The 60,948-nt window shown below is 46.3% G+C and overlaps 3 protein-coding genes and 1 non-coding gene across 5 annotated transcripts in view; 3 read left to right on the top strand and 1 right to left on the bottom strand.

The window, feature by feature from the left end:
• Positions 1-689, top strand: part of Tmco1 (transmembrane and coiled-coil domains 1) — a 25,309-nt gene extending 24,620 nt beyond the window's left edge. The window contains exon 7 of the mRNA NM_001039483.1: positions 1-689. This exon is cut by the window's left edge and continues 3,123 nt beyond it. The gene's annotated coding sequence lies outside the window, so the exon portion shown is untranslated.
• A 15,046-nt stretch (positions 690-15,735) lies between these two features.
• On the top strand, positions 15,736-15,842 carry Gm24182. Its single transcript, XR_003949344.1, has one exon. It is a non-coding gene; the product is annotated as a U6 spliceosomal RNA (small nuclear RNA).
• An 831-nt stretch (positions 15,843-16,673) lies between these two features.
• Aldh9a1 (aldehyde dehydrogenase 9, subfamily A1) lies at positions 16,674-35,241 on the top strand. Of its 2 annotated transcripts, none has more exons than XM_006496950.4 (11): positions 16,674-17,127; positions 19,231-19,376; positions 21,138-21,267; positions 22,383-22,906; positions 23,241-23,437; positions 24,021-24,161; positions 28,114-28,302; positions 28,515-28,602; positions 31,219-31,360; positions 32,486-32,598; positions 34,116-35,002. In XM_006496950.4, the coding sequence occupies exons 5-11, from the start codon at positions 23,249-23,251 to the stop codon at positions 34,208-34,210; spliced, it is 957 nt and encodes a 318-aa protein (XP_006497013.1). In that variant the 5' UTR covers positions 16,674-17,127; positions 19,231-19,376; positions 21,138-21,267; positions 22,383-22,906; positions 23,241-23,248; the 3' UTR covers positions 34,211-35,002. The 2 variants fall into 2 exon arrangements, with proteins under 2 accessions (XP_006497013.1, NP_064377.2); NM_019993.4 differs by having other exon boundaries at positions 16,702-17,127; positions 22,383-22,517; positions 34,116-35,241.
• Positions 35,242-38,676: 3,435 nt separating this feature from the next.
• On the bottom strand, positions 38,677-60,552 carry Mgst3 (microsomal glutathione S-transferase 3). The gene is made up of 6 exons (NM_025569.2): positions 60,462-60,552; positions 45,003-45,126; positions 43,972-44,045; positions 42,163-42,220; positions 40,504-40,576; positions 38,677-39,353 (listed from the first exon to the last, which is right to left on the bottom strand). The coding sequence occupies exons 2-6, from the start codon at positions 45,117-45,119 to the stop codon at positions 39,214-39,216; spliced, it is 462 nt and encodes a 153-aa protein (NP_079845.1). The 5' UTR covers positions 45,120-45,126; positions 60,462-60,552; the 3' UTR covers positions 38,677-39,213.
• Positions 60,553-60,948: the final 396 nt, after the last annotated feature.

Below are 60,948 nucleotides of genomic sequence, written 5' to 3' on the forward strand. Positions count from 1 at the left end.
TTGGGGTTCGGGTTCCTTGTCTTTCTACCTCATAGCTGCAGTGCTGACTCCTTTGGTCCTGTTAAAGTCTTCAGTTACTTAGCGGGAGTCTCGAGTTCCACTGCCCCGTGTTCAGATGGCTTCATGGAAGGTAAGTACAAACTCTTAGAAAAAATTGTGACTAATTTGTTAAAATATTTCCTTGCTCCGATAATCCGATCTGAATATTTTTATTAAAAAGCCTTCTTTAATGATGAATTAACGCTTCCTTTAATTTATTCCACTGTTGCCACACTGTAAGGAAGGAGACAGGTGCAAGTCTAGTGAGATGATAATCAAATGGCCACTTTTTGCAGGTGGAAGCTAAATATATTTTTGTATGGATCCAGGATTCATTGGCTGCTGAAGAAATTCAATAGAGTCAAGGGCTTTTTTTTTCTTAGTGCAAAAGTAGCTTTCAGGTTTATAATTATTTCAGCCATTTTCTGAACAGCTAAATCGACCTTCACAGCTGTCTTATGAAGAGAGCTAAGAAATCGCGGAGACTGCTTGACCTGGTGGTAGAAGATTCCATTCACAGGAAAAATAAATGCGTTTTAAAGCAAGATGCGACAATAAACACTTCAGCACCGTGCTTTTCCTGCTTGCTTTCTAAACTACAACCCAGGGAAAAGCATCTATTATCACAATCCAAATAAAGAAGTTTCTTGAAATATTTCCCTCTTCCATGCATTTTGAATATTGTTCCTTCATTTCTCAAAAAAAAAAAATGTGGTCATAACCCACAGATTTTACTGTCTCCTAAGTTCTGATTGCACTAGACAGAAAAATAAGCCCATTCTACTGGGGTAGGGTCGGTAAGAGTTTCCTTTCTCGGTGGACTTGAATATTATAAGAACGGGGAACTGAGTGTGGTGTGGTGAGTTACTCACTCCTGTAGTCCTGGCTCCTGAGAGACTGAGAGCAGAGTCACCTGAGTTCATGAGTTGGACACAAAGACACCCCCTCTTTTTTGTTTCTTGTTTTTTTTTTTTTTTTTTCGAGGCAGGGTTTCTCTGTATAGCCCTGGCTGTCCTGGAACTCACTCTGTAGACCAGGCTGGCCTCGAACTCAGAAATCCGCCTGCCTCTGCCTCTCAAGTGCTGGGATTAAAGGTATGTGCCACCACTGCCCAGCTTTTTGGGGTTTTGTTTTGTTTTTGTTAGACCCTGGGACAGTGGGGAACACTGCTGTCATGGTGCACGTGACTGACCCAGTACCTCATGATGTTTCTTCATGATTGACGAAGTCAATCACACCATTCCCTGAAGGGTGTGGGTGAAATTAGTGATAAGATCAGACCTATCTCTGAGAGGAGACTCTGGAGGAGAACCCAGCCGGGTCTCTCAGGAATTGTATGTGAGATAGCAACATATATCTCTGCTAAGTCCAGATCACAAGTTATATCAAGCCGCATGTCAGCACTCTGGGGATGGCCACATCTTCTTGGGAATGTGTCCTTTCTGTTCTTCGATCTGCACTAGGGGCTTGGCTCAATGATAAATACGTGAAACATTTTAGGGGAAACAAAAGCAATCTAGGTTGGCTATGGCTTAATTTTCTGCAGTCAGTTGTTCTACCTCAGAGACAATCCCCAAAGAGAGACTAGTTTGCCTCACTCCCTCTGTCCAAAGGCCTCGTCTAGTAAATCTTGCTGATAAAGTGCAAGGCTTGTGGTTGACCCTCGTTCGGTTGTTCCTAGGCTTAGATGCACTCAGTGGTCACTAGATACTTCAAGCTACACCACTTAATTAAAAACCTTCTCTTCTTCTCCAATGATAAATGCTTATCTGAATAGAGAAGAGTTACTGAAACAACAACAACAAAAGGTTAAAACATCTAGAAGACTTGAAATAATGAGGATTCTTGCATCCGCTCAAGAAAGTTCATGGCTGCAGACAGATCATCTCCGTAACTCACTCCTCAGCCACAGCTCAGCCCTCAAATGTTCTTGTACTGTGAATATCTGGATGGTGATTTTTTTTCCCCCCCAGTCTTGTCAGAGCTACTCAGCAGCCATTGAGCACAGTGTCCTGGGCGGAGGGAGGTAAGCAGTAATACTGGCAAGAAGACGCCTTGCCATCGAGGTGCACAGACAAGGGAAGCATTGGTTCTGTTTGGGGAAGTCTTGGACGACTGTGTCAGTGAAGGTTGGTTAGAAGTCTAGGAGGAGGTAGGAAACCACCAGTGAGAGGAGAAAGAGGGATGGTGGTGGTGGGTGTGTGTGTAGGGTGGGGGCTGGAGGCGTATCAGGGAGGGTGGGTTTGGACAATGTATATTACACGTGTATGAAAATGCCATAGCAAGGCGGGCAGTGGTGGCGCACGCCTTTAATCTCAGCACTTGGGAGGCAGAGGCAGGTGGATTTCTGAGTTTGAGGACAACCTGGTCTACAAAGTGAGTTCCAGGACAGCCAGGGCTACACAGAGAAATCCTGTCTCGAAAAAACTAACAAAAATACCGTAACAAAACACATACTTTTGAATGCTAACTAAAGTGGTACAACATAAATTTCAGCCAGGCATGAGGGCCCACGCCTGTAATTTCAGCTCCTCCAAAAGGCTGAGAAGAGATTGGAAGTACCAGGCCTGCCTGGGCAACTTAGATCCTGAGTCAACAATACAAAGTTAACAATGGAAGAGTATTTGTCTATTTTCTGGGGTCTTTGGCTGGCCAACAATTTCCTTTAGGGAACTGTTGGACTTTCATTTTGCCATAGCCGGAAGCTGAGAGAACAGCTCGGAAGAAGGAAGGGCTGGTTGCGATTGTTGTGATTCATGTTTTCAGTTCACAGGTAGCCCTCTTCTTTCAGGGCCGTGACGAGATGTATATTACAGTAGAAGAACGTGGACCAGCAAAGCTATCTACAGTATGGTGTCTGAGAAGACAGGGAAGGGCTCCCAGCGACCCCACCTCCTGCTTTCACCCCTTCCCAATAAGCCCATTATATTAGGAATCTATCAGGGACTCCATCCATCAATGAAGGAGGAGCTACCAGGAGCCAGTCACTGCCCCAAAGCCTGTCAGCTGGCAGCCATATATCACCAACACTTGATCCTGTGAGGACATTTCACACTCAAACTTTGACAGGACACTTAGCCTCTCTTACTTCATAGGACACTAGAGGTGCTGTGATGGTTCTACTGACTGTCACCTTGATGCCATCTAAAATCATTCAGGAGACAAGCCTCCAGGCATGCCTGCAAGGGACTGCGTAGATTAGCTTCACTGACTTTTCGAAAGGCCAAACTGAAGGAAAAGGGGAAGGGAGCTGGTTTGGCTTGCTTTATTCTAGCTTCCTGGATGCAAGGGCCATGTGACCAGAGGCCTCAGGCCTCCGGTGCTGTGACTTCTCTGTCACAGTAGACTACATCCTTGACCACTTTACATAATCAGGGTACCAATCTTATCTCCAGTGACTGGGATCTAAGAAGGCAGGAAGAAAAGAATGAAGTTCTTGCTGTTTTATCTGGGTGTGTTCATGTGTTACTAGGGATCGGACCCAGGTTCTTGTACATGTTAGGCAGGTGCTGTGCCATTGATCTAGAAGGGTTGTGTTTTTTTTTTTCCTAGAAGATGCTTAATCTTTATCACTTTTTGGCTGTTTACTAGAAGAGATATTTCATGTTTTTAACACATACTCGAGTGCATGCATGCACCTCAGAGGTGATGGATGGTCATAAGCTTGACCCTGGTGATCCTATCCCTATCTATGGGCATCAGAGCACCCCACTCTACACCTTACATAAAACCAATGTCATAAAAAAGACATAGGTGCATGAGTGTGTTGCCTGTGTGTATGTCTGTGTGCATGTCTGTGTTGCCCTCGGAGGTCAGAAGGGGCTGTCTGTCGTCTGTAACTGGAGTTATAGACAACTGTGGGCCACCATGTAGGAGCTGGGAGTTAAACCTGAAGTAGTGAGTGCTTTTAATAGCCTGGCTATCTTTCCAGCCCCCAAACCAATTTGAAGCTACAGGAATAAAAAGGGAAATTCTATGTGTTTCCAAACCTCACTCTTCATAAAGCTTCCTCCTTTCTGATACTGATGCACAGTCTACCCACTGTTTCCTTCCTCCTTGGCATTTATTTCCTTTGCTGCTCTTTTTTTTTTCCCCCCCGGGGGAACCTGGAGTCCTTACTTTATTTCCTCCCTATGTAGAGTTATCTGCAAATCATTTTTCCTGTATTTTGTCCAATTTTATGGTTCCTTAAAGCAGAAAAACTGGCTCCAGCTTTCTCTGAAAGAACATGAAGTCTCCCGCGGCTGAGACCAAAGGACATGGAGCAAAGTGGATCCTAGAGCGCCACCCAGTGGCTCTGACGGGAACTTTATATTGCCTGGGTTCTCTCGGATCTTTCCTAGCAACTCCCCTAGCAACCCATGAGTCAGTCCCTTGGATGCACTGAAGATTTTACCACCTGGAGTATTTTTGCCCTGTTTTTCTTATTCTGCCACCATTTCCGGTTCCTATAATATTTGTTCGTTGGTCAGTCCATTATAAATAGCTGCCACTTAGCAAGGTCACAATGCCAGATATTTTAACATCTTTCACAGTTCCTTACAAATGTGTATCACTTCCTCTTAACACACAAGTGAAAACTCGGTGAAGGGACTAAGCATCACATTCAAATTCATTTGTTAACGGACAGAATCGAGATTTTCCTCTTTTCATTACATCATCGACAGCAGTGGTTCTCAACCTTCCTAAGGCTGTGACCTTTAACACAGTTCCTCAGGTCGTGGTGACCCCCAACCATAACATTATCTCACTGCTACTTCATAACTAACTTTGCTGTTATGAAAAGTAACATAAGTATCTGGTATGCAGGCTATCTGATACGTGACCCCCGAAGGGGTCAAGACCCTCAGCTTGACAACCGCTGACCTAAGGAGTCCTTAGGGAAGCAATGCTCCCTTCCAGGTCATTCCAACAATTACTTCCCAGAAACTGATCTAATCACTAGCTAAGACTTTGCATTATTGAATACAGAAGTCTCGGAACACCAGCTCCCATGCCCTGTAAATCTGCTTTTCTAAACTGTGCACGCCTTTAATCCCAGCACTTGGGAGGCAGAGGCAGGTGGATTTCTGAGTTCAAGGCCAGCCTGGTCTAACAGAGTGAGTTCCAGGACAGCCAGGGCTACACAGAGAAACCCTGTCTCGAAACAAACAAACAGGGGCTGGTGAGATGGCTCAGTGGGTAAGAGCACCCGACTGCTCTTCCGAAGGTCCAGAGTTCAAATCCCAGCAACCACATGGTGGCTCACAACCATCCGTAACGAGATCTGACACCCTCTTCTGGAGTGTCTGAAGACAGCTACAGTGTACTTTACATATATTAATAAAATAAATCTTTAAAAACAAACAAACAAACACCCAAAAACAAAAAAACAAAAACAAGCCGGGTGTGGTGGTGCACGCTTTAATCCCAGCACTCGGAAGGCAGAGGCAGGTGGATTTCTGAGTTCTAGGCCAGCCTGGTCTACACAGTGAGTTCTAGGACAGCCAGGGCTATACAGAGAAACCCTGTCTTGAAAAACAAACAAACAAACAAACAAAACAAACAAACAAAAAAAACCTGCTTTTCTACTAGCTGGAATCTACAACTTCAATCCTTCCCATATTTCCTTTTGCTGTTTTCTGCCAACCATAGTAAAGCTAATTCAGGTACACACTGAAAAAGGCCTTCTCAGCTATTGTGCCGAGTAGGCTTCGGGTGTGTTTGTATAAAATCACTCTGCATGCTTAGTGTTAGTATAAAAGATCATAGCTGATGGTGTTCGTGGTAGAGCACTTGCCTAGCATTGACAGGGCTCTGCATTGAACCCTCAGTACTGTGAAAAAGAAAAAAGAGTCTGTTGTAAATACGGATTCAAAGAGACTTCCCAATTACATCATTATAAGCTAGACTATAGGGGCTGGACAGATGGCTCAGCAGTTAAGAGCACTTTCAGAGGACCTAGGTTCAATTCCCAGTAACAGCTGTTTGTAACTCCAGTTCCGGGGATTCGGTTCTCTTTTCTGGCATCCATGGGCACTGCATGAATCTGGCTCACAGACATACATGCTGGCAAAACACCCAATACACATTGTTTTAGTCACTGTTCTATTGCTGTGAAGCGACACCATGACCAAGGCAACTCTTCTAAAAGAAAGCATTTAGCTGAGGGCTGGCTTACAGTGTCAGGTGCTTAGTTCCCTGTCATCCTGGCATGGAACACAGCAGCAGATGGGTGTGGTGCTGGAGAAGTAGCTAAGAGCTACATCCTGATTGGCGGGGGGGGGGGGGGGGGGGTGTCACGGGGTGGGGGGAGTGACAGAGAGGCAGAGAGAGACTTGGCATAGGCTTTTGAAACCTCAAAGCCTCAGAGTGGCACACTTCCTCTGACAAGGCCGGTCCTCCCAATCCCTCTCATAGACTACCACTCTCCGAGCCTGTGGAGGTCACTCTTATTCAAACGCCACACATATAAAATAAAAATGTATGTTGCAGCTAAAGTTGGCAGTCCTTATTGTATATGTTTTCTTTGTATTTGCTTGTCTTTATTCCTATTTCTTTACAAAGGTTTCCCTGCAAGAAGAGTAAGAGAAACTCACATGCCCTTGGACAGAAGAATTTCCAGTCAGATACATTTTTTTGTTATCCAGCAAAGATGAAACCAGACCCAGTCATTCTCTTAGTTAGGATGGCTATTGTTGAAATAAAACACTGTGACCAAAGCCACTTGCGGAGGGAAGGGTTTATTTGGCTTACATTTCCATATTGCTGTTCATCACCAAAGGAAGTCAGGACTGGAACTCAAACAGGGCAGGAACCTGGAGGCAGGAGCTGATGTGAGGGCCATGGAGGGGTGCTGCTTACAGGCTTATCATCATGGCTGGACCGGCAGGCTTGCTCCCCACCCCATTTCGGGCTGACTTTCAATAGATGGCAGCGAGGGAGCTGCTCTGCTACATACAAAACCCCGACCCAGAAGCAGGTCGTCTACGAATGGTTTAGCGCCAGGTTCCACACGAACGTGCGTTCAACGTGACGGGCGAGAGGGCGGCCCCCTTTCCGGCCGCACCCCGTTTCCCAAGACAACGGCTCTCCGCACCGGATCCCGGTCCCGACGCCCGGCGGGGGGAGACCCCGCGCCGCTGCGGGGAGGACGCGGGGACCCCGCCGAGCGGGGACGGACGGGGACCCGGCTATCCGGGGCCAACGGAGGCTCCTTCGGCGCTGCCGTATCGTATCTACCCCCCACCCCCCGAAAGTAAAAATAAAAACAAGAATTAAAAAAAAAGTCAAATTTGTGCTATCTATATACTCACTGGAGCATGGCTAAACTCTCAGTGGCCTGCCCCTTAAATAGAACTGAGTCCTTCACCTCCCACACCTCTGCCAGAAGCCATTGGCTGTGGAGTTAACTCAGCGTCCCCATCGGACTTTTTTTAAGAGTTCTGTTTGGCACCTGGAGAGATGGCTCAGCGGTTAAGAGCACTGACTATTCTTTCAGAGGTTCTGAGTTGAATTCCCAGAAACCACATGGTGGCTCACAACCATCTGTAAAGGGATCTGATGCCCACTTCTGATGTGTTTGAAGACAGATACAGTGTCAGATATACATTATATATATATATATATATATATATATTTTTTTTTTTTTTTTTTTTTTAAAGAGTTCTCTTTGGTAGTTTTCTGTCTAGGCAGTTACTTTTTAGGGGATGGGCTATTGGTGGTAGGGGTTGTCACGGAAGCCTTCCCTGTCCCTTCCTCTCCACTGTGCATCTTCAGCCATGGATGACACAGCAAAATAGCCTCCTTGCTCTTCACAGCCAGCAGGAGCATGGGCCATGGATCTTCACAGGGTTTCTGGAGCCAACACTATTCATGGACACAGCTCCCTGATGCAGTAGGACCACAGACCCAGACAAGGTCCTCAGAGGCTGCCCGGACCATGGACATCAACATGACCTCAGGCAGTATAGCAGGCCACTCACATCAACAAGGCCCCTGGTGGCAGTATGGCCCACTGACAGCATGGCTTCAGGCAGCAGCACAGACCACAGGCATCCACATGGCCTTCAATGGTAACAGAGGCCATCAACATCAGCACAGACCCCAGCTGCAGAAAAACTCCAGTCCCAGACAGGGCTCTTGGCAACAGCGTGGGTCTGAATGTCACCATGGTCTCAGTGGCAGGGGCAGGTCATTCACATCAGTATGGCCCATGGAGGCAGCATGGCCCACTGACACCAACACGGCCTCAGGATGCAGCACAGCCCACAGGCTTCTGTGTGGCTATTGCTGGTAACCTCTGCCCCAGACACCAACATGGTCCCCCAGCAGTGTGTGTGTGTGATGGCATGGCATGACTGGCTGATTGCCAGGTTTTCTTATAGAGTCCAGGACCACCAGACCACAATGAGTTAAGCCCTCGCCAGCAATCACTAATCAAGAAATCACCCCACAGGCTTGCATACAGCCGGATCTTGTGGAGGCAATTTCTCAATTGAGGCTCCATCCTCTCTGATGACTCTGGCTTGTGTCCTGGAGCCTCAATAAAACTCACTGGTTCACCAGGTTGGACTCTGGTGATATCTGTACTTTGGTCTAATGAAGATTCCCTATCTGGAGTGAATAGATGTGTGTGTGTTGGGTCTCCCCTGGAAAAGCTTTGTCACGCAATAGCAACCGTTAGGTGATGTCACTACTAAAACATGGGAGTGTCCAAGAAAGAGGAAGACTTTCAAAGACTGAGACAGGAGGATGGAATAAAGGAAGGAAAGCACGAGAGAGTCCAGAGGAAACCCAGCATGTCAGCTTTCCAGTGGGTTTGAGCCCCTTGACATTATGTTTCTTTACAGAGATCCACTTACAGGAGTGGATGAGCTTATAGGAGTGGAGAAGAGCTAGACGGTTTCAGGTTCTTGTGTCCCAGAACAATAACTGGACCAGGGACACATGGATACTGATAAAAATATAGGCAATTTATTGAGAAAGAAAAAGGGGTCCAACACAGCAGCTCAGTGGACTAAAGGCCACTAGGTCTGAGGACTTGGATCCTAGCCCTGGGACCTACCTGATGGAAGGGAGACGTGAAGTCCATTTGAAGTAAATTGCCCTTTGACCTCCACACATGATATGAGGTGCATCCACAAGGGCATAGCCCTCATTCAAACTCCACACACAAATGTAGTAAAATATGTAAAAGTTTTCTGAAAAGTAGGAGAGGCCTACTATGCTGGGGGAAAGACAGATATACAAGAGAATTTTAAAAAAAAATTTTTATTAGGTATTTTCCTCATTTACATTTCCAATGCTATCCCAAAAGTCCCCCATACCCTCCCCCCCATTACAAGAGAATTTTTGATTTTTTATAAGTCATCTACACAGCATCTGTAGTTTCCAGATCTCGGAGGCTCTTCTTGTTTTGTTGTATGTAGCCCTGGTTGGAACAGATTTCCAGTTCTCCCACTGTCTGTCTTTTTGTTTTGTTTTGTTTTTCGAGACAGGGTTTCTCTGTGTAGCCCTGGCTGTCCTGGAACTCACTCTGTAGACCAGGCTGGCCTCGAACTCAGAAATCCGCCTGCCTCTGCCTCCCAAGTACTGGGATTAAAGGCGTGCGCCACCACGCCCGGCGTCTGTCTTCTTTTAAACATCAACCTCCGTCTAAAGCTTGTTTGTGTATCTGTGCAGGTTTGTATGCAGGTATGCCCCCATGTGCACATGTGCAGAAGCCAGAAGAGGGCGCTGGCTGTCCTCTTCTATCACTTTCTGCCTATTCCTTCAAGGCAACAGCTCTCCTTGGACCTAAAGCTTCCATCTTGGTTAGGCTGGAAGCCCCGTGTTTGCAGGTTACTTGAGTTCTGAGTCCTGAACACTAATATTCATGAGGGCAGAGCAGAATCCTCCATCCCCTGTATGTCTGTAATCTGACGTCACTTTCTCTATCCCTAACCTCCAGCTACACTGCTTGATAGTGTGAAAAGACTTGCTGTGACAGCCACAGTTATGATTAAAAGCAATTATGAGCTGGGTGTAGTGGCACACGCCTTTAATCCCAGCACTCAGGGGGCAGAAGCAGGAGCTCTGAGTTCGAGGCCAGCCTGGTCTGCAGAGGAGAGTTCCAGGACAGCCAGGGTTTCACAGAGAAATCCTGTCTCAAAAGCCAAAACCAAAGCCAATCAACCAAACAACCAAACAACTATGAACTCTAGGATTAACAAAATGTGTTCAAGGAAAGGAAAGGTAGTTACAATAGACTGGTTGGCTTATCGCTGATTACTCTCCACACAGAAAACTGCACATCTGCAATCTAGAGTTCTGCTGGGCCAGCAAGTCAAACTGACAGGAGAGTATGCCATAAGAGAAAAGGCTTAGGTTCATTTAACTCGAGATTTCCAAGAACTGGGAGCCCTGACAAGGAAATGAGATGTGGAGGAACAGTTACAGGTGATGACTAAATTGGATGAGGGACAGTATGTTACAAAGAACCAGCTAAATTACGGATGAAGCTATTACGGTCAGAGCTATTCTAGTAAGGTCTGTCCAGGCTTCGCATTTTTCGAAAGGACATGCATGTCATATGTGCCAGTTTGACTCTTAGCTTCTGCTTTTAAGCAACAGCACAAAGGTCAGAGTGATCTTTTTACGCTGGCTGCTTTCAGCTGCTGTTCTCCATCAGTGTGCCCCTGATGGCTCTGTCTCTTGCTGTCTAGCCTGTGGAGAACTACTTAACCCTGCAAAATCTTACTATCCTCATCTATAAAATGACAGCACTTCCTACCTCCCTTTCTTAGTTGCGTACAGCTTTAAGACTGGGTGAGTTAGAAAGACCAGGAACCAGCTGTGTGTGTATACCTACCCAGCAAAGGAAGCAGAGGCTGCAACACCTTGAGTGTGGGGCCAGCCTGGGCAACCTGGCAAGACCATGTCTCAAAACCAAGACCCAAGTGTGAACCCCAGAAATAATGCACTTTCCCACAGTCCCAGAAGCTCTGGTGAGGGTTTCCCTACCGCATTTTTTTTTTTTTAACCACCAGAGGCCAGAAAGAAATGAGCCCCCACTCCTAGATCTTTTAGAAAGGTATTTACCAACATACGATGATGGAGCCCTCCCAACGTAAATTGCTCTCTAAGGGCCCCACCTCCCAAGACAGCCACACTTAGAACTAAGTTCTCCACATATGACTTTTGAAAAGGACGTTTTAAAGACAAAGCGGTCTTGGTTATCATTTTGAGGGAAGAGATAGTAATTGTAAAAACATGATACAGTTAATGCGATGTGTGCTAGTATTAAAAGGTGGGGGCCATTAGGAGGTGGCCTGGTCGTGAGTGGAGCTAACTCATGGCTGGAGCTTGTTGATGTCATAAGAGGGAAAAGGTGTGTGGCACTATTCACAGTGGCCAGGTTAGAGGCCCGTGAACATATGAAAACACACACACACACACACACAGAGGATGGGTGCACACCATGGAGTAATAAAGAACAAAATGACTGTCATTTGCAAAGACATGTGAGGGAACCTGGAGATCATCATGTCAAGCAAAATAAGCCAGACTGAGAGAGACAAGTTTCACATGTTTTTGCTCACATGTCAAGTCTAGATTGTAAAATTATATATTAATAAAAATACATAACACACATATAAATCATGAAACCACAAGCGGGGCTCTTAGGGGGGAAGCTGGAAACCAGGGACAGGGTAACGTGTTAATGAGGGGGGATTTGAGCAAAGTAGATGCTCTCCGTCGATAGCAATGCCATAACAAAACCTATCACTTTGTACAATGTATATACATAATTTTCTCTCCCCCAAAAAATTAAGATGCAAGAGAGAAATGCAATAAAAGCACTTGGCAGGAAGGCGGCACCTTTGAAACGGGGCAGGAACACAGCTCACACTGAGTCTGCTGCTGACCCGAGTCTAGAACTGTAGGAAACCTGTTTCTGGTTTCTATTACTTATTGAGCTGAAGGCCTTTCCTTATAGCGCCTAAGCAAACAAAGACAGTGTCTCTAGTAAGGTTTAGCTACCGACATTGTTTATGGTCAATGTAGTAATTTTTTTTCTTTTTAAAAAACAACCAAGCCGGGCGTGGTGGCGCACGCCTTTAATCCCAGCACTCGGGAGGCAGAGGCAGGTGGATCTCTGAGTTCGAGGCCAGCCTGGTCTACAAAGTGAGTTCCAGGACAGCCAGGGCTATACGGAGAAACCCTGTCTCGAAAAACCAAAAAAAAAAAATAAAAATAAAAAACAACCCACACTTTTACACTACAGCATCAGCCTGCGATGCAGCACTTGGGAGGCTGAGGCAGGAGAATCTCGTGTTGGAGGTCAGCTTGAGCTGCAGACTGAGATCCTGTCTCAAAAAAATCCCAAAAACATAGGATTTAACTACAACAAAACAAAAAGCAAATAAACAAAAATCCATACATAGTGTTTAAGGGCCGAGAATCTACCTGGGGCAGAGCTTTGGCCTAACATGGAGAAGGCCAGATGGGTTGTTGATTATGTTGGTTTAATCAGTAACACCAAAATAAATAAATAAATAAATAAATAAATAAATAAATAAATCATACTTTAATTTTTTTTTACTAGAGTGACCATGCAGTTTATTTTTAAGCTACTTACTTTGAAATACTATAGACTTAGAAAATTATACTAAGTATTTGCTTAACTTTTGAAGTTTTGTTTTTTTTTTAAGATTTATTTATTTATTATATGTAAGTATACTGTAGCTGTCCTCAGATACTCCAGAAGAGGGCATCAGATTTTGTTACGGATGGTTGTGAGCCACCAGGTGGTTGCTGGGATTTGAACTCGGGACCCTCGGAAGAACAGGCGGCACTCTTAACCACTGAGCCATCTCACCAGCCCCCGAAGTTTTGTTTTTTTAACCGACTATCTACAAACACGCACACATTTAGATAATTAAAGTTCTCCCTGGCTCTAGAAGAAACAGAGATGGCCAATTATGGATATATCAGATAAGGGAGTTGATTTCCTCACAACCCTCTTCTCTCAGCTCACACAGGGAAGCTAAATGTTTGTGGAAGCTGCCTGCAGTCTCTAGGATATTATCAGCTCGAAGATCGAATTCCAAAGTGCATGACTTTGAATCTTCTTTGGAACCAGGCTGGCCTGATAAACCACAGAAATTACTCTTGTTTAAATTATTTTGGCTTATTTACGTATTTCTGAGACAGGGTCTCACTATGTAGCTCTGGCTGTCCTGAAGCCCAGTATGTAGACCTCCAACTCACAGAAATCCATCTGCCTCTGCCTCTGCCTCTTACGTGTATGTATTGCTCTTGTAATAACCCTTGTACAGTGCTTTCAACTTTTGGATCACTACCTTATATCCTGTTTAATATCATGCTAATAGGTATTAAACCTATCCTTTAAAACTACTGAAAAGAAAAAGACCATTTTCTCAAGTTACAAAAGCTTGTCCAGGGCTGGAGAGGCGGCTCAGCGGTTAAGAGCACTGACCACTCTTCCAGAGGTCCTGAGTTCAATTCCCAGCAACCACGTGGTGGCTCATGACCATCTGTGATGGGTTCCAATGCCCTGTTCTAGTGTGTGTCTGAAGCTGCAGTGTAGTCATACAATAAAATAAAAGCAAGCTTGTCTGATGTTGGGGCACATCCTCACTAGAGCGGTGGTTGCAATAACTCTGGTTTTGATTACTGCTCATTAGCCTTTTCAACAGATATTCATGAAGGACCTGATCCTAGCAATAGGCTGTGTAGAAACCTACTAGGCCCCAGGTTAGAAAGTTATTCTCTATATATGAAGAGCATAAGGGCATTCACAGTTTACATGGAATTCAGTATGGGATCTGCTTTAAGAAAAAAGGCCTAGGAAAATGTACAGGAACCAGACTAGATTTTGAATTATTCTCTCTCTCTTTCTCTCTTTCTCTCTCCCCCTCTCTCTTTCTCTCTTTCTCTCTTTCTCTCTCTTTCTTTCTTTCTTCTTTCTGTATTTGTGAATAGTTTTCTGGCTTATTGAAGAAATAACAAGAGTTATAGTCATTAATGTTCAGGGAATAAAAGTGTGTGTCTGTGGGCATGTAAGGGTGTAACTAATGTAAAACTGAACTCTAGCAATAAATAGCCTGACACCAGGATGCTTGGGGGTCGTGGGGAGGAATGGCCTTCAGTGAGAAGTTGGATTTCCAAGGACTTTCTCCTTGGGGAGCCTGGAGATGGAAAGGTGACTGAGTTATATTTCTTCTGTGCCTCCAGTTCTCTAGGAAGAAAACAGAACTGAGGGACTTTGGAGTCCCCCCAGCTTGGCTTTAAGTAAACTTCTGGGCTTGCTTTTTTTGAGGGCTGTCTTCTTTCCCCTTCCCCATCAAGTCTTTCGCTGAGAATGTCTGCCTGCCAGCTTTCACCCACCTGAGGATGCTTCTCCTTTTGCTGCTCTCTGAGCCCCTGCAGTTTTCCTCCTTCTGAATTCTTACGATGACCTGATGACCCTCTGCTTTCCCCGATGCTTCCTTGGGTATTGCTAACGAGGCCGTCTATGTACGGTAGGACTTGTATTGGTTTGCGGTTTGGGGGTGCAGTCCCTCATGGAGAGGAAAGCCGGGCAGGACAGTGAGGTAGCCGGTCACACTGAACACAGAGAGACCAATGCTGACACTCAGCTTCCTGCCTCCTCCTTTTTGCTCAGCCTGGGACCCAGCCCATGGAACAGTGCTGCCTGCCTGTAAGGTGAGTCTTCACATCTCCTTTAACCCAACCTAGAAATCCTCCCACAGAAATGCCTAGTAGTTTAGCCCTTAGACGATCCCAGAAACCATCAAGCCTATAATTGTTACTAACCCCATTCTTCCTAGGAAATTTACACATCCTTTAAACTTTTTTTTTTAAGATTTATTTATTTATGTATATGAGTACACTGTAGTTGTACAGATGTGAGCCTTCATGTGGTTGTTGGGGATTGAATTTAGGACCTCTGCTTGCTCCAGTCCAAAGATTGATTTATTATTATAAATAAGTTCACTGTAGATGTCTTCAGACGCACCAGAAGAGGGCGTCAGATCTCACTAACGGTGGTTGTGAGCCACCATGTGGTTGCTGGGATTTGAATTCAGGGCCTTCGGAAGAGCAGTCAGAGCTCTTCCAGCTGGGCCATCTCACCAGTCCTCCTTTAAACTTTAGATCAGCGGCACACTCTCCTTCCCCCTTCCCCCGATACACAGGGAGTTTCAAAATTCTCTCCTTTTCTTGACTTTAAAAAAAAGGAGGTGCCAAAATAAGAATGAATTTTCATACCAACATTCTGACTTGATAGAGTAAGAGCAAATTTTGCTGTTGACTTTCATTGGGTTTGGGTCACACTCTACTTTTATTGCCACGATTAGATCAACAGATGCCATGGTCACATTTCTGGAACATACATCAGACGATCTAAATGTAACAAATCAACATGGGATGGCTGGGCAGAATACTTTAAACACAACTGGCCACAAAACGACCAGCTGTTATCTCTGTACCTGTCAATGATCTTGACCCAGGCCAGATGTTTCCAGATGTTTCTGACCAACCCCAACAAAAGCAGTCCTTTGAGTTCGGGCCTAGGTGTTCTTAATTGGGTACTGCTGTTTCCATTTGAGGACCCAAACCTACACATCTCAGAGGCACTGAAAAGATTAATTCGTACAGAGAGCTGAGAAAATTGACCAAAATTTTTACTAAATTAGAAGAACACATTCCATGCTCGCTTCGGCAGCACATATACTAAAATTGGAACGATACAGAGAAGATTAGCATGGCCCCTGCGCAAGGATGACACGCAAATTCGTGAAGCGTTCCATATTTTTGAGCTAAGACGAAAGGATGGACTATCTAGAGACTACCCCACCCGGGGATCCATCCCACACTCAGCCACCAAACCCAGACACTATTGTATATGCCAGAAAGATTTTGCTGAAGGGACCCTGTTATAGTTGTCTTGTATGAGGCTATGCCAGTGCCTGGCAAATACAGAAGTGGATGCTCACAGTCTTTTAAAAGATGGAACACAGAGCCCCCAATGGAGAAGCTAGAGAAAGCACCCAAGGAGCTGAAGGAGTCTGCAACCCTATAGGTGGAACAACAATACGAACTAACCAGTGCCCCTAGAGCTCGTATCTCTAGCTGCATATGTATCAGAAGATGGCCTAGTCGGCCATCATTGGGAAGAGAGGTCCCTTGGTATATTGCAAACTTTATATGCCCCAGTACAGGGGAATGTCAGGGCCAAGAAGAGGGAGTGGGTGGGTAGGGGAGCAGAGCAGGGGAAGGGTATAGGGAACTTTCGGGATAGCATTTGAAATGTATATAAAGAAAATATCTAATAAAAAAAAAGAAAAAAAGAAGAACACATTCCCTAATACTGTGCTTCTACAAAGCACAAAAAGAAATCAAAGAAATACAGTAAGGAGAATGTTGCAAAAGCTTGCAGGCCCAGTAGAAGGGGTCTCATTATCCTTCCAGGAACTCCTTCGGGATCTGGACCGGAGGACTTGGGTGGTGTGGTGTTCCACGTAATTATCTAGGCCAAAGGTCTTCCAGTTCCAGCCCCAGAAGCTCTCACCAGGCCCTTAATTATGCTGACTAGGCCCAAGCTACTCACTCTAGGCTCTCATTGGCCGTCCTCTCACGCCACACCCCCTCGTGGCACGAGGCCACGCCCCTCCCACTGTCCCTTCCTCCCAGTGGGCTCTACTGGGCTCTCCTTGAGGGCCCCGGGTCTTCACACTCACGGTCCACACCTCCCCGAGGTCCTGTTCCCTAGTGGTCCACCCCTGCCCAGCCAGGGTCGCCTCTTTCCATGGGCCACGCCCCAGAGATTCCGCCCCTCGCCACTCCCTCCTCGTTACCGCGCTATCTCCCCCTCCAGTAGTAATCTGCTGGGGCTTCCGGACGCTTTGCACGCGTAGCAGATGATCCTCGGTGCAGTCGGTTCTGTGCTGACCTCGCTCCTCCGCATTCACCGGGCTGCAGCAGTCGCCGCCATGAGTACTGGCACCTTCGTCGTGTCGCAGCCGCTCAACTACCGCGGCGGGGCCCGTGTGGAGCCGGTGGATGCTTCCGGCACGGAGAAAGCGTTCGAGCCAGCCACCGGTAACCTGGCGCGGGGCGGCACGCGGATGGGGTGGGTCTTCCCCGGCCCTGTGCACTGAGTCTGCTGCCCCGAGTCCTTCCGAGCTCTCCGCCAAGGGTTGCTGAACTTGCGTGGTCGCAGCACGGAGCACAGAATGTTGGGGAGGCTCCTGGAAAAGAGGGGGCGCTATGGGTGCGGTGGGGTGCGCTGGGGGGCCGGGAGTAACTACATGGCTGGAGCAGGAGAGTCTGGCGTAGAACCTGTGGGTCTTTTGAGTTTTGAGAGCTGGGCCTGCAGGAGAGTCTGCTACTGGGATGTTGACTCACAGGTGATTTCTGTTATGCATGATCCACATGACCTTCCCCCTTCTAGTGCTGGGATATTTCTGAACTTCGATGAGAGTTGGGAAAGGAGAGAAAAAAAAAAACAGCAGCCGACAACATCTGTTTAGCTTTAGTGCCTGCTAGCTCTCCAGGTTAACAAGAGAGAGAGAGAAAAAAAAACATTGAACATGTGTAATCACGTGTAGTGCTTACCACTGTTAATTAATGAACTTATCCGTTATCTCCACGTAGTTTCCACCTATGAGTAGTGAGAACTTTCATGCTCTGCACACTTGGCAGATTTTAAGTGAATATGTATTTTACGGTATTATTAGCTGTAATCACGATGTTCATTAGATTTCTACAGTTCATCCTTGCAAGCACTTAATGCTTTGGAGCAAACCCTTAGCACAAACTAAGGAGGAAGCGAGTTCTTTGTTTCTTGGACTTTGGGTTGACTTTTGTGTTTGTTTTGATTATTCTTATTGAATATTCAGAGCAGGGAAAAAAAATGTGTTCTGTAAGCCAGAAGGGCTTGTTTAGTGAGAGAAGTAAAAGTACACTGACCTCCACGAGGCAGGGATTTGCCAGAACCTGAACTGATGGGAGAGGCCATGATAGCTGGGAAGAGTTTCTCAGCCTGCCTCCCTTTAGAGGCACAGAAGCAGCATTGCCCGCAGGTGAGCTCTGGCCATTGCCTTTACTCGCAGGCGATCTTCAGCCATTCTGGTTTGTCCAAGAAATAGGTTTATGAAATCTCAGAAATTCCTTGTGAAAAGAAACTGCTGAAAACCTTTTGTTGGTCGAGTTAGTTGGGTTATGATCCTTCAGATACGGGCTTAAAAAGAAAAAAAAAACACTAATCTTTTTTTTTTTTTTTTTATCTTTGAAAGACCATTTTATTTTATTTATATGTGTACACTGTTGCTGTCTTCAGACACCCCAGAAGAGGGCATCGGATCCCATTACAGATGGTTGTGAGCCACCATGTGGTTGCTGGGAATTGAACTCAGGACCTCTGGAAGAGCAGTCAGTGCCCTTAACCCTGAGCCATCTCTCTAGCCCCAACACTAATCTTTCTGTTATGATGGGGATAGGAGATTGAGACTTTAAGAAAAGACTGGCCTTTAGCGACTAAAGTTTCTTATTAACCTTATTCACCAAGTAGTAGTCTGATAGTCCCTGATTAGAACACAGATAAGGGACAGTTTACAGTAATAGACTGATGACTTTCAACTTGGATTTTGCAAGACTGTCAAGATTCTGAGTCAGTATTAAGAACCATCACAAAATGACTTCTAGAAGGTCAATGTTAGTAAACTTTTTTTTTAAAGAGGTATTTATTTATTATATGTAAGTACATTATAGCTGTCCTCAGATACTCCAAAAAGAGGGAGTCAGATTTCATTATGGATGTTGTGAGCCACCATGTGGTCGGTGGCATTTGAACTCAGGACCTTTGGAAGAGCAGTTGGTGTTCTTAACCGCTGAGCCATCCCTCCAACTGTAATGTTTAGTAAACGTAGCTATCAAATAGAGGAGGGCATGGCCTCTTAGTCTCAGGCTATGGTGAGTTTTAGACACCGAATAGTTTCAGCAGTTTTGTAATGTGGTTAAATTCTTGTTTTTATGGAGCTAGATCTGCAACCCTCGTTGGAGTTTAAAGGGATTCCCAATACAAAAAAAGCTAAGTACTAAATGAGACCCTGGGAGGGATCCATCCTCCAGAGGATGCTGATAGAAACCTCTCAGATGCATTGCAACTGCTTGAGATGAAATCGGCTCTCCGCTTCTTTCTAGGCCGAGTGATTGCCACTTTCGCGTGTTCAGGAGAAAAGGAAGTAAACTTGGCCGTTGAGAATGCAAAGGCTGCCTTTAAACTCTGGAGTAAGAAAAGTGGCCTGGAGCGCTGCCAAGTCCTCCTAGAGGCTGCCCGGATCATCAAGGTGTGTATCAATCGATCGATTGCTGGGTTCCTTTGGAGGAAGCGCTGCTCGCACTGCTCTGAGGGGAGCTGCAGGTAGACTTGGATGCAGCTTTGGGTTGTGGCGTTTCTGTGCAAGGGAGAAACGTTCCCACCCACGTGCCCACCTTGGAACGTGAAATAAGCTTCCACCGCGTGCCCCATGGACAGTTCCCCTTGGCCTGCTTTGTTTCTTGAGTTTGTTTTGAATTATAGCATGATCTTTATGGCTTACTTGCTTTTTAAAAAAATTTTAATTAATTTTTACTTATATGAGTACACTGTAGTTCAGACACCCCAGAAGAATACATCGGATCTCATTACAGATGGTTGTGAGCCACCATGTGGTTGCTGGGAATTGAACTCAGGACCTCTGGAAGAGCAGTCAGTGCTCTTAACCACTGAGCCATCTCTCCAGCCTGCTTACTTGCTTTTTATCTTAAATTATTTTTACTTAAAAGTGTATTTACTTATTTGTCTGTATGTATATGTGCATGACTGTATGTGTATATGTATTTATACATGTATGTACAGGTGCCTGAAGAGGTTGTGGTCGGTGTAGCCTTGATCTCTGTCCAACCATACTTTTTGAGATGGTTTCTGTCAGTAGACCTGGGGTTTATCAGCTTGGCTACATTGGCTTATGAGTGAGCTCCAGGGATTTGCCTGCTCTTGCCTCCCCAGTGTTGGGGATACGGTTCTGGTGCTGGCATGTCTGGCCTTTGTGGGGGCTGGGGATTGGAACTCAGGTCCTTTTGTTTATATATCAGGCACCTCACAGACTCAGCCATCTTCCCAGGCCTGGATGCTTGCTTTTAATGTGTGCTTGTTTTTGCTTTTTTTTTTTTTCCTGTTTTGAGAATATTTAAGCCTTTTTTTTTTCTTGGTGTGTTTTCTACTAGGTATACTTCTAGAAAAATTCAAAAGAATATACATCACAACATGAATTGTATCTTTGGTGGGAATGTAGGGTGGTTTTTTTGTGTGTGTTTGTGTGTGTGTTAGCTATGCTGTGAGAAACCTTGAAGGGTCTGAGGATTAACATGCTTGCAAGTGAGTGTATACGAATGTATACTCAAATATCTGTATACACACATCAGTGCACACATGTATTCTGATAGAACACATGACGCTTTGGAGATTAGAGAAAAAAGAGCTTTGTTACAGCCTGTACATGCTGTGGGTTGCACCACAGGGAGTTAGTGTATCTAAAGACCTTCCTATCCTCCTCCAGGGAGGTACTGAGATTAATTGGTTATCAGTCAAGTCTCTGAGACGGAGAAGAAAGGATCGCTACAGTTCTTACCCGGGAGTATAAACTTCTAGCTTCAGGAACAGGAAGTCACAGCCCCAAAGGTCTCTCTCTTGGGTAATGTAATCTCTGTTTTCCATGGCCTTTGCTCTTCAGTTGGCCTGCCTGGTGTCTTTGTTCAGATAGCCTGGGCCGTGCCTAAATGTCTGAGAGTATGCTGAAATATGCATTCTTACTTATACACATGCACAGAATAGTGCTTAAAACTTTCCATTTCTCTCAGATACTGAGTTGAGGTTGTGTTCTGAATCTTTGTCGCCTGATGATGACGAGGAGGCTCCTCTGTGGCAGCAGGTTTTTGTCTCCCGGTGCGGCACCATTCCTCTGTCGGGTCTCATTGCAAATGCCCAACTTTTCTAGGCTTAGAGCATGAGCGACATGTGCTGTTTAAACACCGTACTGTGTATTCACTCTCCTCTGTTCTACCCAAAGGAGCGGAAGGATGAAATTGCCACCGTGGAGACCATCAACAACGGGAAGTCCATATTTGAGGCCCGCCTGGATGTTGACACTTGCTGGCAGTGCCTGGAATACTATGCAGGGCTGGCTGCATCCATGGCAGGTGAGCCCTGGCCTGGCCTCAGGTGACAAGAGGACAGAAGAGCAGAGCCGAGTGGTGAAGGAGTGGTGAAGGGCAAAGTCTCAAGTTCACTGTCACCTTTTGGGTGGCTTAAAAGTTACCTTATCATTCTTAGATAAGATGGAGGTGATAACACCTCATTTCCTGGGTTTTGAGGATTCAGTGAGATAGTACATGTCACTGAGCAAACAGCATTGAGCAAACCGAGACACTAGTTTGTAAGAGTCCACGCTGTGCGTGTCATTGTTTTAAGTTCATAGCTGGGCCAGGATTGTAGCTAAGCTGGTTGACTGCTTGCCTACTGTGCATGGAGCCCTGGGTCCAGTTCCAAATATTGCATATTCTTTAGTGTGGTGATGCCTACCTGTAATCCTAGTACCTAGGAGGTAGAGGCAGGAGGACTGGAAGGTTAAGGGCAGCCTCAGCCACATAGTGAGTTTGAGGCTAACCTGAGCTAAATGAAACGTAAAAATCAAATGTTTACAACAGTTCATATTGAGTGGGTTTTAGGGTTCTTAGACGTCCTCTGCTGCTGAGTTGTCCCCTTGTTTCCATATTATTTTATCTAAGTTATGCGCTAGACCTCAGGAGATTGTTTTGTTTTGTTTTTAAGAGTTTTTTTATTTATTTTTGAAAAGAGGGCTTGCTATGTAGCCTTGGCTTTTCTGGGTCTTGCTGTATAGACCAGGCTGGCCTTGAACTCACAGAAACCCACCTCTGTCTCTGCTTCTCTAGTGATAGGATTAAAGGCACGCACCACCATAGCTGCCTCACTTTTACTTTTTAAGATTATATGTGTATGGCTATTTTGCCTGCATGTGTATTGTATACCGCTTGCTGGCCTATTATCTGTGGTGGCTAAAAGAGGTGTGGGATCATCCCCTGGAATTGGAACTACAGATGCTTTTAAGTTACTATGTGGGTGCTGGTAACTGAACCTGGGTCCCCTGGAAGAGCAGCCAGTGTTCTTAACTGCTGAGCCATTTCTTCAGCCCCCACAGGAGATTTTTAGAGAATTAAACGAACTAGGATGAGCTAGAATGTGCTAGTGAAATTGGGAGCATAGACTGGCATCATTCCTTCTGTTTTACCTCTAGGCGAGCACATTCAGCTCCCAGGAGGGTCCTTCGGCTACACCCGAAGAGAGCCGCTTGGGGTGTGTGTGGGGATAGGAGCATGGAACTATCCCTTCCAGATCGCCTGTTGGAAGTCTGCTCCGGCTCTGGCTTGTGGTAAGAGTGAATGTCTCCTCCGCAGAGAGCCTTCCTCCCCCACCCCACTCCAGTAGACCTTCTGTTTCTTTCTAATGTGCTCTAGGACAGTCAGATCTCTGAGGATGTCGGCCTGTCCCTGCTCTGCCTCACTCCTGAAGGAACTAAAGGTTGAGGTTACAGGCCCTGTCTTTAAGTGTCTCTATTTTGCATCTGTCTAGTTTGTCTCTGACATAGGATCTGCGGTGTAGTCTAGGCTGCCCTTGTGAGGATGTCAGCTTCTCTAGTGTTGGAATGAAAGTTTCTGGCCTCTTTTATAAAATGAGACTGATTACCCTACTTTACACTGAAGTTGCAAGCTTTAAGTGGGATAATACATGTGCCGAGACCTTGATGCGTGAGAACCCAAGGTAGGAAAACAAGATGTGTCCTTTTAAAAAAAGCTAATTAATTTCAGACTTATTAGTATCTGTTGTCTGTGTATGAGTCTTTTGCCTGCATGTATATACGTATACAGTGCACATTACTGGTACCTGTAGAGGCTAGAGGAGGGTGCTAGATTCTCTGGATATCTCAAGTTACAGCTGGTTATAAACTAACCATTGTGTGTTGGAAACTGATCCCTGTCTGTCACTCCGATCCTAGGCTTTTCTGTTATTAATAACACCTTTGGTGAATTCGGAAGACCAGGGACCGGCTGGAATAGTCTAGTCTTGTCTAAGAGGAGCGTTTGCTTTTCTACAGGTAATGCCATGATCTTTAAGCCTTCTCCCTTCACGCCTGTGTCTGCTCTGCTCCTGGCTGAGATCTACACCAAAGCGGGTGCGCCTCCGGGGCTCTTCAACGTGGTGCAAGGTGGGGCTGCCACAGGCCAGTTTCTGTGTCATCATCGCGAGGTGGCCAAAATCTCCTTCACCGGAAGTGTGCCCACTGGCGTGAAGGTACGGATGGAACCAGTTTTGTCCTAACAAATGGCTAGCGCTGGCAAAGCTGACCCAGCCTACTGTGTGGTTTGCCTGTTTTGGATTTCCTAGTTTGTATTGGGAATGGGCCAGGAAATTCTGCTGGTCCAAAGTTTCCTGTGCGAGGGTGAGGGAGAAAGAGAGCATGCATGGGTGGTCTGTGTTGGGCCAAGTGGGGTAGAAATTCTCCTCCCTGCCTAAGGAGATGATGTGTTTGAGGGACTGGGGCCGAGGCTACGCTGGCACGTCTCTTGTTTAGTGAGTTAACCACATCATATAGAAGGAAGAGTATTTTCTCAGGTTACTTCAGATTCATTGCTTTGACCAGAATTTATGTCCTGGCCATGAGAGCCCTGTGAACCGTCAGTATGTTTCAGATGAACTCCTGTCTCAGGGTTTGACGTGAAAGTTCTGTAAATTCTCATAAGCGTTTGCCAAAGAATATTTTCAGTGGATGAAGGACTCAATCATCGGATTACGATGGCTGGTGGGTGCAGGTCTCCTTGACCTTGCTACAGGCTAAGTTAGGCGAAACTTCTGAATGTCTTGCTTTGTTCTGTAGATCATGGAGATGTCCGCTAAGGGAGTCAAGCCCATTACTTTGGAACTTGGGGGCAAATCTCCTCTCATCATCTTCTCAGACTGTAATATGGAGAATGCTGTGAAGGGGGCCCTGATGGCCAACTTCCTCACACAAGGACAGGTATGCACTCTTCCCGACAGGGCTGGACGGAAGCTCCCCTCCTCTCCCCCCATCAGCACACTCGACACCCTGGACCCACTTTGAGAAGTGCAGGATAGTTGCGCAAATAGTACAAAGCTTCCGTTGTGTCCTTGATCTAGTGACCTAGATTGCTGTCATACATTGGTTCCCAGCCTTCCGAGCGCTGTGACCCTGAAACACAGCATCTCCTGTGGTGGTGACCCGCAACCATAAAGTTATTTCCATTGCTACCTCATAACTGTAATTTTGCTGATGTTATGAATTGTAGTGTGAATAGGTATTGAGATAAAGCTTTGCTAAAGGGGTTGCGACCCACAGGCTGAGAACCGCTGCAGAAGCGACCATGGTTACCCTTCTCTCAACCTGCTTACACACATAATATATAAATGCTAAGTTTTCCTGTAGTGTTTATAGTATTTGTAGATACACGGTCTGTAACTATGAAATACTCCAATGTAGCCAAAAACGCATAATCTTTTATATAAAATTACCACACTGTAACACACACACACACACACACACACACACACCACTGTCAGTATTCTTACTGGTGTTAACTTTCTGATTTTTTCCATCTGTAACCCTTACTAGAACTTGACTGCTTATTTGACTAATATCTTAGTAATTGAAAATAATTTTCATTTTTTTTTCTGGGAGAAGATCCAGCTGAAGGGACTGACGTAGTATAGGGGTAGAGCATATGCTTACATAGGGTCTGAGGTAAGAGCCATAACACCACAGAAAGACAAAGAACAAGCCAGAAAAACCCCAGAAGAATCCATCGATGAGATTTAGTGTTTTGCTTGTCTCCCCCCCTCTGCTCAGTTGCTGCTGGTTTGTAAGAAATTCTTTAGGCAGATTTTATCTTATGTATGTGAATGTTCTGCCTGAGTGTATGACTCTGCACCCCATGTGTACCGGGTGTCCCTGGAGAGCAGAGGAGGCGATTGGTGCCCTTGAATTGGAGTTCTAGAGGGTTGTGAGGCAGCCAACCCTGTGGGTGCTGGCAGCTTACGATGGGTCCTCTGCAAAAGCAAGCGAGCCGTCTCTCCAGCCTTGGTTATTGTTTCTCTAAACCATATGTGTGGATGTGCTGCAGTGTGCTAATCTATGCATGTAGAAGACTACATAGTGGGTAATTGGCATGGTTTACGTCATGAGTGTTGATGTTTTGAGACAAAGTCCCTCCGAGTAGCCCAGGCTGTCCTTGAACTCCTAGTTTCCCAAGTGCTGGGATCTCAGGCATGTGCCACCATGCTGGGTTTTTTCCTCTCTCTGACCCGAGAAACTTCTTTGATTTCTGGCACATTTAGGTATTGTAGATCATCTCGTTCTTTTTTCCAACTGAACTCTGGAATTAGCTATCTGTCTACAGCCCTGGTTTCAGGGAGTGGGAAGCGTTACTTAGAAACCCAGCTCTTGGCCGGGGCTGTAGCTCGGTGGTAGAATAAATGCTGACCCTGCACCTGGGAGATCCTGAGTTTAACCCCTGTAAGCCAAGGGAAGGAGCAACCAGGATTCCAGTGCCCGGCTCTTGACTGCTGCTATGGTGTCCGTGCTGCTCAGCCGGGGCTAGGGAATGCATGACTGTGTGTGTACAGACACGTAGCTGAACACACCTCCCCTCCTCCCAGACAGAGTTTCTCTGAGTAGCTCCCCCCTCTCCCTGCGCGCGTACACACACACACACACACACACACACACACACACACACACACACACACACACACACCTACCTTGGCTGCCTCAGGACTTGCTCTGTAGACCAGGCTGACCTTACTCAGAGATCTGTCTACCTTTGCCTCCCCTCCCAAACACTCAAGCACTGGGATTGCAGGTGTGCCACCATCACCTGCCCGCCCCCCCTTTTTTTTTGTATCTGTATTAAGCACAAATTCATTCAGTAAGTCATTGTGGCCCTTTTCTTCCTCCCTGTCTATATTTGTAGTTTCCTTTTCTGATAGTGACAGTTTTTTTGTTTTTGTTTTTGTTTTTGTTTTTAATCTTTTCAGAGCCAAGGACCAAACCCTGGGCCTTGTGCTTGCTAGGCAAGCGCTCTACCACTGAGCTAAAATCCCCAACCCCAGACTTAGGTTTTTTTCCCCCCACAGTATATTGAATCACCTGGTCCCAGAGTAGCATTGTGAAAAGTAAGCCAAGTTAAAAGTTTCAGGTAGCCGGGAGGAGGTGGTGGCACACACCTTTAATCCCAGCACTGGGGAGGCAGAGGCAGGCGGATTTCTGAGTTTGAGGCCAGCCTGGTCTACAGAGTGAGTTCCAGGACAGCCAGGGCTACACAGAGAAACCCTGTCTCGAAAAACCAAAAAAAAAAAAAAAAAAAAGAAAAAAAAAAAAAGAAAAAAAAAGTTTCAGGTACTTTATAGTTCTTTTTGTCTTTGGCCTGGATGAGTACTGCCTTCTGAAGGCCCTGGGTCTGTTCTGTCCTCCCTGGCTTCAGTCTGCTTATGATGCTCCTTTAGAAGAGCAGGTCCACAGGCTTCTGCTTGTATGTCACGTGACGTGTCTTTTCCTCTGCCCTTTAAAGATTTTTAAGATCTGTGTTCATCAGGCAAAACATGACCATAGTTCCAAATGTGAAACATTTTTAAAGAGCCCGTCCAGGGCTGTCAGTCTCCATCCCTCCTCCCCACTCTTCTCCCCTGCTCCCCTCCCCCTTCCCATGCCAAGACACTATCATTGGTGCTTGTTTCTCCTTTTCTGTGCTGCTCTTTGAACACAGCGGCCATATATTTGTATAGTTTGGATCTCCTCTACTTTCTTTTTACAAAGGGAAGCAGGTTAAAAGCTCCACTTTTTATATATAATTTTAATATGTCTTAGACATCACTCCATTGAACTTCATAGGGATCTATTTCTGGGACTCTGCTCTGTTCTACTGTATGTTTGTGTGGTATTTGAACCGTATTCATGTTCATTCTGGTGAGCATGACTGGTGGTTATTTACGGCTTTAGAGAGAGAGAGAATGGTGACTAACCCTCCCCACCCCCATCCCCTGTAGGGTGTCTTTGTGTAGCCCTGACTGTGCTAACTCCATAACCTGCCTCTGCCTCCCGAGTGCTGGGATTAAAGATGTCTCCATCGCCTGGCCTAAAATGCTCCATTTTAAAAACTGGGTTGAAGATTACAGCTCTCAGCCTCATCTTACTTTCAGCCCACACTTTAGGAACAGCCAGAGTGAGCAGCCGGTGACGCAGGACTAAGAGAGGTTCCGGTCCTGTGCCCCGTTAAAGGTCTTCAGAAAAGTTAAGCTGAGTAAGAGTTAACCATTATGTTAAAGGGCAGATCATGCATGTAGAATGTATGTCTACAATCACATGTATGATCCTTCCTAATTACTACGGGCAGTTTATTATTTTTTTTTTAATAATTTGTTTTTATTTTGTGTGCCTTGGTGATTTGCCTGCATGTATGTCTGTGAGAAGCTGTCAGATGCCCTGGAACGGAGTTACAGACAGTTGTGAGCTGCCATGTGAGTGCTGGGAATTGAACCCAGGTCCCTGGAAGAGCAGCCCATGCTCTTAACCACTGAGCCATCTCTCCAGTCTCTGTGGGCAGTTTTTTTTAGAAGTGAAAAAATTCTTGAAAAAAAAAATGTGTTATAGGGCTGGAGAGATGACACAGCAGTTAAGAGCACTGGCTGCTCTTGCAGAGGACCTGGGTTCGATTCCTAGCACCCACATGGCAGCTCACAGTCATTAGCAACTCTAGGTCCAGGAGATCCAGTGTCCTCTTCTGGCCTCCGCAGGCACCAGTCACGCATTTGGCGCACAGACATAATGCAAGCAAAACATCAAATACATAAAATAAAACATTAAAACAATGAATCGTATCGCCTTTAAGGTTGTTAGGTGGTTTTTCCCTCTTTTTTTTCCATCCCATATGCAGATTTGTGTCTCACGTCTCCTTTAGGTCTGCTGCAATGGGACTAGAGTCTTTGTGCAAAAGGAAATTGCTGATAAATTCATAAATGAGGTTGTGAAGCAGACTCAGAAGATAAAACTTGGAGACCCCCTTCTGGAAGATACGAGGATGGGCCCACTCATCAACGCCCCACATCTGGAACGAGTCCTCGGGTTTGTCAAGTTGGCAAAGGAGCAGGTAAGAAGTGACAGGAGCTCAGAGGGCAGGTGGGTTACGTCCTGGCTCCTTATCCTGTTCCCCTCCACTGACAGCTGTGGTTGCTGTCCCTACGGGTCCTGCTTTGGGAGGGTAAATATGCATGCATTTGCTTGGGCTAGATTTTGCCTTTTGGGGCCATACATGGATTTATGTTCAGTACAAAAGATGCCTGCCTTTTCTCTTTCTCTTAGGGTGCTACTGTGCTGTGTGGTGGAGAGGTGTATGTACCAGAGGACCCCAAATTAAAACATGGATATTACATGACACCTTGCATTTTAAGTATGTCTTGTTCGCTTTTAAATGGCTGGGATTAAATACCAAGTAGCTATAAGTGAATATTTATAACCTATATAATGTCACAGAGTAAGGGTTGGCAGGTTGAATGGTCCCACTACCCAGGCTTATGAAGTAAGTCGTTACTCTTGAAGCCCCCAGGTGCCCCTGCACTAGGTCAGCCATATGTATTGGTTTGCTGGAGACACCTCTTTTGGGAACACGCTTAAACATACATACACACAAAAGTCCTAAAACTCAGAAATACTTGTTTGATTAAAATAATTAGGGTAATGACATGTTCAGTAATTATAATCAGCATAACAAAACCAATTTGTCAGATGTAATTTTGGTAAGTTTTAGTACATCTTTTCACCCGTAAAACTCTGCTTTGGGGCTGGAGAGATGGCTCAGCGGTTAAGAGCACTGTCTGTTCTTCCAGAGGTTCTGAGTTGAATTCCCAGAAACCCCATGGTGGCTCACACCATCTGTAATGGAATCTGATGCCCTCTTCTGGTGTGTCTAAAGAGAGCAACAGTGTACTCATATACATTAAATAAATAAATAAATAAATAAATAAATAAATACCCAAAAAACAAAACTCTGTTTTGGACAGTCAGGTATACATAGGTATCCTACTCAAGCCAATTCCAGCCATTCCCTGGTGCTAGTGTGTTACCTTTCAACCGTGACACGATGCAGTTTAGCTAAAGGTATAGCCACTGATGTTGAAAAGCTGTGAGCCTAATATCCAGACCGTGGACCAGGGTGGTTGTAATTGAACGAGTTAACAAGTAGGGAAAATTTATGTGGTGTTAAGTGAAAGATAGTGGGTTAAACAATCAAGTATGCAATATTATTCTAAATTTGTTGAAGAGCAGGTATGTATGTGTACGGGAAAAGAAGGAACGGAGACTATATTAATAGAGTTCTCTGTGTGCTGGGATTAATTCTTGTGATGCTGGAATCTGGCTTGTGTCCTAACATATGTGTGACTTGGAAAACCTGCTAAGACAGATTTCTGGTCCCTGCCCCAGACCTCTGACTGTCATTCTTAGAGCCTTTGGCCTAGAGATGTGCGTTGTCACAGACCCACTGTTGACCTTTGACCATGACAGGTTAGGACTGGCTTGAGAGTCTGTCTTTAACTTGCTTAAGATTTCAGAATTGGTCTGCGTTTCAGATAGGCATGCTTCCCGATGTCACGTGTCAGCTGTTCCTTCTGCTCTCCAGTGTAAAGCTCACTGCCCACAGAGCCATTTGTGTAGCCAGCCTTGTAAGCTGATAAATATTTTCAGAGACTGTTGGGTAATTGTTTTGAGTAATTAAATAAAACATACATGTGGATTATTAGTTTTCAAAGACTCAGAACACAGCCAGCTATTTGTAAGCACAATCTAAATATTATACGAGGCACTGTTGTCTCTCAAGTGCACCCCTAACCTATCTGAAGAGATTTTCTTTTTCTCCTTTTAAGAATTTATTCTCCCCCTCCCTCCACCCCTCCCGGTTCTGAGGAGGTTTTAGAATTGCTTGTGAGACTTTATAATGAGCCAGTGTTTCTAACAGGACTCCAGAGCTCCTTTTCCGGCCCCCCAACCCTTCCACGTGCAGCGACCTCCAAACGCCCTGTGCAGTGTTGCTTGGAGACCCACAGGGGCTCAGTGCTGCTCCTTCTCAGAGTCCTAAGCACAGAACTCAAATGCCAAGCATGGATTAAGTCATTGTAGGCAGTGAGTTGTTGGTAGGAACATTAAGTACAGATTTTACAAAGCAAATATACTTTTATGTATTTTCACATTTTGATTTTTATATTGCATTTATATTTTTATATTGCATTTGTTGTGTGTGTGTGTGTACATGCGTGTGTGTCTTGCATACGTGTTTGCATGCCTAGATGAACAATGCCTGTGCAGGCTAGAGGAAAGCATTGGATCCCCTGGAGCTGGAGTCACAGGTGGTTTCCAGCTGCCTGATGTGGGTGCTAAGAGACAAACTTGGGTCTTCTGCAAGGGCAGTGAACCTTTGGAACCACTGAGCCACCTCTCCAGCCCTTGCAGCTTTTTATAGCATTGTTTCTACTTGTAATTACATGAGAGAATCACTTAAAAAATGTGACAAGTGGAATAAAAAAAACCGATATGACATTTTAACAGAAACCCTGTTAATGTTGTATTTTGGGTCATTTTCAGTGAGTATTTTTATGAACATCTTCTTACTGTTGAGAAGCACGGCTCTGAGCAGCTTTATAGAAGTTGCTCGCTGGGGTGTGCCTGGTCTGTGGTGATCATTTCCTCCTCTTTGGGTGTCAGTCTGTTGCCTTTGCTTTCATCAGTACAGGTAATACTGTAGTGAAGATCTCTGTAAGTGAGTCTGCTTGCCTCACTGGAGACTTCCTTAGGAAGTCTAAAAGGCGGTTTTAGAATCGCCGAGGATAACCCTCTAATATGTATTAGCCAAAGTGCCATGCCGAAGGAAGGTCTAATTGATATCCACAGTGGCGATAGCCTGTTGAATTTCCCCCCCTAAAGCCACATGTCTCACTGCTTATTAAGATACTGTGTTCTGGGTCTATGAGATTGTGGTCCCCTCACTGTCTGGTTTTGTTCTGAATGCTGGCAGCTAATTGCAGAGACGACATGACTTGTGTAAAAGAAGAGATCTTTGGACCAGTCATGTCCATTTTAACATTTGGAACTGAAGCCGAGGTTCTAGAGCGAGCTAATGACACCACTTTTGGACTAGCAGCTGGGGTCTTCACCAGGTATGTGGATCAGGACATCTGCAGCATCTTAGGAGGGAGGGGTTATGGGATCTCTTGAGTGTGTAACCATTCTCACTGCTTCCCACGTTGCTGTCATTAGAGATTAGAGCCACCAGCATCTCTGTTTGCTTCTGTGTGTTTTCTGGTGCTGATGATCAAACTGAGCTACGCCCCTAACCCAGTGTGCTTTTCAGTTTAGTGGATGCCAAGGATGCATTTGGCACTCTGCTTGTCTGAGTTGGAGACTGAGTGCCCTTTGTGTGTGTTGGGGGAGGGTACTGAGGACTAAGCCAAGGGCCTTGCACATAGGAAACTAGCGTCCTATATTGAGCTGTCTCCAGTATCACCAGACCTTTTTATAACTTACTACTTTGAGTTAGGTTCTCTAAGTTGCCAGCACCGGCCACGACAGCTCTGCAGGGCAGGCGGGCCTTGGGCTGACTCAGTTGTCCTCTGAGCACCACAGATGTGCAGTGTGTATGTGCATACAGATGCAGGTGCGCGTACACTAATAAAAAGCTCTAATTTCTCCATACCTGTCTCAGCCATCCTCCTGCTGTAAGGGGTTTGGTTTGCACTTCTGTGGATTTCCTTTTGCTTTTGGCTATTTATGCTTAAGGAGGCTTTGTCTAATCCAGGGTCATGGAGACAAACTTCTGTCCTAAAAGTTTTATAGTTCTGCTATCTGTGTTCCGCGTGGGTGAATGCATATGTATGGTGTGAAGGGCTCCATCTTTATCCCTGTGTGTGAGGTATGTAGTTGCTCCCACACCACTGAACAGTGGTGCCCTTTACTGCCTCCTGGTTTATAGATTTCTTTTCTTTTTTTTTTTTTTTTTCGAGACAGGGTTTCTCTGTGTAGCCCTGGCTGTCCTGGAACTCACTTTGTAGACCAGGCTGGCCTCGAACTCAGAAATCTGCCTGCCTCTGCCTCCCGAATGCTGGGATTAAAGGCATGCATCACCACACCCAGCGGTTTATACATTTTTAAACCTGGTCTGTCTGAAAGCACTTTGAACAGTTTGAAGAAACAACAGTTTGCCAGGATCTCAGGACCTTCAGAGCTCACACTCTGAGGTTCCTGAGGAAATCTGCTAATAACCAATACTATCTTTTCCCTAACAGGGACATCCAGAGGGCACACCGGGTGGCGGCTGAGCTGCAGGCTGGAACGTGCTACATTAACAACTATAATGTCAGCCCAGTGGAGCTGCCCTTTGGTGGCTACAAGAAGTCAGGTGAGGCGGAGGAAAAGCACGGACAAACCAGATTTGCAGGGATGCCATTCTAGCCAGTGCCAGCTCACCAGCGTTCTAATTGTGGCCTGGCACAGCCAAGGACATACAGGACACTCAGTCCTCCCCAGCCTCGCTGGAGTGCAGGCCAGCCACCGCCAGACAACAGCTCTTGTGTAATGTGGCATGTGAACTGCTGGTCACACCTCAGTGTGTCTTGTGGGCGGTGTTACTTTTTCTTGCTCTGAGCACAGGGCTTCCACATCAGGCATGCCCATCAGTAGGGCTTAGGTGTCTCTCAAGTCATAGTCCAGAGAGCTTGTATTAATTGATTTTCTCCTTTGGGTCCACATTTGAGACTCAACACAACTGTCTGATCTGGATGGCACCAAAATGGTCCCCTAAGCTACTGCTCCTTGATTTCTGTCACCACAGATGTGTGCTCTGGCGTGTCGGGGTTTGAAGCAGAGGTGGTATAGCCATTGCTTTGAGTTTTTTTCTCTGTGTGTGGTGCCTGTATTCATTCATTTCCTATACTTCTTTTCATTTAAACTAAAAATTGGTTTGAACACAGTTTTGAGAGTCCAGCTGGTTTGAAAACAGTTTTGAGAGTCCAGCTCATAGTCTTTGGCCACCTAAATATTAGGAAGAGTGATGCAGTGGTGGGTGTGGATAGTCTACTCTCATAACTAGTGCTATCCTTGCACTCCCTAATGATACTCTACTAATCATGGTTTTTATTAGTGGCTAGTGTTTAGTATAGGGCATGGGCCTTAGAGCCCCTAACTCCAGGCCGGTTTTCATTCCTTTTGGGTAAGACAACAGTGTGTGCATGATAAGAGAGAAATGGCTAGGTCTGAAGAGAGCCTGGCCTGATATGCTTAGTCAGTGTGGGCTTGGGCACAACACAAAGTCCAAGCATGGGGCTTTGGCGAACTGAACGTCTGCTCTTTGCACATGCTAACGGTTAATAAGTCTTGTTACATAGTCAGGTTTTAACAGACATTGCTTTTCAGGGCTGTCAGGTTGATTGTTTTAGAGGCTGCTTCTAACGGGCTTCTTGGCTTTTGTAGGGCTAGGGGTGGGGAGGATGGAGAACACAGTCTCGTGTATCCAGGGTGAGCCTTGAACTCACTATATAGTGGAGCAGAGTTCCTTTTGCCCCATCTGTGTGAAGTGCTGGGGTTATAGGAATGTGAGACTATGCCCAGGCTAATGGTGCCGAGGACTGAACCCAGGGCTTTGTGCTTGGTAGGCAAGCACGCTACCAACTGAGCTATTGCACCTGCTGTTAGCACGCTTCCTTCAAAAGACTGAACACTTTTCAGATGTTCACACAGAGTGGCAGGCACTGAAGCAGGTACTCGGCTGGTAAGTGTCCTAACACTCACTGGCCCAGCTCCGCAGAAGTATCTGCTCTGAGGACTTGCTCCCCACCCTGACCAGCAGAGTCTGCCTTTGATGCACTGGGACTCCAGACCACTGTACGGCCAGCTCACTCTGACCCCGTGTCTTTTCAGGATTTGGCAGAGAGAATGGCCGTGTGACGATTGAGTACTACTCTCAGCTGAAGACGGTGTGTGTGGAGATGGGCGACGTGGAGTCAGCCTTTTGAAACCCAGGGAAGCCTGCTGGCGTAGCCAAGCTGTGGAATGAGTTGACTGCCTTGACAGGCAGCATAACTGAATAGCTTCTTACATCCAGGCTTTGGGTCATTAGTGTGATAACGGGTCAGTGTTGTCCTCTGTCTTACAGTCACCTTCCCAGTTTGAAAATGTGCACAAGTGCCTTTCAGATGGTAGCCAGGTAACCTGTTGTCCCAGCCCCTGAGAAATATGTAGACCCCAGAAGCGCACTCTTCAGACATAGGCAGGCCACAGCTCTGCTCCTACACATTTGTCCCACCAACAATGGCAGCTTTCTAGTTTGCTTTAAAGCAGGCCTTCCTTCCTGGGTTCCTGGTGAATCAGTACATATACATTCTTTGTTCATTGACAACTAAAAAACAAATTCTTAAAGCTTTTATTTGGAGCTGGGCAGTACTGGTATGTGCCTTTAATCCCGGCACTTGGGAGGCAGAGACAGGTGGATGTCTGAGTTTAGAGCCAGCCTGGTCTACAGAGTGAATTCCAGTCTAGGAAGGTCTACATAGAGAAATCCTGTCTCAAACAAAACAAAACAAAAAAAAACCCATAAATAAATAAAAAAATGTAAAAAGCTGTTATTCTTAGTATTTGTGGGCTATGTGACTCATTGGCATTTAAACAGCTGTGTTCTAACTAACTAGCAAGACAGCTCAGTGGGTAAGGTCTTATCACTTAAACCCAGTGACTTCAGGTTTATCTCTAGAACCCACCCCTTCCCCATATCATACACTGCACAATAATAAAATCTTTCTCAAACGCTGTGTTTTTCTGTCCTTTCTTTGAGAAACCGGACCACCTGGCTAGAGAGACAGGTAGTTGGTGGAGTCGGATTTTACGCAGATAACTGACTTGCCTCAGTAAACACTCATCCTGTCTTCCACAGCACTTTATCTCTGATTCTTGCAGTACAGCCTATGGCCATAGAACCGAAGAGAACCTTTAGAATGTGTGAGTTATTTGTACGCTACCATTACAGTGAATTAAAAACCTATTACACTGCTGATCTTTTTGCCGTCTTAATTTGAGTCTCATCTTAAGGCTGGGTAGGAGACAGGAGAAAGCACCAGGCAGGGGAAGGTGAGCCCTGCCAAGTACAAAGGGCAGGGTGGGGCATGACGACTTTTTGTGCCCTGTCCTTCCCTGCAGTGGGCAGACCTTGTAACTGCAGACCGATGCAGTTAAGCCCAGCCCAGTGCTCCTTCTGGGGACCAGTTACGTACAGTGACGGTGGCATTTAGAGATAAGGGATGATGGCTGCTAGGCTTCTCAGTCTCTTGCCTTTGGATGGTGAATTATGGCCGTTCGCACCAGAATGCTGAAAGCAGCCTTTTTTGGTGTTATTTGTCCTGACATATTTATGAATCCTTGTTTTTTTTTCTTCACACATAAAGACCCATTTTTGTCTTCCTTTTCAAGGTTTGGGGGAGTTGACAAAAGAAACCAAGCAATTAAACAGCAGTGAGATTACAGTGAGTTCTTGCTTAAGCCCGCTGCAGCTTTTAACTGCAGTTAAGAGAAAGCCCGTACGCCTCATCATGACCATCCACACTGTCTGGATGTCTGATGTCGTCTGTTACTCTCCACTTTCTCCTCTGGGTTCTCTGCCAGGCTCTTCCCTCTTTAGACCACGTTTTCCAGCTCGTCATCTTACAGGTTCCTTACACCGCAAGCTAACCTCTGTTCCAAGGTACGGTACCCATCACACACCGCCTCCTCCCTCCCTGTTAACATCCACTGTTACTGTAACTGTTTTTGTGCAAACTGTACCCTTCCTCCACTAGAACACAAACGGAAAGCAAGAACTGCCCTGTCTGAGCGTCTGAGCGGATAATGCTCAGTGTGGCCAGGGAGCCACAGCACCTGGTTGGTAGAGATGCAGACCGAACCCACCTCAAACCTGTCAGTCAATTTTAGTAAGATCCTCAGATGAGGCATACACAGGGTGGCTTGCCAGGCAGTGCTGTGAGAGAAATGGTTCTCTAGTTTGGCCCTTCATTAAGGCTGCCTACTGAACGTTAAATGTACTGAGATGCTAATGTAAGTGATCTGGACTCTGGTTCTCAGGTGAATTCAGTAGGCAGCTGGGCTAAGCCCTGCTCTGAGCACGTATGCTTAGTCACAATTAAACATTAAGTGTGCGAGTTGCCCTAGCCACATCGCAAGTCCTCAGTATATAAAACAGGTGCTGGTTACTTTATTGGACAGTACAGAGTATGTTTCTGTCACGTCAGAAAATTCTACTAGAAAGTTGTTTAAGAGGGATAGGACAGACAGGCTGCTCATTTATGTATTTACTTATATTTATTTATCTGTGTAAGTGGGTGTGTGTGTGGGCAGGAGTGGAGGTCAGAAAGCCCACTCAAGGAAGTGGGTTTTCTCCTATTAACATGGATTAAGGGAATCACACTCCGGTGGTCAGGCTTGGTGGTAAATTCTACAGGATGAGCCATCTCTCTGGCTTAAGACTGGTCATCGTGATCAGGATTGGATAGCATCTTAAGAATGTAAAGGGGAAGTTATCCAAATTCTGGGTTACACCAGCAGATGGCGCCCAAGCTTTCTACCACACCTTGAGCCCTGCTTCTGGTCTTGGGCGCCTCCTACTGTGCATGCGTGATCATGGAGCCTCAGTAATTGTGTACGAGGGTTTCCAATGTCCCTAATGGCTCATGTACTTACTTGAAACTTGGTGCCCCGTTGGTGATGTTTTAGGAGGCTGTGGGATCTTTGGGACATACTTCTGTTAGGTGGAGAGATACTCTGGTTTCCTTTCCTGATTCACATCATTATACCCTTAAAAGCTGACTCCCCACTGGTCTGCTCCACTTTTGGTTATATGAGCTGGTCACATGGAGAAAGCAGCAGCTACAGTCTGAGGGAGGCCAGGGCAGGAAGGTGTCACAGCAGAAACAGCAGCAGAGGACAGAACTGAGACAAAAGGACGATGTCTGTTAGGATCCAGAGACAAGAAACAGCAGTCTCTGGTTGCTAGAAGAGTCAGAGAGCTGTCCTCCTTAAGACCAAGGGTCTTACATCCTGGGCCAAGAACTTTAACTGGCTGCTACAGCAGTGAGTTCTTCACCTGTGGGTCGTGACTCCCACCTGTGGGTTGTGACTCCCTGGAGGTTGAACAACCCTTTCACAGGGGTCATACATCAGATACCCTGCATATCTGATGTTTACATCATGATTTGTAACTAACAAAACTACCACTATAAAGTAACAATGAAAAATTTATAGTTGGGGGTGGGGGCATACATGAAGAACTGTATTAAAGGGCCCCAGCATTAGGAAGGTTGAGAACCCCTGACCTAGAGGCATGACTACCTGGGACCTGCAGAAGGACTGTAGCACTGGAAGGCACCCCAAGCTGCTGTTCCCACCTGGTTACTACCACTGCCCACAGCTGTCACACAGGGACGCCAGTACTCCAGAGACCAGCACTGGGTCCTCCTGCCTCGCTGGGTCTCAGTGAGAGGAAGCAGTTCTCCAGGTCCCCCGGGGTGCACTTCTTTTATAACACAGATAAAACCCAGTTACTGCAGAGGTTTACCGATGTCCCATCCCTTTCTAGTCCCAACCCCAAACTTCTTATCTCACTATCACCATTTCATAAGGGAACACTTACTGCTGCTAAAAGGAAGGCAAATATGAAGGCAAATTTAAAACTTTATGGGGGTGGGGGTGGGGGGTTGGCGAGGGGGCAGCCCATTTCCATTTCCATTTCTTCAGTACACTGGTGACATATTCTCATGACCCGCTCCGGGAATGTGTTCTGTTCTAATTCCCAAGGGTGTCCCAGTCATCCCAGTACAGCTGAGCCACCCTTCAGTGCCTTCATCTCTGAAGCTTGAGTGACTCAGTCCAATGGAAAATGCATGGGGTTTATAGTTAAGGCTCTGTTCAGCAACTAACTCTGATCCTCAGAAGCTATCGAGCATGTGAAGTGTGGCTGGCCCAAACGAAGAACTTGTGCGTCTGTTATAAGCATTATCCATCTAAAAGCCACTCGTGGCTAGCGGCCACCCAGTTGGATGGCAAAGGTCTAGACGCCGTGTTCTTGTTCATACCTTGCAGTCATTATTTTGCCAGCTTAGACCATTCTCTAAAGGCCTTTCCTCTTTGTTCCTAATCAGACATTGGCATAGACACTTTAAAAAATTTATTTATCTTTATTTTATGTATGTTGATGTCTTTTGACTGCATGTATGTCTGTGTGAGGGTGTCAGAGCCTCTGGGACTGGGTTTACAGACAATTGTGAGTTGCCACATGGGAGGTGGAAATTGAACCTGGGTCCTCTAGAAGAGCAGTCTGTGCTCTTAAACACTGAGCCATCTCTCCAGCCGGTTTCCTCATCTATAAAATGAGCTGTTAGCAATTCTAGCATCACAGTTATCCCTAGTTTCATCTGTGTCTATTGCTTAAGAAAGAAGCTTTAAACAGTTAACGTTTATTTGTATAGGTGTTACATACGTGTGCGACATACAGTGCACGCGTAGAGGTCAGGGGCTAACTTGTGGGAGCCAGATCAACACATGGCCATCAGGCTTTGTGACAAGCGTCGTTACCTGCTCATGTGACTGAGCTCATTACTTAACCTTTTAAGCAACATAAACAATCTTCAATAGATTAAAAAAAAAAAGTCCATACCGTTAATTATTAGCATCAAGCGGTACTTTGAACTAGAGCCGAGGATGAATTTTTCCGTCCTCATCACCATGACTTCATCACCGATTCACAGACTGTGTCGCGGGGGTGGGGGTGGGGTGCGCTCACAGCTTTGCTCGTAATGGGTAGAAATGGCACCATTATTTCACTAAGACTCTCAGAAAGAGATGCAGGCAGGAGCTTTAGGTATGAGGCTGATGCCAGATAAGTTTTTATTATATTAAAAAAAAAAAAAAAACCAGTGCAACTGGAAATCAGGGTGAGTCGCTGGAGGTGAGTGAGAGTCGGAAGGCCCTCCACACCTCAGTGGTGGCAGGATCTGGACCCGTAGCCTAAGCCTGGTCTGATCCAGCCGAGATGCTGGAAAGCAGAGCACACGGTGGTGCCCATCAGGGCAAAGAGGGCAAGAGAGCCCACGGCTCCTCGATACCGCTTGCTAGGGTCTGAAAAAGAAGACAGCGGAAGTCACCAGGACATCCACAAGCCATTGTGCTCTAGCATCTGAGGTCATATCGTCAACCGCGTGCTATTGGGAGGTTGGCCAACTCTAGCCTAGAGCCACCAGTACGCTAGAATCTATGTGCAAGGTAACTGTACATTAGCATTGCCTAGACTATGGAGGACTCTGTAAGTCAAGCAACTTTGTCTTAGGCCCAGTAGGAGCATCTGCCTCCGGAATGACACGTAGCCTTTTCCTCTCCGATAGCCATTTATCCCAGCCGTGGTCAGGTTTTGCTGACGCAGCACCTTGGTTTGATTCCTGGCAGCTCTGGCTGGCCCCTTAATATTTCTAAGGCTGTTTCCTCATCTGCACAACAGGCTATTCGCTGTACATGGAATTGCTGTGAGCTTGCCTAGCATATGTAAAGTTCTCAGGCAAGCAACTGGCACTTAGAAAATGCACAAAGGTTTGTGTCTACTCTAAGGGTAGTAAGAAGAAAAAGAACGGACCTTCACGTTAATTCTTAAGCCACTTCCTCATTTTAAATTGTATCATACTTTATGTATATGGGTATTTTGTCTGCATGTGTGTCTGTGCACCACTTGCATGCTTGTCCTAGAGCTGGAGTGACAGACTGTTGTGAGCTGGGAATCAAACCTGGATCCTCCAGAAGAGCAGTCAGTCACCTGAACAGCCGAGCCATCTCTCTGGCCCCATTTCTTCCTCCACCTTTAAATCCCAAACCAAGAGTTAAAATACAGTAACAATATTTAAAATTTGGCTGGGCGGTGATTTGTGAGTTCGAGGCAGGCACATCTCTGTGAGTTCAAGGCCAGCCTGGTCTATAAGGTGAGTTCCAGGGCAGCCAGAGCTACACAGTCTTAAAAAAAAAAAAAAAAAAAAAAAACCTAAAATAAAGTAAAAATAAAAAATAAATAAAATTTGTTTTGGGGGCAGAAGAGATGGCTCAGTGGTTAGGAACACCTGCTGCTCTTGCAGCGGGCCAGAATTCAGTCATCAGCACCCATGTTAGGTGGCTTGCACCTGAAACTGCAGCTCCAGGGGTGGGCTGGTGCACACAGGTACATAATACATATTAAAGAAGATAAATCTAAAATGCATTTCCTTGGCGGATGTCAGCATCTACTTACCTCCTGTGTAGTAGCCATATGCGTAAAGGACTCGCCCAATAATCCAGGCCAGGCCCAGGCCAGAAGCTATGCGCTAGGATGAAAGGACAGCACGATGTTTGCATTAAAGAAGCAGACCTCCATTAATTAATGCCTACAGCTGACAACACCTGTGTTGGCCAATGGTAATTTCATGCATTTGCTAATGTATTTCTCACAGAGTTAGGAAATCATGGGGTTATTCGTCTCAGTCAGGAAAATTGAAGACCCGTGGTTGTCTACAATGGCATGCTCAATGGCAAGGTGAATCCTAGCTTTCCTGATGGGAGGACTGTGGACCAGAAGGAACTTCCTTCTCAGGGCAACTGGGGGAACTGGTTCTGGAGCGCAGGTAAGAGCAGGCAGGCCTCAGGGTTCCAGGGTGAGTCAGAAGAGGAAACTCTGATATCTGAAATGGGACCCTGGGTCTCACACACTGACTGAACAGCTGCTGGGTTACACTGTCTGCAGGGACAATGCCTGGATGAAGCCAGTGCTGCAGCCTGCACCCAGTAGGGCTGGAGCTCCATGAGACAAGGTGAGAAAAAAATGTATAGCAAACCCATGAATATGTGTACCTAGAGGGCAAAGGGCTCCCCATTCCCAACACTCCTGACAGGAGAGGGTAAAGGCTTATGAAGGTTGAGACACCCTTCTCTTCCATTCATCCCGAGTAACCCCACTTCCCAGACAGAATAAGAAGGAGCTAAGGTTGGCGCAGGGTGAGCCGCTAGTGTTATGGGCGGTGCTGGTTGCTATGGGCGGTGCTGGTTGCTATGGGAGGATTTGCATGAACTGACTCCGGATGAGAAGTCTCCGGCGGGAGGATGAAGTTCAACTATCGATAGAGCCCCAGTTACTCTCTATTTTAGCTTAGTCTCTGCCAGGCCGTTCTTCTCTACAGTGCTGCGTAATTGCTAGCAATTTTGGGTCAATGTTTTTGGGCTGTTTTCAGTTGTACAGGTGCCCGCCTGTCCTGTCCACTGCTATAACCTCAGGTGTGACTAATGACTGCGTGCCTTCTGGATGCCGGGTGCTACAGACAGACAGACACCTGCAGTTCCTTCTTCCTCATCGCTTGTGAGTTTGCTTAACTGTCACCTCAGTAAGAGCCCCGACCCTGGCCACACTCCTCATCATCTCTGAGCCCCACACTCCTGTCCTGCCTCCTAACAGTTTGCTACTGGGCACTCAGCACTTTCTAACATACTTCACTTATGACCCCAATTAAAGGAAAGGCTGATTAATCCAGGCGTCTGCCTGTCTTGTTCACTGCTGTAACCTTGGGTGTGGGTAGATGTTTGTTTTTTGCATAGGTGAATGAGGAAAGCAAATCCACTCCCTGTGGACACAAACCTTTCAGAAATAGATGGACCTGGGGTCAAAGTTCACGCTTCTGGGGCTCAGCTGACCCCATGAAAGTTAAATAGTGGCTAAGAGGCTTCTCCTCTCTCTAAGAAAACTAGGTGAGATCTGCCTACTTTAAAGCAAACCTCATAATAACTCAGTAAATAAAATCCTTTTAAATAAGTGCTGCTTGACCCCAGGCTCCTCATTCCAGGTTCCTCTCCTTCTCCCTGTGCCCTGGGTAGCTCGGGGGAACCACATCTAAATGGATGAACAGCCCCAGAAGAAACTTACCGGGTGGTAAACACCTCCCACCGTTAGGAAAAACAGGAAGGGAGGGTACACCTCCAACCTGGAATGGACAGAAGGTAGCTTTTAAAACAGTATTTTCAAGTCTGGCAGTGGTGGCTCACACCTTTAATCCCGATACTGGGGAGGCAGAGGCAGAGGCAGAGGCAGGAGGATCTCTGTGAATTTGAGGACAGCCTGGTCTACAGAGTGAGCTCCAGGACAGGCAAGGCTATGTAGAGAAATCCTGTCTTGAAAAACAAAAACACCCCCCCACCCCCGCCCAAAAAAAAAAAAACCCCACCACCACCAACAAAATTTCCTCATGGATGTCTGTCCAGAACTTTAAGGACTTATAAGGAACTCCACTTTCATGTTGGAAGGTTAGAAGCTCAAGTACAAACTCTGGCTGAAGGGAGATGTGCTCACCAGGACCCACCTGCTTTTGCTCTAGCTGAGAGTAAAAGAACTTCTCGTCCTACAGACTCATGTGGAAGTCTCAGATTGGGAAAGTCTCCTAAGGGACGCTCAGTCTGAAATGTCCCATAGGCTCACGTGTTCCGACACTTGTCTCTACTTAGTAGCACTGTTTTTGTAGGTTGTGGGACCTTTGGGGACAGGGGGCCTGACTGGCAGGTATAGGCCACTAAGGGTGGGCTTTGAGAAGAGGACTCTTCTTTCCTGTCTGCCTTTGTGACTAGCTGCAAGTCTCTGCTATCACCAGTCCCAGTCAGGCCATTATACCTTCCATCATGGACTGCTTTCTTTTAATCATGAGTCAAGATGAATCCTTCCTCCAATCAGTTCTGTCAGGTGTGTGTGTGTGTGTGTGTGTATGAATGCAATTCGTTAAATGGGACGTGTAAACACTGCAGAGGGTCACATTAAAGACATTGTGATGGCTGCTAATTGTCAACAGAATCTAGACTCACCTGGAGGATAGGCACCCATGGGAGATTATTTGGATTGTGTTTGTTAACTGACGTAGAAAGAACTGCCCACCATGGGTGGCACCAATCCCTGGCTGGGACCTGAACTGTCTAAGAGAAAAGAGCTGAGCAGTAGCAGGCCTTCATCACCCTCTGCTTCTTGAGCATGGATGCGATGGAACCCCTTGTCCCTTGTCCCCTGCTTCAGGCTCCTGTCACCTTGGCTCCTCTATCATGAGTTGCTACCATGAAGGACTGGCCCTTGAACTGTGAGCCAGAATAAACCTCTCTCCCTAAGCTCATTTTATCACAGTAACAGGACAAGACATTTCAGAAGACATTAGTCAGAAGTTACTTTGTTTTGTTTCAAGACAGGGTTTCTCTGTGTAGCCCTGGCTGTCCTGGAACTCACTCTGTAGACCAGGCTGTCCTGGAACTCACAGAGACAAATACCTGCCTCTGCCTCCGAGTGCTGGGATTTAAGGTATGTGCCATCACAGCTTGGCTAAGAAGTTTTCCATTCTAAAAATACTTAATTTTACTCAGTATTCAATTCTGTTCACACAGTAACTTAAGTTTATTTTTATTTGTGTGCATGAGTGAACATATGTGTGTGTACCAATGCCCTCGTTCACATGTGTAAGTTAGACTTAGTGATCTCCTCTTGCCATGTGGGTCCCAGGGATCAAATTTAGATTATCAGGTTTGGCAAAAAGTGCCTTGATTTTCTGAGCCATTTTGCACCCCTCCATCCCCACCAGTAATGTTTTGAATGCTACTCTTAACAAGGTACCCATGATTGCCATGCTATCTATCACTGAGCAAATTCTAGAGACCCAGGGCTGAATTGATGGACATCTTTGCTGTCTGGCAGCACGACACTCACGTGTTCTGGTGGGCGCGCTGAATGCAGTTGAACATATGCCCGTTCTCAGGATCTGTGCTGTACATGACAGGGTACTGTTAAAGCAAAGGCCAGGCAGAGTGTGAGTGCTGAGAATTAACTAACCAAAACAGAGACACCTTGTACCGTCCTCCTGAGGGATGAGCGCCTGGTTTTCTGAGTGCCTGGCTTTCAGTTCAGAAATGCTATGGTATTTCTAGCCAGAATAAGGTAGCTTACCTGTGACTACATTGTGGTTACAAAAGAGACAGGAGTGGCTTCTGCCCAGCCAGTGTTTCTCATTGATGTCATAAATCAATGGAGGACTGTAGATGATTACAGAGACATCATAGAGAAATGGCTGATTCCCAAGAGTCACAACACAACACATCCCCTTAAGATCTCCCTTAACAGGGAGCACATAATTGAGTGAGTGAGACTTTTATGGCAAGTGTCCATTAGAATAAAAAGAGAGGCAGCCGGATATGAACACTTGAAAAGAGCCTCCACTGAGGGAGTCTAATTACAAGATGCTAAATGCAAACAGACATCTAATTGCTCACCCGGGAGAGCTTTAGAAGTTCCCCTCCTAGTTCCTCCAGAACTAAAGGAAATATTTAACAGATTTCCTTTCTGCAGCTACTGGCTAAACTCCGGTTAAGCTCAGCATCTCTTCTCTATTTAGGAATCAGGAAAATCAACTTAAGACACCCTTTTTAAAGTGGCAAACTAGGAAGCAATACAGCCACTTCACCCGTTTTAGAAAACAGCAGTGTCCCTGGAAAATGGCTCTAGACAAAAATGGACTTTTAATCCTAGTAGGCCCGGTCTTTCTACAGAGCAGCCAAAGTCCAGTGAAGTGTAAACTACGTCCCAGCCTCTAAGGAACAAACTCCTAATGGGCGTTGTCCAAAAACTGCCACCACCTGTCACCACTAATATCTCAGCTCTCCCTCCGGGACTGAAAAACAAGCCTTGGATAAGCTGGTGGCCTCAGGAAGCCCACAGAGGCACCTGCCAGTAAGCCTACTTACCTCTACCTTGTACTTCTTGCGGGCTTTGCCCACGTTGATGGCTAGGTGGAGCACCATCACAAAGCTGGCAGCACCAGTGAGAAGCACAAATCCATACTCCTTAGAGAGGACAGCCATCTTGGCTCTGTGGAAGAAAGTACAACACAGTGGGAAACTAAGATAATGCTGTGGGCATCGCGTAGCGTAAGGCCTTAGCACATGCTGATGGTAGTGCCTCATTACCAGCAGATGCATAAAGATCACAAAGACGTTTCAGGGCTGGGGAGACGGCTGGGTAGGTAAACTGTTTGCTGCACAAACAGGAGGACCTGACTCTGGACCCTCAGCCCCTACTGTGCTGGGCCGTGTTGGGGATGAAGACAAGTGGATTTTTGGAGCTCACTGGCTGGCCAGTCTTAATAAAAAAGGTGAGCTTAGGACTTAGTGAGAGAAGAACATGCCTCAAAAAGGAAGGTAGAGCGTGAGATGGGTGAAAAAGCCTCAGCGTTAACCTCTGGACTCTGTGTGAGCATGTGCAGGCTAAAGGCGCCTGCACACACACAAGTGCACACACATACACACACATCCCATATGCACATACCATACATATATATGACACACATACACTCTGCCCAATTTAAAAAGGAAAAAGATATTTCTAAGAGGTCATCAAAAATACTATTGTGCATTAGACAACAGAATTAGAAATGACTCCAGTCTGCAGTATGGTCTCAGGGAAGTGTCAAGTTATCCACATCCTCCCTTCCTTCCCTCTTCCTTCCTTTCTTCACCTCGCTTTCTTCCTCCATCTCTTCCTTTCAGTTTTGAGAACAGATTTTTACTTCCTTACTTCTTTATTATTTATTTTTGTGTGTACACACACCCATGCATGTACAGCCATGTGCACATGGAGGGGACAGGACAATTTGTAGGAGTCTCTTCTCTCCTACTGCCACGTGGGCCCTGGGGGTTGAATTCCAATCATCAGCCTTGGCAGCTGGCACCTTTACCCACTGAGCCATCTCCCAGGCTACTTAATCACAGTTTTTGAGACAGAGTTTCGCTGTGTGGCCTAAGCTGGCCCGGTACTCAATATATAATATATAATCCAGAGGGGCCTTAAGATCACAGCAACCATCCTGCCTCGGCCTCTCAAGTACTGAGATCACGTGTATGTGCTACTATAACTAGCTGTGTATTCTCTTTGGCCCAACATCCATTTACAGATTTCACCAGTATATACTGGTGTCTCTGATGGGTGTCTAGCTTTCATCTCCCCAACAGCCAGCTCAGGGTGTTGCCCTGCTGCAGAACGTTTCTAGTGATCCTTAAAAAACAAAAGGGCAGGATTCCAGCACCCCTACCAGCAGAGGAACACCCAGAGCTCATGGGCTGCACCCAGAGTCGAAAGCAAGAAGTATCATGGGTAGGATTCAACTCCGATTTGTCTGCTTCCCATGGTCTCTTGGCATTTTGCCGTGGTCACTGCAGTATGTTATGGCCACTGAGATTTACATTGGGAAGTATTTAACATGACACTCTTTAACAAAGTAGCATCTACAACACAACAGTGGCTTCTGGAGAGGCTGACTGGGAGGTCAGGACCTTGGGACCGCCCTTCCACCCTGATCCTGGCCACATGCTGGCACAGTTTTAGAAACCAGAGTGGAGAAGTCCCACTAGAGTGCGCTGACATCAAAGTCTGGCCCTTGAGCCAATGGCGTGGACAAGACACACAGTCTGGCAGGCTCCTGAGAACCCAGGCTGCCCATCTGATCATCACAAGAGTTCTGATGTCTGCAACTTATTTTGGAATGCACAAAAAGTTGGGAATGCAAGCTGAACAAACGTTAACTGTAGATTGGGGTGGTAGCTGTGCGGTTTCATGATACAATTCTTTTCACTTTTCTGACCACACAGGAGAAACTGCTTTGAGGAAAAGCTAATCCTTGGCTCATCTTGCGGTGTTCAGCATTCAAGCACCCGTCTCAAGGGAAAGACTTAGGCTGGGCACCAGAGAGAATAAAATTTAGCAGGTGGAAGAGGCTTTAAGCATCTTAGAGCCCACTGGGCTGTCCATTAACCTCTGTGAGGTAAGGGTTCAGAGCACACAGGCAGAAAGGGCAGGTATAACACCTCAGAATATGCTGAAGTGACTCACTACCACATGCAAGGCTGCCCCAAGCCAGGGGTTCCTGTGTGATCTCTTGTTGGTTGTGAGAGCACACACTGGTAGGCAAATGCTTAAGAGGAGGAGGCAGGAAGATCATAAGTTCAAGGCCCATCATAAGTTGCTCTGCCTTTAAAGGCTGGGGAGATGGCTTAGTTGGTAAAATGCTTGCTGAGCAACCATGAAGACCTGAGTTTAATCCCTAGCACCCATGTAAAACAGTCAGGCAAGATGGCACCTGTGGACTTGTATATTCCTACTGCTGTGGAGACAGGGAGATTATAGGAGCTTGCAGGCCAGCCAGTGGAGCCTGACTGATGAGCTCCCCCTGAGGAGCAACAACCAAGGTTGTCTTACGGCTTCCACATGCATGTGTTTGCAAACACAGCCACCCCACACATCCGCACACCCACTGAAATAAATAAAGTCTGTCTCTGATGGGTGTCTAGCTTTCATCTCCCCAACAGCCAGCTCAGGGTGTTGCCCTGCTGCAGAACGTTTCTAGTGATCCTTAAAAAACAAAAGGGCAGGATTCCAGCACCCCTACCAGCAGAGGAACACCCAGAGCTCATGGGCTGCACCCAGAGTTGAAAGCCGGATTCAACTCCAATTTGTCTGGTTCCCATGGCCTCTTTCAGTCCTGTTTAGAGTGGAGCCACAATATCTTTATATGAAATCTGGAGGGTGAGCAAGTTGCTTGGGTTTTTAAAAAATAAGTTTCTCAGGAGTAGAGAGATGGCTCAGCAGTTGAGTGCATGGGCTGCTATTCCAGGCTTGATTGCCAGCACCCATATGGTGGCTCACAGGCATGTATAACTCCAGTCCCAGGGGAATCCAATAACTACTCTGTCTAGCTTCCAAAGGCACTACACTCATGTGGCTCACAGACATGCGAGCAGGCAAACTATCCTTGTATATAAAAATAAATATTAAAAAAAATACAGTTCTCCTAGCTTAGAAAAATAACATTTGGGTTCTGAGCCCTCAAACCTGTCACCACCATACCACAGCACACAGCAGTCAATTCTCACGAGATTTCCCCGTTTATGATCTTCACCCTGCCCTGCTCGCTTGCCCTTCAGAGGGGCCAGACACACTCCAGGCCAGATGTCTCTATGACTCAGCACAAGGTGTTCTCCAGGTAAGAAGTCAGGCCTGCCCAGCTTCAGAGGAGAGGGCCTGGATGCTCTCCAAGTTTCTTCTCCTCCCTTCTCTTCCCGAGTTATAAAGTCAATGAATGGGAGAAGCTATGGTATCAACTATGTAGCAAGAATACAGTGTGAACTCTGAACACCCCCTTAAAAATACAAAGTGACCAAGCCTATTTGCCAGCCTTGGAGTTAAACCACTGAGGCCAAACCGGCCATTGAAAAAACAAAGTTGCCTCCAAGGCTGTCAGAGCTGCGCTTGTAAGGACAATGAAAGGAAACGTATCTGCTCTAGGGCAGTTTGTTGAGTCTGGAGGCTCAAGCCAATGAGGGCTGACCTAGGACCAGGCCAGGTTTTAGAACTCATAAATACACTCTAGTTCTGCAAAACACCAGAATAGGGCTTAGTTGCTGACCCCTGTTTTCCTGATGTCTAGGAGCAGCCAGGCAGGCAAGACAGGAGAGATGATCTTCGGGTGGAATCTACTGCATGTAAGAGCCATTCCCAAAGCAACTGGTCTGCAGGCTACAACTAGAGATGGACATTTCTGCCAGGCTCCTCCTTCAGAGGACGACGGCAGTCTGCAGGGTGTTCACACCCAGTGATAGTCCCTCTCCTCAGTTCGTGAAGTCGATGTGTTTAGGATGAACCTGGGTGGGGGCAAGCAAGACCCAGCATCAAGACATGCGGGTGACATTTAGGACACTGGATTTGGCTGGATCTGACCCAAAAGCCCTTTTCTTGCTCTCCAGCTTTTGTGGCTCCACAAAAAATACTTTTCAAGCTGCAAAGGGCAGGGAGCAATTAAACAGCCCCACCCAGATACAATGGCTACGGACCACAACACTAATCAGCCTGGCAAGGTGTGCATAATGGTGCAGTCAGCGCGACTCACAACTAGGCGGCAATCAACAGCTATCTAATTGGACTTAAGGCCCGTCTGACAGGAAGATATCATACCTGGTACTGGGAACCTAATCAATTATCCAAAGCTAGTGAGATCACCTTGAAAATTAATCTACAACTGCCACTTTGCCAGACCAACATAATTCTTTATACATACTAAATCCTATCCTCATGCCCACAGATAAACGTAGCCACCACTCCTTATCAAAGGAGCGGCTCCTTACAGAAAATAGAGACCATCACAGAAAACCACAGCTGGACACATGCAGAGATTGTGGGGAGTACAGCCGAAACTGATAGATTTATATCGCGGCTCCTGAACCTATGGCCCTGGGGACATCATGGAAGGATTGGAAGAGCCTGTATACCACCAAGTCTGCTGTGAAACAGTCTCTCCTAGAAATGGCTGCAATGGCAGGATCAATGGACATGTCTTAATGGAAGGAGGGAACGCCCACCTCTAGACAAAGAACTTCAGGCTGCCAATGACAGCTGGGAGATGAAGAGTGAGCCTCTTTCAGGAATGAGCCCCCTTACTGGTTGCTGAATGCAAAGTGGTCAACTCTGAAACCACAAATGCACAATAAAAGTGGGCTCGGAAGATTGAATTTACATGCATTTGTGCACACATTCACACATATGCAAATAACAGTAATAAAGCCAAAGAGTTATCAATCCCTATCGGCTTGAGGGAGGGACAGTAGCTAGGAGGGGCCAGAGGGAGGAAAGTGGGGGTTGGGAGGATGATGTAATTCCATTTCCATTGGGGGTGGGGGTGGGAAACCTGGTAAAATGGTTCAGCAGAAAAGGCAGAGAATTAACTGAGGGTGGGGAAGGGGTATCTGATACCAGCGGGGGCGGTTTGTAGAGACCATGTGATCCTCTATGGTGGAGAGCCCTCTTCTCCCGATAGGGCGTCTTCTGCAGGAGCCTTGGATGCTTGTGAACAGATACAGGGACCAAGCCTGGAATGCTGCCTTGCAGAAAGGTGGAAGAGCCCTTCTGATACCTCCACATACCCCTTCCAGTGAGGAGTGCTACTTTATATGTCTATCCTGCATTCAGAGAAGACAATGGGCACAGCCATGGCTCTGTGTGGTTTGGCATTTCTCATGGCTAGGACTACTCATGGCATATGCAGGTACTTCCAGAGTACTTGATAACAGCAGCAACTTCTGTGGCTTTCAGGAATGCCCACCACCACACATACAAAGAGACGGCTCATCACCTTATATAGTACCTGGTCATATTCACCTACACTATTTAGTTCTGTTTTTCTTCTCTCCAAAGCATCTACTGAAACCATGGAAGAAACAGCATGACGAATTACATAGGAAAGAACAACCTACAACACAGAGGTCTGCATTGTAGGTGCTAAAAATTTAGATCCAAGGAGTAAAAATGATTAAACCGTAGCCTTTAAGGATAGGACTGGCTAGAACCTTCAGTCAAGGTTCAAAAATACTTTGTCACAGGGGACTGGAGAGATGGCTCAGTGGTTAAGAGCACTGACTGCTTTTCCAGAGGTCCTGAGTTCAATTCCCAGCAACCACATGGCGGCTCACAACCATCTGTCATGGGATCCGGTACACACTTCTAGTGTGTGCCTGAAGACAGCGGCAGTGTACTCCTATAAATAAAAATTAACAAACGAATACTTTGTCACTGGCTAAGTTCTTATTTTCTGAGCCTCTAGGAAAAAGAGATGGACGTTCTCAGCCCTTAGAGGGTGGCCTCTGGGTCAGGGTGCACCAAGAAGGAAAGGCAGCTCAGTTCAGAATCCACACCCAGGCAGCCTCTGCCACACCCTGGGTTGTTCCGAATGCAGAGGCAGCAGATAGCTTACAGGGCCAGGCCTGAGGAGCTGATAATTGGGAAAAGTCCCCTATGGTGTGCACACTCATGTGGGCTGCACACATCTTGCTGATAACACACCTGGAGCCCTTTATGGACCCACCGAGATAAGGTTGCTGAATTTGAGACCTTTTTCCTGGACTTGGTCTTCATGGTCTGGATACAATAGCTCTGCAATGAATGCTTGCAACTGTGTTTCCCACAGACCAGCTGGCTACTGTAACACGAACCCAAACAGAGAACATAAGATACAAGCCTCCCATTTGTGTTTCTTAATAGTCAGGCGACACATACAGAAACTCTGATGAGTGTTGCTGAGGTTCTTTCTTTACCTGGAGGCTCTGTTAAGCCATGCCCCCTCCCAGAGTTTCTGGCTCAGTAGGGCTCCCTTGGGGGCCTGTGAATGCAACTTTCAAAAGTTCCCAGGTGTCTAGATCACTGCCCAGAGAACAAATTTTAAAAACTGTTGTCTTGGGAGCTGGAAAGACAGCTCAGTGATTAAGACCAGTGGCTGCTTTTCTAGAGGACCTGAGTTCAATTCCTGGCACCTACATGACAGCTCACAACTGTTTATAATTCCAGAGTCAGGGGATTCAGTGCCTTCTCACTTCCACAGGCACCAAACACCCACACGGTGTACCAGCATACGTTACATACCCATACACATGAAAATAAACAAATGAAAAATTGAAACACTTGATTTAGGGAAAAAAGGAAATTTGTAGGTGGTGGTGATGACTGTATCTGAGCCACGCTGAGAAGCACACCTCTGTCTCCATGATCTAGACAACACTTTCTATTGGATGGTCCTGGAACCCTCCACCTCCACTGCCCATGGCATCTCGAGAACATGATGATGGCTGCAGGCTGAGCTAAGGCTAGACCTTGCACAGTTACACCAGAGCTTGCATGCACCATAAGACCAATTCCATCTTTTCAGGTGTAATATTTGGCTCATCATGAACTAAACAAGTGGGCAAGAGGGTGGACCCCCCCTCTGAAACTTTATCCAGTGACTTGACAGCCTCTGCCTTCCTGGTTCTATTTATAGCCACAATCACCAGATCTGACTTTTTTTTTTTTTTAACCAGTCAAAGGAGTTGGAGTTTAAGGCTTAATACACTGCAAGAGTGATGGTCACTGTGCAAAAGAAGACCTTCAGGGGACGGTTACTTCTTCTACTATGAATTACTATACCTCAAATTCTAAATGAGTATGCGCTCTGTGAAAGACATATTTAAGGACTTAGTAGGATCTATAATAATTTTTTTTATGGAGTTCTTCATTCTTTCTGGCAGGAACAGCAAAATGGGAAATCATCTCACCAATACATGTTGAAAATCTAACTACGGGGCCGCGTGCACACCAGGCAGAGACTTTATGTAAGCTTTCTCCCCATGATAATCCTATGCCACAGTTGCTATTACTGCTGTTCTCACATTACCCGGGAGGGAAATAAGGCAAAGAGGGATTGGGTAATTTGCCTAAGCCTCCATCACTGGTGAATGCAGGTCTGGGGTCAGAGTGCAGACAGGCTGACCAGTGTCTTAACCACTTGCTACAAAATCACCCTGCAGAGCTTGTGCCTTGGAAGTTAGAAGCAGCAATAAGGAATAATCCTTAGCAGAGCTTATGTCCTGAGCAGTACTGCCGCACCCTGCTTCTGTCTTAGGAGCAAAGGGAAAAGATAGCAGCCCAAGAGAGGCTGCAGCTAGACAGAAGCTCTTTGGTTCCACCTTACATTTTCATGGCGCTGAGATCCAACCCTACACATGTTTGGAGCTGAGCATATACAAAATACCAGCCTCCTGGGTCTTTAGAATATTTTGCATCCAGGATCGGCTTGGTTATTGCTTCCTTACCAATAGGGATGGCTTTTTTTTTTTTTAATCATTGCTGTTATTTTCTTCTTGGTGAATGTTCCTAGCTAAAACCAATACAATGTTGAAGAGAATAGGCAAAAGTGGACATGCTTGTCTTGTTCTTCATGTATGGCTGAAGCATTCAGTTCTTCACCATTACATATGATACTATAGGAAGTTTTATAGATACCTCTGTTGCAGCTATATTAGAAATCTAATTATTTTGATATGTTCAAACCATAGCAACTATGTATGTATGTATGTATGTATGTATGTATGTATGTATATAGATAGATAGTTTTTAAACTTCAATAAAGTATCTTGTAGTCCCCTCCTCAAAAATAAGCCCCAGGCCATGGTGGGTTTCTGGGCAAATGAGGGTACTCTAGTAACCAGCCCTTGTGATCTATAGGGATGGGGGTAGGACAGGCATCATATAATGGGTTTATAACAAGATAAAGAGAAGGGGGATATGTTCTATGGAGGTGTAGTCAGGTGTGGGGGAGGGAGTGCCTCAGCAGGCCCATGTTGAGACATCCCTTCCCTCTGAGGGACCAGCCATACCACGGTATAGTAGAGAATAGAGTTTATTCAGGGCATGGGGAGGGGAGTTAAAGAGGGCAGTAGAGACAGAGAAAGGCGGGGGGGGGGGCAGGGAGAGAGAGAGAGGGAGAAAGAGAGAAAGAGAGAGAGAGAGGAGGAGGAGAGGCTGGTCATGAGCACATGGAGAGAAGGGGGGGGGAAGGGGGAGAGAGGGAGGAAGGGAAAGCAAGAGCAAGAGAGAGCAAGAGAGTGAGGAGGAGGCAAGCAGCCCCTTTTACAGCAAGCCAGGCATACCTGGCTGTTGCCAGGTAACTGTGGGGCCGAATGTTAGACAGAATGTTAACAATGGCTATACAGTATAGTAAGTTAAGCAGACACCAGCAGGCTATAGATCTGTCACAGACATCATCCATACCCTCAGGCTAAGAACCTTAAATCTAGGCTTAAAATGTGGTGGTGTTGGTTTTGCCTCCAGGATTCACTCTGTTCCAGGGTATGAGGCAGCAGCATGGGGCTCTTAGGCTCTTTGGCTCAGGTGCTCTCCTTTTAGGAATTCTGCTGACAGCTTCTCCTGGGAAGATCACTATTCTAGTACTCCAGTTTGGATCGACCCTGTCTGTTTCCTGCTTCCGCCACTGCTGGCCTATCTCACTGGGGCATAGTTCTTTCAGTTACAGGGAAGGGTTCTGGGCAAGCCTACTCTTTCACTGTGTACCCAAGTCCTCTTGGCTGCCTAGTGAAATGCCCCAGGGCACAATCAGCATTGCATAAGTAAAGCAAAAGGCAGGAGTTATGGATGTGGGCACCATCCCAAAGAATTTATCACTCCTGAGTCACCAAGTTACACAAAACCTTAGGGTTTCCTAAATGACAGATTTCTCTTTGACTTTAAGTAAACAAAACCTCAGGTTGGACAAAAAGCAACTTCTACTTCAGTTTGTGATGTTGCTCTTCTGCAAATTTTTAGCTGGTGTTTTATGTTAATACAAACAGGAAGGTGACCATGACTAAGTATCCTTAGCCCAGCAAAGCCACCATTCCCCCAAAATCTCATAGCAACCCTTACTTGGTTGGCTGTGCTATCAGTCCAACCCCAACGATTTAATGATGGTGACACAGGGATGGTCATTTAAAGGGTTGGCTTGGTCAGATAGAATGGATGCCTCTTAAAGTCCCACATACAAGATGGCTTAGCAAACTCGGGTGGGGCTGGAGGCTTGGTTTACTCACTTACAGCTTCCACTAACAGCTCTCCAGCTTTGAATCAGCCTTTGGATGTTTCCACAAAGGAATGGGCCTTTCAGGGATTCCTGATGGGATTTTGCCCCAGTGAGGTAAGGCTGGAGGTCATGGAAGGAAATCAGGGACAGGGCTGATGGAAACTCGAGTGCCAGAATAGTGATATTCCCAGGAAGATCTGCCAGCAGAATTCCTAGAGGAAAGCACGTCTAGCCCAGGAGAGGCTTGGTGGGGGAAGAGTAGGAAGTTAGGGGAAGCAATATGGATGTAATTCTATCTCCAGGATGAAGAGTCTTCAAGAGTCACACCATTTCTCTGTGCTCATCCCACCATTCCATAATGGCAGCTCTAGTTCTCTTCCACAACAAACACATCAACGCTTGTTTGTCAAACCTTCAAATAAGCCATTGCTCAAATCCTCCTGCCTCTGCCTCCTGCCTGCTATGTCTAGGGGCGTAGGGTACCATAGCCAGTCACCACTAACTTAAAGGCACTTAAGAAAAGGGATAAGAGCCTACGTAACCCACTGGTGATGCAGGTTCAGTAGCTATTTCTCCAAGGGTTACAACCAGGTAGCTGGCTACACAAAAGGAGCCGGATTGATGTATGGACTGCTATCTTGGCAGCAGGACGTAGTGGGTCCTTCTTAGGACCTCAGTCTTCAGCCTCGTCCATGCACCAGCAGCAGGTCTGGGAATGAGTCACGTTGGGAAGATGGAAAGCTCTCCCCTTTCACCCAAACACATTCAGCTCTACAGCTAAGCAGGCGCAGCCCAGCCACATTCAAGCTTCAGATGGAGTTTGAATTCCAACACTGTGGTGAATTGTCCCTACTGAAAACAATTGCTAAATATGTTACTGGGCTGGTGGGAGGCTGGGGAGGGAAGGACCAGGGAAGCTGGACGACAGATGAATGGCTCTTGGTGCTGTGGGACAAGCTGGCACTGTTGTGCCAGTTAAGGCCAAGGCAGAAATTACTTTTACTCTTCAGAGTCTGGCTTCTGTACGGCAAGACCCCAGACATACATGCTTGGAGGACATAGAGTCTTGTTTGGGAAGAGATGGCAATCCTGTACCCCAGGAACCCAAGGACATTGGGTTTGTTAGAATAAATTCCAGGTTTTCCCATAGGTATGATGTTAGTTTTTTTTTTTTTAAAGAGACCCTCCATGCTTAAAGTTCCATGGGCTGGGATACCCTGACACCTGACTTTGAATCCTTGGGTCATACTAGATATCCTAGAGGTGTGCCCTCCAGGACACAGGACTCTCTAGACGCATCTCACATCTTGCTTCTAGTGGTTTGGAGGCAGCCGCCTCAGATGAGAAAGGAGAGGTATCAAGGAATACAGTTGGGGGGGGGGGGAAGACACCAAAGCACTTGTCAGATGAAGTAGATTTGATAAACTCAGTTCAGGAGAAAGCATTTGACCCAGAGGACTGCTTACGTCCAGTCCCACCTCCCACTCCCTCAGATTCCTTCCTTCCCTTTTTTTTTTCCCCCAGAGACAGGGTTTCTCTGTGTAGCCCTGGCTGTCCTGGGACTCACTCTGTAGACCAGGCTGGCCTCGAACTCAGAAATCCGCCTGCCTCTGCCTCCCAGGTGCTGGGATTAAAAGGCGTGCGCCACCCGGTGCCCTTTTCAGTTTTGTTACAGATACCACACCACACCCCCTGTGCAGGGCTCCAGTGGATATCAAGATGGAGAAGGGAGTTCCGAACCTTTAGAATGCAGTCAGGGTGGGAAGGTAGAGGACACACCTGGAGGAGGGGGGAAGACTGGGCTGGAAGCCACAGAGGTTATCATGGTAACATGTGACAGAGAACACAGGTAAGAATGCAGCAGGTTAGAAGCGTACGGGCAGGCAGGTCAATGTTCACATGGCCGAGAAAGGAGGCCAGTGTGACTGAAGAGTAGTTACAGAGCCCAGAAGAAGAGGAGGAAAGGCCTATTCTTTGTAATCTTTACCTAGTAGGGATTAAACCCAGTTCTAAGCAAGTGGTATTAGCTCATTTAAATCCTCGCAGTACCTCTATCAGGGATTACTGGTTCTGCAGGTGAGGGAATTAAGTACTAGAGGGATTCAGTAACATCCTTGAAAGCACACAGAGCAAGGCCTGGATTCCCACACTCCCTGGCAGCGTGTTTCCAGATTCTGTACTTTAGGCCTCGACCGCCCCGTCTTCGAACCAAGCTGAAGAGCAAGTTTGCCAACATCTGACCCTCTCCCAAGCATAAAACATAGTAGCAAGAAAGTAGAGCTAATAATTAGCTCCAAGCCTGGGCCTGATTACAGACTGTGATGTTTCTAATTGGAAAGGGGAAAAAACCATCTTGGAAAAGTTCCAGAGAAGAACATATTCATTTTAGTGTACGGCTGTATGAGGATGAAGAACACTTCCTCCAGTCTCCTGGCACCCAGCGTGGCAGGGCAGTCCTGAAGCTGGCTCTTCATTACTGCATCATGATTCCCACAAACCTCTACACGAGCTGACATTACACAGGAGCGTAAAGTCACAGGACAGCCAAGCTATGACTTCCAGGAGAGGAAAAAGTCTTGGATGAGTCACATTAATACTACTTGGATTTTCCATCATAAGAAATAAAGGCAGCTTAGAGTTATTATAATTCTTAGCAGATGCTAGATCCCTGGGAAGATACCAGTTGTTAAGTGAGGGAGCCACCTAGGCTGCTGGCTTCCATCTGGCTCGACCCTCCCATGCCTCTTGGGTCTTAGAAGCATGCTTTGGCACATTCATTTGCATTTTTCTATCTTTTTTTAAAAAACTGCCACTCTTTATTTTTATTATTTATGCATATATATGTGTGTCTGAAAAGGCCAGAAATGTATGAATGTATGCCGTGTGTGTGTGTGTGTGTGTGTGTGTGTGTGTGTGTGTGTGTGTATGTGTGTGTATACGTCTGTTTGCAAAGGCCAGGAGAAGGTGTCAGATCTCCTGGAGCTAGGGTTACAGTCAGTTGTAAGCCCACTGGATACCGCAACAGAACTCTGGTCCTCTGGAAAAGCAGCAAGTGCTTATAACTGCTGAGCCATAGCCACAGACTCCATTTGTATTTCCTAAGCTGGAGAAAAATCCAGGTGTTGTGTATGGCTCATGCTTAGCGTCTCAGGATGCGGGACACTGAGGCAGGTGGATTGAGAATCTGAGGCTTGAGAAGACACTGTTTCAAAGGAATAACAAAAAAGGCGGGCCAGGGCACCAAAGTTTTAGAATTTACATTCTGGATGACGAGTAGATCAGTCTAGAAAGAACTCGAAGTGGGACAAGGGGCCCTGTGAAACCCTCAATGCATTTGGAAAACAACATGATTTTCCCGCTCCACTTGCTGCATTTCTTGCCACAGACAGGCACGTGGACTCTGTGACAGAGCTAATCTTACACAGGGAAACCTGACAATAACACCAAGGTTTTTTTTATTCCAGAGGACAGTGGACTCGGAAGCAGGATCAATAAACTGAGCTGCAAGGGCTGGGGAGATAGCTCAGTCAGAAAAACTGCTTGCCAAGTAAGCATGAGTAGCTGCTTTAAGCTCTCTGAATCCATGTTAAACAAACAAACCAACCAACCAACCAACTAACCAACCAACCAAGACCCAGCGCTCAGCAAGCTCAGATAGGAGGACCCTGGGCAAGTTCAGGCCAGCAGGCTGGCTGAATCAGTAAGATTCAGTGAGATTCTCAAAACTAAGATGGAGAATGACTAAGGAAGACATCTTCATATGTATGGACATGCACATGTGCTTATAGTCATTCATGTGTATATATACATCACATACAACATACACACATTTTAGTTGCAAAAATAACAGCGGCATATTCTAAAGAGATATAAACATAGAGAATGACTAAATTGTAGGTTTAGATTTTTAAAATAAAAAAAAATTCGAATTTAAATCATAGGTTTAAAATGAGCTAAGTGTTCAGTCAGTGTTAGATTACTTTTGACAGGTTCATTTGACACCCACTCATTCTTGACTGGTCCAGGGGCTTTTCAGCATCTCTTTGGATAAACACACCTTTTGTAAGTGTGTGTGTGAGTGTGTGAGTGTGTGTGTGTGTGTGTGTGTGTGTTCTCTGTGCTGTCTACTTATAAAGGAGTTCCTTTTCAGATTGTTTCCTCCGGAACTCTACACAAGCAGGAGGGAATCTAAGTGAGGGAAACTCTGCCCTTGTCCTTTAAACAAGGACTCAATAAATGGCCCAGGCTGGCCTTGAATTACCATTCTCCTGCCCCAGGCTCTCTGGTGCTAGGATTCCAGTTGCAGGCCTCTGCATCCAGCAAGATTTTGTTCCTTAGTCTAAGGAAGCCCCAGTAGTTCAGTTTCTATGGCTGGCCACACTATCCCTGTCATTTTATATATAGTAACACTGGTTAAAGGAAAAAAAAAAAAAGAATCACTTGACAGAGTTTTCTATTTCTGTAACATTGTGTCAGGAAGAAGCTGAGCAGAATGTACTTCCCAGGGTGAAAGCACATGTTTGGATTTCAGATGTTAGTTTTATTTAACTCCTTAGATAAATTTAGCTCCTGTGAGAATAAACAATTCTGGATCCCCTGACTCAAGACAGTATACTCTCATTATGGACACACTGAAAGAAAACACACCGGGTAACCCTGACTAATAACCTTGGCTGCTTCCGGGAAACTGCAGTCTGCAGGTGCCCTACAGATTCCCGCAGGGAAGCCCTGGTTTCTGCTACTACCTTAAAATCTGCAGCAGACCCTGCAAGGCCACACCTAAGCCACCAGTACAGGCAACAGAGCAGAGAGCTGGTTGCTCTCTGGGGCACCTCCTTTCCCTAGTTAAGGGATTCAAGTCCCAACCCGCAGCGCAGCGTTGCTTTCCTACCCATCCGACCATCTGTCTCTGCTTTTCCTCTACTTCCTTTTCCGCACTGACTTGTACCCTAGGCTACTTGCAGACTGGTGCCTCCCAAGCAAAGAATTAACAGAAACCACAACCTCGGGAGTGACTCAGTGTCTCTTACTCCCTTCCACCACCCTGCAGGTGCCCCACCCTGTGGTTCTGGGTCTCCCTGTAGCGACACAAGATAAGTAAAGGGACACTTGCGGACATGTGAGTATGGGATGAATTAATATCCCACTCACTCTTCCCAAGAAGTCTCTTGCTATGAGGACAGAAGTAAGAAAATGACCCATATTCAGGTATCAATGCAAATATTTCTACGAGGCGAGAGGAAAACAAATGCAATTCCCTCTGAGACCCTCTCGAAGGATCCTAGCAACAAGACATCCATAGCAGGCGCGGCGCTTGCACGCCACTTATGAAACCTGTGCTAGATCAGGTACGAATGGCCAGTTCCCACTGCAGAGTTCCGGGCTCCTTTCTCTGTATTAACAGCTGCAGTGAGTAAGGTCAGGTGGTCTCTTGAAGGCCGAAAGAGGGAGCCCCAGGTCTTTACACAATTGGAATTAAGGAGGGGGAGGAAAATAAGGAATTGAGGATGAGCTGACCTTGAGAACCTCCCTGAGTTAGAGATAGCGAGGTAGGGGCCTCCCCGAGAAGCTCCTAAGCTACACCATCGGGGGGAGCATGCAGGGAGGGCGGAGGGCAGAGTGGGTAGAAATGCAGAGCTCAAATCGACCGATAAAGAAGGGAGGTTGGAGACCCCAATTCCGTTCCAAGTGACTGAGATACCGGTTGTGCATGTGCAGGCATTCAGGTGTCCCAGTGAAGCTAAAGCTCCTGCAGCTCGCAGCTGCCAGCACTTACCTGGCTCACCTTCGTGCGCCTGGTACAGACCTGAGAAGCACAGCAGTGCCTAGGTGCGGCTCTAGCTGTCCCGCAGGACCCGCCCCACTCCGCCCCGCCCCGCGCGGCCACGCCCTCGGGACCGCCCCCGAGACCGCCTCTGACTTTGGCGGTTCTAGCTGTTTCTTAAACTAGACTGCATTTTTTCCCTGTGTCGGGTAGCCCGCATATCTACTTTTCCGGCTCCCCAGTGTATATATTTGCTCTACTCTCCAAGTATCTTTTCGTGACTACAGTATTAAATTGCTCCTAGAGATTTGTTCTGCTTGGTTGGAACAGAAGCGACAGTAACGCGTTAGTAATTTGTCCCCGGCAGGGCACTGTAACTCAGCTTGCTGCGCGTGCGCAGAAAGTAGAGCGTAGTTTATGGAGAGCTTGGGGTGGGTGGGGAAGGCGTGTGTCTCACTTTTGGACTCTCTTGGGGAGGGGGCGTTTGAAACTGTGGGAG

Source organism: Mus musculus, chromosome 1, assembly GCF_000001635.26.
Source record: "Mus musculus strain C57BL/6J chromosome 1, GRCm38.p6 C57BL/6J".
Taxonomy (NCBI): Eukaryota; Metazoa; Chordata; class Mammalia; order Rodentia; family Muridae; genus Mus; species Mus musculus.

Bases quoted from the DNA above. Each gene is read 5' to 3' on its own strand.
- Aldh9a1 (NM_019993.4), top strand. From the start codon at position 16,947: ATGATCCTCGGTGCAGTCGGTTCTGTGCTGACCTCGCTCCTCCGCATT. The intron at 19,377-21,137 runs GTGTGTATCAAT...TTCTACCCAAAG, and splicing joins AGGCTGCCCGGATCATCAAG to GAGCGGAAGGATGAAATTGC. The intron at 31,361-32,485 runs GTATGTGGATCA...TTTCCCTAACAG, and splicing joins GCAGCTGGGGTCTTCACCAG to GGACATCCAGAGGGCACACC.
- Mgst3 (NM_025569.2), bottom strand. From the start codon at position 45,119: ATGGCTGTCCTCTCTAAGGAGTATGGATTTGTGCTTCTCACTGGTGCT. The intron at 44,046-45,002 runs GTAAGTAGGCTT...TTGCTTTAACAG, and splicing joins GCAAGAAGTACAAGGTAGAG to TACCCTGTCATGTACAGCAC. The intron at 39,354-40,503 runs GTAAGTAGATGC...CTTCTTTTTCAG, and splicing joins ATATGGCTACTACACAGGAG to ACCCTAGCAAGCGGTATCGA.